This window comes from Thunnus thynnus, chromosome 11 (assembly GCF_963924715.1).
Source record: "Thunnus thynnus chromosome 11, fThuThy2.1, whole genome shotgun sequence".
NCBI classification, from domain to species: domain Eukaryota; kingdom Metazoa; phylum Chordata; class Actinopteri; order Scombriformes; family Scombridae; genus Thunnus; species Thunnus thynnus.
Window position 1 is genome coordinate 6,547,340 of NC_089527.1, and position 72,089 is coordinate 6,619,428.

General features: G+C 38.7%; 3 protein-coding genes across 5 annotated transcripts; 1 reads left to right on the plus strand and 2 right to left on the minus strand.

Annotated features, from left to right (window-relative positions):
- Positions 1–2,994: 2,994 nt before the first annotated feature.
- LOC137192346 (CD276 antigen-like) lies at positions 2,995–8,690 on the minus strand. Its single transcript, XM_067602938.1, has 4 exons — positions 8,618–8,690; positions 4,570–4,935; positions 4,175–4,465; positions 2,995–3,665 (listed from the first exon to the last, which is right to left on the minus strand). The coding sequence occupies exons 1-4, from the start codon at positions 8,652–8,654 to the stop codon at positions 3,559–3,561; spliced, it is 801 nt and encodes a 266-aa protein (XP_067459039.1). The 5' UTR covers positions 8,655–8,690; the 3' UTR covers positions 2,995–3,558.
- A 702-nt stretch (positions 8,691–9,392) lies between these two features.
- Positions 9,393–23,778, minus strand: LOC137192345 (CD276 antigen homolog). 2 transcript variants are annotated; one of them, XM_067602937.1, is made up of 7 exons: positions 23,697–23,778; positions 22,391–22,444; positions 22,128–22,166; positions 17,238–17,588; positions 16,843–17,133; positions 16,207–16,305; positions 9,393–14,710 (listed from the first exon to the last, which is right to left on the minus strand). In XM_067602937.1, the coding sequence occupies exons 3-7, from the start codon at positions 22,162–22,164 to the stop codon at positions 14,556–14,558; spliced, it is 933 nt and encodes a 310-aa protein (XP_067459038.1). In that variant the 5' UTR covers positions 22,165–22,166; positions 22,391–22,444; positions 23,697–23,778; the 3' UTR covers positions 9,393–14,555. The 2 variants fall into 2 exon arrangements, with proteins under 2 accessions (XP_067459038.1, XP_067459036.1); XM_067602935.1 differs by having other exon boundaries at positions 22,128–22,171.
- A 21,253-nt stretch (positions 23,779–45,031) lies between these two features.
- On the plus strand, positions 45,032–68,745 carry pgap1 (post-GPI attachment to proteins inositol deacylase 1). 2 transcript variants are annotated; one of them, XM_067602939.1, is made up of 27 exons: positions 45,032–45,310; positions 46,524–46,556; positions 48,841–48,994; positions 50,670–50,845; positions 52,329–52,500; positions 53,453–53,613; positions 53,947–53,999; positions 54,101–54,167; positions 54,382–54,487; positions 54,713–54,771; positions 55,062–55,145; positions 55,761–55,810; positions 55,894–55,945; positions 56,027–56,104; positions 57,326–57,401; positions 57,808–57,881; positions 57,983–58,034; positions 58,112–58,178; positions 58,277–58,382; positions 58,497–58,535; positions 58,727–58,911; positions 59,107–59,337; positions 59,885–60,020; positions 60,302–60,352; positions 60,551–60,759; positions 61,179–61,283; positions 61,381–68,745. In XM_067602939.1, exons 1-27 carry the CDS (start codon positions 45,179–45,181, stop codon positions 61,517–61,519), a joined length of 2,847 nt encoding a protein of 948 aa, XP_067459040.1. In that variant the 5' UTR covers positions 45,032–45,178; the 3' UTR covers positions 61,520–68,745. The 2 variants fall into 2 exon arrangements, with proteins under 2 accessions (XP_067459040.1, XP_067459041.1); XM_067602940.1 differs by lacking the exon at positions 46,524–46,556.
- Positions 68,746–72,089: the final 3,344 nt, after the last annotated feature.

Genomic DNA, 72,089 nt, shown 5'->3' on the forward strand with positions numbered 1-72,089 from the left:
CCGGGTGGGTTTGCTGTTGGCTGAGGACTCCAGTTTGATGTTCTTCCTGGAATTAAAGGCAACTATTTTAGTCTTGACAATACAAAAAGGGTGACAGGGCAGTGGTGGTGCTGGACGTTTTGTCTTATATTTAGCAGCTCAGAGTAAGATAGTGGACCTCTGAGCTCCAATTGTTATATAGGACTGGTATAATTTGTTATATATAATTTTCCTCAATTCCACTGCTGCATTTGCCACTATGGATATAGGATATCCTTCTGGATAGGCTCAGAAAGTGGGTATAACTACTTTATGCCGGTAGCTTGCTCAATTCCTGTCTTGATAGGTAACAGGAAAAGAATGGTGAATCTGCTAAGAAACAGGAAGCACTCAACCAGTTCTGCAAAAATATCAATTTAGCATCCTTTTCTCATCAGCTACAGCTTGTCCCAAAAAACTGGTTCGATAATATTTTTAACACATCAAATTTAGCTTTATTAAATGTTAGGTGTTTGTCAGGAAAAATATTTTTAATCAATGATTTTATCATCGAGCAAAACCTTGACTTTATGTTTTTAACTGAAACTTGGTTAGACCAAGATAACAGTGCAGCTGTTCTTATAGAGTCAACCTCTCCCAACTTCAGTTTTATGAGTGAAGCTAGAGTGCATAAGAAAGGAGGTGGAGTTGCCATTTTGTTTAATGATTCCCTCCAATGCAAACAGATGTCTTATGGAAACTTTGATTCTTTTGAATATGTGGCTCTTCAGCTGAATTCCTCTTCTCGAGCTGTATTTCTAAATATCTGCAGGCCACCTAAATACTGTGCTACCTTTTTTGATGACTTTGCTGAACTGCTGTCTATAATCTCTATTGACTTTGTGTAGTTATTGTTGGTGATTTTAACATCCATGTTGATAACCCCCAGGACAGCAGCACTAAACAACCGTGTTATGTTCTTGATAACCATGAACTGACTCAGCATGTGACGGAGCCCAGGCACAACAAGGGCCACACTCTGAACTTAACCATCTCTAAGGGTCTGAACATTTCTAAGGTTATCGTGACTGACGTTGCTCTCTCTGATCATTCCTGTGTTTTCTTTGAGAGTGCTATCTCCGTGCACACAAATGCTCAAACAGAGGTAATAAAAAAAAACAGTATATCACTGAAAACACCGGTGAAATATTTATTCAGGCCTTCTCTTCCACACCTGCCCTCTCTTGGGTCTCAGTCAATGAGCTTGTCGATAATTTCAGTTCTAAAATTACAAATGTTATTGATGCCATTGCACCCACTTAGGTGAGGGTTGTCTCTGGTAAGAAAAGATCTCCATGGAGAAATGGCACACTGGTCAGAGTGGAAAAAAGAGTGTCGAAAAGCTGAATGCAGGAGGAAAAGCTTAATCTCCAGGTTCATTATGACATCTATAAAGAAAGACTTCACATTTATAATTTGGAACTGAGAAATGCAAGGCGGTCCCTCTTCTCTGACATCATTGCCAAAAACAATAATAATGCACGTGCCTTATTTGCTACTGTCGACAGGCTAATAAACCCTCCTGTGTCAGTAGCCCCTAAACTTCTATCCACCAGGGCTTGCAGCAAATTTGCCCCCTTCTTCACTGACAAAATTCAGAAAATTAGACAAGCAGTCAGTGCCTCCATATCAGGTCCAGGATAAGTGTTGTCCCTGTGTCCACTTAAGATCAATTTGAGTAGTATAACACAGTTCCATCCGATCAACCACAAAAACCTGGAGGACATTATACAACATCTGAAACCCTCCTCCAGCTGCCTTGATATTCTGCCTACAGGCTTTTTCCAAACTGTTTCAAACTGCATGGCCTCAGATCTTCTATAGATTGTCAACACATCTCTTCTCTCAGGTGTCTTCCCACAGGCCCTGAAAACTGCTGTCATCAAGCCACTCTTAAGAAAGAATAATCTAGACACATCACTAATGAGCAACTATAGGCCCATATCAAACCTCCCATTTTTAAGAACAATCATTGAAAAAGCTGAACAACTTTGTGGCACTAAACAACCATTTCGATGTCTTCCAGTCAGGATTTCAACCACAACACAGCACTGAGACGTCTCTTGTTAAGGTCTTCAGTGACATACACTTAAACACTGACAGTGGCAGAATTTCAGTATTAGTATGACTGGATCTCAGTGCCGCATTTGACACGGTCGACCACAACATATCACTAGACAGACTGGAAAACTGGGTGGGACTTTCTGGCACAGAACTGAACTGGTTTGAATCCTACTTAAAGGACAGGGAGTACTTTGTGTCTCTAGGTAATTACACATCTGAGCGGACAAAAATGACATGCGGAGTTCCCCAAGGCTCCGTGCTGGGGCCTCTTCTGTTCAACATCTACTTGCTCAGATTATGGAAAACAACAAAATATGTTAACACAGTTATGCAGACGACACACAAATGTACAAAACCATATCACCAGGGGACTATGGTCCAATACAAGCACTGTATGGATGTGCCAGAATTTTCTTCAATTTAACAATGACAAAACTGAAGTAATTGTTTTTGGAGCCTCGATCGATAATGTTAAAAACTACAAACCAAGCCAGAAATCTCGGTGTAGTCATGGACTCAGACCCAAATTTCAACAGCCAAATTAAGACAATTACAAAGTCAGCCTACTATCACCTAAAGAATATATCAAGAATTAAAGGACTTATGTCTCAGCAGGATTTGGAAAAACTGGTCCATGTATTTATCTTCAGCAGACTTGACTACTGTAGTGCTGTCTTCACAGGTCTCCCTTAACAATCGATCAGACAGCCACAGCTGATTCAGACGCTGCTGCTTGAGTCCTCACTAAGACCAAGAAAGAGGATCATATCACTCCAGTTCTCAGATCTTTACACTGGCTTCCTGTCTGTCAAAGAATTGATTTTAAAATACTGCAGTTGGTTTATAAAGTACTAAATGGTTTAGGGCCAAAATACATTTCTGATCTGCTGCTACATTATGGACCATCTAGACCTCTCAGGTCGTCTGGGACAGGTCTGCTTTCTGTCCCCACAGTAACAACTAAACATAGAGAAGCAGTGTTCAGTTTTTATGCTCCACATATCTGGAACAAACTCCCAGAAAACTGCAGGTCTGATGCAACTCTCAGTTCTTTTAAATCACAGTTGAAAACTTTTCTGTTTGCCTTTTATTAAACCAAATTTGAGGGTTAATATTGCACACTGCACTGTAACTTTTATTCTCTTGTTTTATCTGTCTTATTCTTTTTTAGCGTCTTCTTATTTCCAAATGTAACACTTTTTAATTGTATTTGAATGTCTTTTTACTTGTGTTGCTTTTATATTCTGTCTTGATGCCTTTTATGTTCTATGTAAAGCACTTTGAATTGCCTTGTTGTTGAAATATGCTATACAAATAAACTTGCCTTGCCTTATGGTTTCAGCCTAATTGTGTCTTTCCATATCAGGTCACAAGGTGCGTGATATTTGAGTTCATGCATTTTCACTAGTTGATGATATCTGTCCAGCAACAAAAAATTAGCAAATAACAATCGCAATAGAGAATAAATAAAAACAGTTACTCACGTCTTCTGTAGAGAAAAAAACACACAAATAATAATAATATGGCAGCAACGACTCCAATTGGTACACCTTTTGCAGAACAATTCATCAGCAGCTCCTCACCTGTAAATTAGGAGACAAAACAGAGTAAGAAATTATTTTAGCATGTTGCAATAATATAAACACATCGTTGAACACATCAATATCTGCTTTTTGTTTGTCTTCCTTGTTTCTTTTAATGTTTAACATCAACCTGTCCAGGGACTGCAGATAAAAATTTGCCTTTTGGCTAAATCTGACACATTTACATCATGTTGATGTTAATTAATGTGTGATGCCCCTGATAAATAAATGAATTAATAAAAAATTAAATGTACTATGTAGTACCAAACTAAATATTCCACAAGCTACCCAAATCTTCAGTCACTTATGGAATACAGAAATCTACAAACTGCTTATAGTTTATTTAAAGTAAGTTTCATTATCATTTATTAATGATGAATTGTGTTTACTAGAATTACAGTACTGAGCAAAAGTTTTAGGCACTTTAGATGTTTAGATTCTTATCCATAATGCAATACCATCAGGGAAGCATCTTATTATCTTTATTTATCTGTATCTGTATCACTCACCAGGAGCATCAATCACTGCAGTGTCCTCAATCTGCTGGTTGGAGCGAGGGTTATACACGAGGCAGGTTACACACTGCAGCTCATTCACACTGACGGTGCTTGTGACAGAGAAGGTTTTCTTGGTTGGATGCTGCTGATGGGACGTCTGAGCATCCTTCAGTTTCAGTTGTTCACCGCTGGATTTATTTTGACCAGTCCATTTCACTTCAGGTTCAGGGTATCCTCCATGTGCCGTACAGGTTGCACTGTTTAATGTGTTGTTAATGGTCAGGTTAAGATCTTGGTAGGCAGCTGTGGGTGTGTCAGAAAACATGATGGTTTACACACTAGAGATATTTATAGTATTTTGATGTGTATAGATTTTGGTTTGAAAGCAAGAAACTACTATTCCATACCTGAGACCTGCAAAAAGGACATGCACTGATCTTTAAGCAGTTTGACAACTTTTTCCTGTTCATCATATAAACCAACATAGGGCCAGAATGTTTTCTGGTCATCTTCAACACTAACATTGTTAAGTCTAATAGAAATATTTCCAGAACTAAACTCAGTGTTGAAGCCTTGACACCTGTTCCTGTATTCATCAGCTACTGGCACTGTTTCCTCACTGATGTGCCAGTGGAACAAATGTTTTTCAGACCCATCCTCCTGCCAGTAAAACCATTTGATGCTTGTTGAATTCACTTGTAGTGAACAAGGAATCAGGACGGACCCTCCGACAGTGGCATTGAGAGGGACAGATATCTGACCCAAGATGGGTGCTAGAAAAGAAAAGATTGAGATATAGTAAGAGTTGTTAGTAAGAGGAGAAATGATGTCATCCTGACTCATCAAAACAGTGAGAAACTCAAAGGTAAAAACACATTGAAACATGCACATAAGAGGCTAAATTTCAAGAGAATCCTTTCTTCAGATGTCATACTGTACAGGAAGGGTGTCCTGCTAATTAAACTTGTGCAGGCATGTAGCTCCTTAATTTTTTTAGATTTGATGCATTCTGTGTTAATTTGGAAAGAAAAAAATGTTCTCTGTATTTTTCTCTTAGTATCTTACTGCCAGGTAAACAGCCCCACCTCACCCCCCTCCCTCTGGACAGGGTACTTGGTTCCTGCTAGCTGGAGCACTATGTACTATCATTGTTAGTCGTACACATTGTAGGGTTCAATTTGGAAGGCTAGATATAAATTAACAACTTATAATCGCGGTGTGAAAACAGTTACTCAGCTTCAGAATACAGTAACTCCCCATATAGAAACCCTGTCTCCTAGAAATTACATTTATATACCTGTTTTCTCAATTACGTTGAATTTGCAAACGTAATTGCTGCCTGGATTATGTTCACACTGTAGGAGGAAGTCCCTGCATGTTTTGAATGCAGACAGTACAACCCTCAAACAACAGGCCAGCTCTTTCATCACATAAGTGAGATTTCCAAACTTTTCACTGACCAGACCATCTAAACAACATCCTGCAAACAGAAAGGATCAGATGAGGAACCCTTCATCTCCTGCATGGTCACTAAACCAGACCACTGACCCAAACTACCTTTGATCCTTCAAGCTACCAGAGCCAGCAAGATGATAAGACCAATTCACACACCAGTGTGCGCTGACAGTACCACCTCAATAACCAACCCCACCACTTGCTTGCATAACTCACCTTTAAGAACACACACACACACACACACACACATATAGCACATAGCCTGGTCCCCTGCAGTTTTCAGTCAGATCAAGGACTGTAAAACACATAAACTTACAAATGTAGTTTTAGATTTTGTCTAAGAACAATTAATATTGTATGTTTGTATGTGTGTGTATATCACCCAATGTGTCTGCTTTAATTATACTTTTATTCCACTGCCTTTAAGCCAAGAAATGTACCACTTACATTATTCCATATTCTATCAATCAATCAATCAATCAATTTTTATTTATATAGCGCCATATCACAACAAAAGTCATCTCAAGGCACTTTTCACATAGAGCAGGTCAAGACCGTACTCTTTAATTTACAGAGACCCAACAATTCCCCCATGAACTAACATCATTTCGTAGTTTAGTACCATTCTGCTTCTTTTCTCTCAAAATGCTAAAGCTACTATCAAAAATGCAAAATTATGAATCATGCAGTTGTTAAATTTCAGTTTTGATTAAAACAGTAACAGCATTTAAGAGTTGAATCCGCCTGTCAGTGGACAGGCCGACTTACTCATCATTACAAGATCCAGAATCCAGCTTCTCACCCCAGCACATCGAACTCTTCTCTATAGAAGCCACCCCAGAGAGCAAGTGCTCCTACAAAACCTTCAACTTGCTTAAACCCTGGTGCTTTTATAATTTGTAACTTCAACTGGCAGAACTAAGCTGTTGTGCTGTTGATTTGACTTGCTGTTTCTCAGGTGACAGTCATCTCATCTGTCTCTAATACCAGCTACAAAATAGTTAACTCTGCATCATGCATTCAAATCATTCACTAACCATAGCCTTGTGTACCAGTTTCCCCTTTCCCTCGTGTCTTGTTTGCAAAATGTTGTAATGTTTAGTACTTGTTGTACTGTTTGTTATTGTGCTGTTATATGTTAATTGTGACCTGCCGAAGGGACTGCGGATGAAAATGAGCTATAAGCTAACTCTGGTACAGTACGTCAAATGGTAACATTTATGTTTAACACTGTACATGGTCCCAATAAATAAGACAAATTAATAATTAATAATACAAAGTATGTAACTAAAAATGAACTTGTTGGTCTTTTCTTGTGTTTGCATCTCAGTCACTTAACCTTAAACGACCTATACCCTTGCAAAATCATAATTAAGATCAATAATAACCATCATTCTAATTGACATCTCTTGTGTGGCCAACAAGAAGGACTATTTCCCTATTATTATACCTACTCTTATGTGAGGTATGTTGTTGGACGAATAATTTCATATTTGAAGCATGCAATGATAATTCATAATTCCCCCATTAAATCATAAAACTATTTGTGTGCACAAATTCTACAGCAAGGTGTCATACCACTGGTACGACAGCCCACTATTTCGAAACTCCAATAGTTAAAAATGTCAGGACAGTGTGCAGTATTAAGCACAAATGATGCACTGCACCAGAGTTAGCTTGAAGCTAATTTGCATCCGTGGTCCATTACAATCAAAACATACAACAGCACAACAACAAACAGTACAAAGCAAACAAACAAAACAAAACAAAACAAAAAATTAATCATGTAAACTAGGCTCAGTGGTCACACAGCTCTATTCATTGGACTGAAAGTTCATAGTCCAACAGCCCGTTATCCCAAAAACAAAAGCCCACTGCTCCAAAAATAAACTGTGATGACCCCTGTTGTCATCTGGGAGTTTGTATGAACTCTGATTGGTGTCTCTTTCCTGACGGTGACTAATTACCTTGACTCAGTGCACCTGAGCCTGGTACACTGACGTTCCTTAAGCCACGGCTACAGTCTCTCTTAGACTCTCGGACTCTCGGCTGCCTTGTTGCTGCAGCTCTTTGTCCTCTCTCCCTACAGGCACCGGTTTGTTTTGCTTTAATGCACTTTACAGCATTCACACACCTGCATTCTTAACTCATGCATCACATACTCTAATGATACCCCTGATTTCCACAACCTATACTTTAAATATTTAGTGAATTTGTTTAGTTTGATTTCATACATTATCTTTTGTTGAACACTGACATGGTGTGTTAACCTTTTGTTGTAGCCACTTGAGCCAGGTCATAACAACACAACAATTTAACAATTTCATAAAATCCCATTATAAAAATTGCGCAGACGTGCTGAGTTGACTGGAGGTGTTTCAGAATGTCAAACAGTAAATATTAAATATTAAATAATATTAAAATATTAAATATTATATTAAATTGAACAATATGTTAATAGTCTGGAAAGCAGTAAAGCCGTGAGTCACTGAACTCCAACCCCAGAGTGTATTTTAAGATCAATGAGCCAAATCGCTGCACTTCCTTCATCAGGAAGAGTTTGGTTACATTGGTTTATTTAGAAATGGCTCCAAAGACTAACAGGGATCATGTTTTCAGTCCTGCAGGGGAAATTCTGTGAAAGGCAGACGCCACTGAGTATGTACGGTTCGTATTGTAAATAACTGATATATTTATCACTTGTATGTTACAGGGCTCTACAGTTGTTTCGTTTAATTAAAGGAGGCTGAGAGTCTGAAAAACGCTAAATTTAAAGAAAAAGCAATTGAATTGATTGAAGGAATTCCTCTTGTTCTGGATCACCTACTTGTGTTAGTAATGAGTCTCTGCCACTCTGAACTCTGTCTGTCTGTAAACAAATTATCCCCGGAATGACGTTTCATTTCAGATGCATATTTGTTGCTACGATCTGAACCAGTAAAACCATCACTTCCCTTTTATAGTGCTGTCAATGACTCGATGAGTGAACAAATTCCTTACCACAAAGAAGTACAATCACGAGGCTTGAAGAAGACATGTCTGCACTGGAAAACAAAGATAAAAGATCCTTTGGTGATCTATGATTAATACTTTCTCATAGTTATGTCATACTGTGAAAACACATTACCAGTTTCATTACTTTTTATATACTTAATTATGAGGCAGACTGTTTTTTGACACATAATATGCAGAGAGTGCCAAGATCATACTTATTTCAAAACATGAATATTTTTCTTTTTGCACTTATTAATCCCAATTCATTCATGTTCATTATGTCAGTGCAATTGTTAAGAAATGAGACGACACTTACCAATTAAAATACTTCACACACACACACGAGCAGCTGTTTACTCCACTTGGCAAGTTCACCTCTGCTGTTAAAAAAAGTGAGTGAGTGTGAAACTATTTGCAGCATCCCAGTGGCCCCTCCCTCCTTTGCCATCTGATTGGCTATAACTCACAATTCAGGTCACGCAAAGGCGCACGCGCATACACACACACATACACACACACACACAAATGCAATTTACTCTGAATAAGTGCTTGCATTATCAGATCAATAATATTATGTAATGTGAATTTAAAACGTAACACTTTACAATAGGGTACTAGATCTGGGCGATATAATGAATTAATTTGATTTATCAGAATTTTGTTGCACAATGTGTAAAAATGTGAGTTATTACAACATGCAGAAAAAGTTGAACACTGCTATATCAGCCATTCTGAGTCATGACAGTCCTGTAAACTGATATTAATAGTTACAGTACAAAAATCATATTCAAAACATCTTTATTGTCCATCTTTGTTGTTTTTGTCTTCAGCTTGCATGACAGTCAACATCAGATACATCACATCATACAAATCATATGTTAGTAAAATACATTTTACACTCTGAACTGCTTAAATGAATAGAAATAATTTAAATTAACTCACGACCAATTTAAGAAGCGCCAGGTACATGAGATTCAAAGCAATATCGTCATGTCCGTTCATTAACTGATGTATGGTATGTGGAAGGCAGGAGCTGAAAGTGATGATACAGGAGATGTCATGTATCCTCTAAGATTTTGTCCGTCATTCATACATACATGCACATCTGCTGCTCCAGGTAGCCGGCTGCCTCTGGCTCTCTCATAGTGACTGTCACAAAACACTGATCTGTTCTCTCAGTTTGTGTTTGTTGACAAGGTATCACGAGGTCAAGGTCAATTTTATTGTCTCAGTGACATGAGGTATAGCAGGCAGCAAGATCCAGTCTGGGATACAGCCAGTAAACTCACTCTGAAGGTAAATAAAGGCCGAAGGTGCTGCAGCAGACTAGAGAGAGTTGTCTCAGTTGAGACTGATAAGTCTCCCTCAGCTAAATGTACAAAGGGAGCAGCGGCAAGACAGGAAGATCATACTATGTGATATGAATTATCGCTGTCTGGCAACACTGATTTTACATTCATAACATTTTTCCCAATCACTTGTAGGTTGTCACACAGAATTCAAATGTCAGTTCACTGAGTTAGGCTTGTTTGTCTAAATGGGTTAAACTGCTCTTCTAGAAAGCATGTGTAAAATACCCACATGTAAAATATTTGAACCAACTGTCACAACCATACAAACATAACTCTCATAAATCTCTGTAATCTTGCATTGTCATCAAAGAAGTAATGAATATTAAGATTCAGTAACATGTTTTTTGTGTGACTTTTCTCATGTCATTTTCAATGGAGGAAAGTAACTTAATACATTTACTCAAGTACTGTACTTAAGTACAGTTTGAAGTACTTCTACTTGAGTATTTCCATGTGATGCTACTTTCTACATTTCAAAGGGAAATATTGTACTTTCTACTCCACTACATTTATTTGACAGCTTTAGTTACTTTTCAGATGAAGATTTGACACAATGGATAATATAACAAGCTTTTAAAATACAACACATTGTTAAAGATGAAACCAGTGGTTTCCGACCTTTTTGTCTTTTGACGTCTTACAAAAAGCAGTGTGTAGTCGGGGTCACATTTCACATGTCTATGAGTTGGTAACAGCTCCACTGTAGTGATTTTTCCCTCTAAACTTCTCACATGCTTTCATTTCAATAAATGTTCAAATGATCCAATATTTCAGCAAAAATCAAAGATTAGAGAAAAAGTCCAAAAACTGAAAACAGATTTGTGTATCAGAACTTTGTTTTTTCTTCTTTCCTCTCCCATTAATCATCTCACGACCCCTCAGATTTATCTGCTGACCCTTTGGAGGGGCCCGACCCCTAGGTTGGGAACCACTGGACTAAACTAGCTAACTGTATATAAAGTAGTGTAAACTAGCTCCACCTCCAGCAGCTACAACAGTAACATGCTGCTCTAACACTGATGCTTCACTATTAATAATCTAATGATGTCATATATAATAATATATCAGTCAGAGGGACCAAACCACTACTTTTACTGCAATACTTTAACTACATCAAGCTCATAATACTTATGTACTTTTACTGCAATACTTTAACTACATCAAGCTCATAATACTTATGTACTTTTACTCCCTCAGCTAAATGTACAAAGGGAGCAGCGGCAAGACAGGAAGATCATACCATGTGATATGAATTATCGCTGTCTGGCAACATTGCTTTTACATTCATAACATTTTTCCAGCACTTCCAGGTTTTGTCAGTTGTTTTGACACAATTGTCTAAAAACACAATACATTTTGCTTTGTTTTCACACAGAATTGAAATGTGAGTTAGGCTTGTTTGCCTAAATGGATTACACTGCTCCTCTAGAGAGCATGTGTAAAATCCCCACATGTAAAATATTTGAACCAACTGTCACAACCATACAGACATAACTTGTCATCAAAGAATTGATGAATATTTAGATTCAGTAACATGATCCTCTTTTTTTGTACAACCATATATTTTCCATTTTTCCAGCAGGGATCATTTAGGGATTAAGCTCACAACATCATCACATTTAGAGGTTCTTAATGGCAAGCAGGATGCAAACTCTCTCTCTCTCTCTCTCTCTCTCTCTCTCTCTCTCTCTCTCTCTCTCTCACACACACACACACACACACACACACACACACACACAGAGTGAATATTACCTTATCAAAAGCATCAGCTGGGATAATGTGTCCATTCAGCATGTGTAGATATGATCAAAATCTAGTGCCTCAAGCAAAATGCAAAAGAGAGTGTTACAAGTGAACAGGAAAACCAAAATAAAGACCCAGCGGCTGCCTGCACCACGTTCAGACTGATGTGTTTTTCGAAAGTTGGCACACAATCCTACTGGACCAGTGTTTATCATGCCTACTGTATCTCCACCAGAATCAAATAAAGGTCAAAGACAAATAGTGATGTGAGAGAATTTGCAGGTTGGTTGTTGTGTTGGGAGCAAAATAAGCCTCCAGGACACTTATACACCCTCTCTCATGAAGACCAGGGCTCTTCACAAACAAACAAAGATCATCTTGTTGTGTTACCTGTTGCCCACAGAGACGTCACTACTTTGCATCAAGCCTGCAGTTTATCACATGTCTCACTCAAGCTTGTAAGAACATGTTTAACTCTATTCAGGCATTTTTACAATATGTCGTCACACAGATAGAAACTTTAAAATGAAAGTAAAAATACTGAGTGACAGACAAACCTTGACGAGATAATTATATTGTCCATATTCGTGACACTTTTCTGTTTGCTGCTGACTTTTATTAACTCAAACTTGGAGTTTCTGATTCATATCTCATGCTGCACTGTAACTTTTATTCTGCTGTTTTATTCAATTTTATCATATTTTTCTCTTTTTAACTGTATTTAAATGTGTATAAGGTCAGGTGTCTTGCTGTACGTGTTTAGACAACAATCTTTCACTTCCTCCTCTCCTCTCTACTGTCCTCCTCCTTATTCCTCTGAACCTGCCTGTGATCTCTTCACACTCGTACCAATGTGGCAACAGGAAAAACTATAATAGCATAACATCAGCTGCACAACGCCCACCAGTCACTCTAATGCATAACATGTCACTGTCATATATGTCATCAAACTGGACTTTACATTGTGCATTGCATTCAGCCTCCACTGTTACATCATTTATTTATTGTATGTCACATTTTTTCTCTCACATTTCCTTTGTACAGTCAAGTTTTATATCCCATTTCTCAATTATTATTCTATTTAAATAATAGTAGATAATAGATAACAGATTAAATTTTTAATTAAATTTTAATACTTTATTTCATTATTTATATTACTTTACTTTTGTTCTGTTTTTATTTTTCTATGTTGCATTTATGTGAGCAAACACCAAGACACAGTCTTTGTATGCTGCATACTTGGCTTATTAAACTGACCACTAGGAGGAGCCACATGCTCCTTCTAGTGGGAACTAGAAGGGGATATAGTTGGGCTCTCCTCTACACACAGCACCAGCTCTGGAACCAAACTCCTGAAGAGAGGCTGGACTCTCTACTTTTCCTGAGTTGCCCAGAGTGAGAGGCAGTCCTCACAAGTATCCCCACACCCACCTTTACAAAATAGTGATAGTGGCCAGACTCCAAATGGAGATGTTGTGAGTTATGGCTCACCCAGAGCAACTGAAATCTTACAGCCTGGCCAGGTGAGCCAGGTACACAAGTGACTACTGTAGTATCTGTAAATAATTAATATACACCCTGAAAAACTCTATATTTCAGCAGGGCCAACCTTGGCAAGGACAACCAAGGTGGCAATTAGATTTGTGATCAGAGAAGCAAGTAAAGGTACATTTACAAGGTGAAATGGCCCAGTGTAAATTCTTAAATCACTGTCTGGGGAGAGCAGAGTGTGAGAATGCTTTCTGTGTTTTATTTATAGTGTATGGGTCATGCTGTCTATTTAGTAGTATTCATCACAATTACAAAACCAGAGGTTTGGTATATGGGTATATATATTCTACCCATGTGGGGGGTGTGACACTAGCAGCAGAGAGGTGATGACATTAAATTTCCTTTTGAGGTCAAGCCTTCAACATGATGGTATGTTCTTAGAGCTACAGTAGTAATAAACACATTCTAAACATTGTAAGCAGACCTGTTAAATTTGAGCATTAAAGTTCATTCTTGACCTTTAGGAACAATATGTGTAACAAATAATCTCAGCTCAAAAGGTCCACTGACTATTTAGAGCTTTTAACTGCATCTCACCATCTGTCCTAAGAGTGGAACTTCAGTCACATGATAACAGAAACAGATAACATCAACATCATATTCGAGCCTGAATCTGATCCAGAATATGACTTTCAACAACACCAACGACCTCAACAACAAAGATTACAGAACGGACGGCCGTTTATGGACATGCTCAACTAGCTGACATCATCTCACCTGGAAAGTTAAAAAAAAACTTTGCAAACGAAGCGTCCAGGGCAGCTGAAACCTGGGCTTTGTCTCACAGGGAGCATTTTTACATATGTTCACCTCAAGTTTTGGAACTTTGACCATTTTTAACATCCAACATCATAACAGTACATGAATGTTAGAAAATCACAAAAAGCAGAATATGCCCCCTTTAACACTCGTGACATTCCTCATAAACCCGTCTATTAAGCAGGGAGGGATAGTTCATGTGTTTCACTCTTTTTGTAATTAGGGACATAGAGTGGGACACAAGTACAACACACCTCTGTTTAAACTTCTCTCCACTCTGATGTATGAAGGAAAATCTTTGCACATACTGTAGGTGTTAGCAGTTTCCTGCCATAACCCTTTAACTTCTGTTGCCTTCCTGCCTGCACCAGCTCTGATCCCAGATCTGATTCATTTGTCTTTGTCACTTTCTGTGGATTTTGTTTCATCTGAATCTTCTTTGCTGTCGCTTAATAGCTTTGTTTTCTCTTCTGTATCAGCAGTAACAGCAGCAGCAGTGGTGTCCTCATTGGAAGCACTGCCTGAAGCAGGATCCCGCCTCACACGGCTAGATTGTCTAGTAAAAAGTCCTCAGAAACATCACCTTCTGATGAGTTGGAAGGAGCATCAGGAGAATTTTTGCCAGCTAGAACTCCACTGGCTGCTGAGTCTTCTTGGTTTACTGCTTGCTGAGGCCCCTCTTGTGATTCTTGACCTGGAATTAAAGGTAAATGTTTCAGTCATGAGGGCACAACAAAATAGCTGTGGGTCTATTGATGTTTTACACCTCTCTAGATGATATCATGAGATCAATGAGACATGTTTTTTTTTGTGCAGTATGGATTTAGTCCATTCTTTGTACACTACCATATACGATACATATTTAACTTCTGTTTTAATTTATTTTTAAGCCACTTTGATACTTTTATGAATAATGTCATTTACAGGGATGAGATAGTTTCTGATAAGAGCTGTAAATCTGATTCTGGTTATGACTGCAGTGTTGGGGGTGTGACACCAACAGCAGAGAGGTGATGACATTAAATTTCCTTTTGTGGTCAAGCCTTCAACATGATGGTACGTTCTTAGAGCTACAGTAGTAATAAACACATTCTAAACATTGTAAGCAGACCTGTTAAATTTGGGCATTAAAGTTCATTCTTGACCTTTAGGAACAGTATGTGTAACAAATAATCTCAGCTCAAAAGGTCCACTGACTATTTAGAGCTTTTAACTGCATCTCACCATCTGTCCTAAGAGTGGAACTTCAGTCACATGATAACAGAAACAGACAACATCAACATCATATTCGAGCCTGAATCTGATCCAGAATATGACTTTCAACAACACCAACGACCTCAACAACAAAGATTACAGAACGGACTGCCGTTTATGGACATGCTCAACAAGCTGACATCATCTCACCTGGAAAGTTAAAAAAACTTTGCAAACGAAGCGTCCAGGGCAGCTGAAACCTGGGTTTTGTCTCACAGGGAGCATTTTTACATATGTTCACCTCAAGTTTTGGAACTTTGACCATTTTTAACATCCAACATCATAACAGAATATAAATGTCAGCAAATCACAAAAAGCAGAATATGCCCCCTTTAACATTTAACCAACACTAAGATCTTTCCTTAATCTTAAACAAAGTGCTTTTGTTGCCTAAACTGAAGCACACTCAGCAGTCAGGATGTGAACCTTTACAACTGTTGTGAAGTATTTAAATGTAACTTCAATCTTCAGATGTTCTGTGAACATAATCCAGGCAGAGATTATGTTCAGCATGGCAGCATTACTGGAAAAAGTTTAGTAGTGTAGAAACGTCATTTCTAGGAGATAGAGTCACATGACCGAAGATTGACATGTATGACCAGTCACTGGAGGTCACCTGACCGCAAACTCAGTTAGCTGATGTGAGATGTGGTTGAAAGCTCAGAGGAAGCTATTTAGTGGACCACTGAGCTTTGATTGTTTTGTTATATCGAACTGTTGTATGTTTTTGCTCAATACCACTGACAGTATGAATATAGGATATTCTTGTGGATAGAATCAGAAGGTGGGTACATCTGCACATAAACTGTTTTGTACACAAGGTGTCTGTGTGGTATTTGAGTTCATGCTTTTTCACAAGTTGATGATTTCTTTATATCCAGCAACAAAAAGATAGCGAATAACAATCACAATAGAGAATAAATTGAAGTTACTCACATTTTCTGTAGACAAAATACACAAGAAATAGAAATAATATGGCAGCAATGACTCCAATAAATACACCTATTGTAAGATGATCCCTCAGCAGCTCCTCACCTGTAAATTAGGAGACATAACAGAGTAACAAATTATTTTAACATGTTGCAATAATATAAACGCATCTTTGAACACGTCAATATCTGCTTTTTGTTTGTCTTCTTTGTTTCTTTTAATGTTTAACATCAACCTGTCCAGGGACTGCAGCTGAAAATTTGGTTTTGGCTAAATCTGACTCATATACATCTTGTTGATGTTAATTAATGGGTGGTGTCTGTGATAGATAGATAGATAGATAGATAGATAGATAGATAGATGGATAGATGGTTGTACTAATTGCTTGCTATGTATTACCAAACTAAATATTCCACAAGCTTCCCAAATCTTCAGTTACTTATGTAATACAGAAATCAAACAACTGAAACTGCTTATAGGTTATTTAAAGTAAGTTTCATTATAGTTTATTAATGGTGAATTGTGTTTACTAGAATTACAGTACTGTGCAAAAGTTTTAGGAACTTTAGATTCTTATCCATAATGCAATACCATCAGGGAAGCATCTTATTATCTTTATCTACCTGTATCTGTATCACTCACCAGGAGCATCAATCACTGCAGTTTTCTCAATGCTCTGGTTGGAGCGAGGGTTATACACGAGGCAGGTTACAGACTTCAGCTCTTTGACACTGACGGTGCTTGTGACAGAGAAGGTTTTCTTGGTTGGATGCTGCTGATGGGACGTCTGAGCATCCTTCAGTTTCAGTTGTTCACTGCTGGATTTATTTTGACCAGTCCATTTCACTTCAGGTTCAGGGTATCCTCCATGTGCCATACAGATTGCACTGTTTAATGTGTTGTTAATGGTCAGGTTAAGATCTTGGTAGGTAGCTGTGGGTGTGTCAGAAAACATGATGGTTTACACACTAGAGATATTTATAGTATTTTGATGTGTATAGATTTTGGTTTGAAAGCAAGAAACTACTATTCCATACCTGAGACCTGCAAAGAGGACATGCACTGACGTCTAAGCAGTTTTGTAGAATCAAAACCAACACTGGCCCAGAATGTTTTCTGGTCATCTCCAACACTAACATTGTTAAGTCTAATAGAAATATTTCCAAAACTAAACTCAGTGTTGAAGCCTTGACGCCTGTTCTTGTATTCATCAGCTACTGGTGCTGTTTGCACACTTTTGTGCCAGTGGAACAAAAGTTTGTCAGACCCATCCTCTGCCCAGTAAAACCATCTGATGCTTGTTGAATTCACTGGTAGTGAACAGGGAATCAGGACGGACCCTCCTACGGTGGCACTGAGAGGGACAGGTATCTGATCCATGATGGGTGCTAGAAAAGAAAACATCGAGATAAAGTAATAGTTGTTAGTAGAGAAATGATGTCATCCTGACTCATCAAAACAGTGAATCCTTTCTTCAGATGTCATATTGTACAGCAAAGGTGTCCTGCTAAACTTCTGCAGGCATGTAGCCCCTTAAATTTTTTTTAGATTTGATGCTTTCTGTGTTAATTTGGAAAGAAAAAATCGTTCTCTTTATCACTGAGTATCTTACTGCCAGATAAACAACCTCACCCCCCTCCCTCTGGATAGGACACTTGGTTCCATGTACACAGTGTAGGGTGCAATTCGGAGGGCTAGATATGAATGAACAACTTACAGCCAAAGTGTGAAAACAATATGACTTTACTGCACTGAATCTGACAGTTACTCGGAGCTTCAGAATACAGTAACTCCCCACATAGAAACCATGTCTCCTAGAGATTACGTTTATATACTTGTTTTCCCAATACCATTGCATTGGCGAACATAATTGCTGCCCGGATTATGTTCGCACACAAAAGGTTACATTTATATTTCCTATTGGCCGCAGAGAGAGGAGGTCGGGGTGGATGGAAGATATCCACTTAATTCGGCAAACTAAACTACTGATGCATCATATTAGCGTTTCAATGTTTTTGGGCACCTGACTATTGTGTTTTAAGGCAGACTTGAAAAGTCTGTCAGACCCATCCTGCTGCCAGTAAAACCATCTGATGCTTGTTGAATTCACTGGTAGTGAACAAGGAATCAGGACGGACCCTCCGACAGTGGCACTGAGAGGGACAGGTATTTGACCCATGATGGGTGCTAGAAAAGAAAAGATTGAGTTTAGTAAGAGTTATTAGTAGAGAAATGATGTCATCCTGACTCATCAAAACAGTGAATCCTTTCTTCAGATGTCATATTGTACAGCAAAGGTGTCCTGCTAAACTTCTGCAGGCATGTAGCCCCTTAAATTTTTTTTAGATTTGATGCTTTCTGTGTTAATTTGGAAAGAAAAAATCGTTCTCTTTATCACTGAGTATCTTACTGCCAGATAAACAACCTCACCCCCCTCCCTCTGGATAGGACACTTGGTTCCATGTACACAGTGTAGGGTGCAATTCGGAGGGCTAGATATGAATGAACAACTTACAGCCACAGTGTGAAAACAATATGACTTTACTGCACTGAATCTGACAGTTACTCGGAGCTTCAGAATACAGTAACTCCCCACATAGAAACCATGTCTCCTAGAGATTACGTTTATATACTTGTTTTCCCAATACCATTGCATTGGCGAACATAATTGCTGCCCGGATTATGTTCGCACACAAAAGGTTACATTTATATTTCCTATTGGCCGCAGAGAGAGGAGGTCGGGGTGGATGGAAGATATCCACTTAATTCGGCAAACTAAACTACTGATGCATCATATTAGTGTTTCAATGTTTTTGGGCACCTGACTGTTGTGTTTTAAGGCAGACTTGAAAAGTCTGTCAGACCCATCCTGCTGCCAGTAAAACCATATGTTGCTTGTTGAATTCACTGGTAGTGAACAAGGAATCAGGACGGACCCTCTGACAGTGGCACTGAGAGGGACAGGTATCTGACCCATGATGGGTGCTAGAAAAGAAAAGATTGAGTTCAGTAAGAGTTATTAGTAGAGAAATGATGTCATCCTGACTCATCAAAACAGTGAATCCTTTCTTCAGATGTCATATTGTACAGCAAAGGTGTCCTGCTAAACTTCTGCAGGCATGTAGCCCCTTAAAATTTTTTTAGATTTGATGCTTTCTGTGTTAATTTGGAGAGAGGAGGTCGGGGTGGATGGAAGATATCCACTTAATTCGGCAAACTAAACTACTGATGCATCATATTAGTGTTTCAATGTTTTGGGGCACCTGACTGTTGTTTTAAGGCAGACTTGAAAAGTCTGTCAGACCCATCCTGCTGCCAGTAAAACCATCTATCCACTTAATTCGGCAAACTAAACTACTGATGCATCATATTAGTGTTTCAATGTTTTTGGGCACCTGACTGTTGTTTTAAGGCAGACTTGAAAAGTTGTGAATCTATCCTTTGACCATCATGTTTATCTGAAAAATGTAAAATCAATAAATGTGAAGAAACATTGTTTTCACTAGACAACGTTTAGAAACGGCTCCTAAGACTAATAACAGCGATCATGTTTTCAGTCCCAGAGAGTAGTTCTGTGTAAGGAAGACGCCACTGAGCATGTACAGTTTGTAGTGTAAACAACTAATACTTCTACATGTCTTTATAACTTTACTGGTTATAAAGACTAACTAACTGGTTGTGGAAATATCTGGACCACATGATCATTAAGCAACAGAAATTCCACTTTTTTCCTTTGGATCCTGTGTACTGCTGTTGAGCAAAGAATCGAAGTTTTAAGCTCAAAGTTACATCAGTGCTTACAATTAAAACCAAGCTAACGTTAGTGTCGCTGTTGCCTTCAGTCTCTGCTCTCAGAACGTCTCTGTTGTATTTCCTCTTCTGAATACAAATGTACTTCTATGAATCCATCACATCTCGTCATTTCTTTGTGTCAGACATATATTCATACTCGTCATATCAATCAGACCCAGACACTTTAATTTCTCAAAGAGCTTCAGTGTAAAGTCAAGAGGTTGTAATATGTAGCACAGCAAGCTAGCAAATCTCTGTAAATGGAGCCATGTTTCTGAACATGCTCAGTGGTGTCTGCCTTACACTGAACTGCTCTCTGGAGACTAGAAACATGATCGCTGTTATAGAGTTGCAAAGTGGGAGGAGCTATTTCGGGTTCCCCCTGCTATTCATTTTTCCCATAGAGACTGTTACGTGAGCACTTCTACGGCTTGGATCAGCATGAAACTCTTCCAGTCCAGTTAAATCATCAGTACACTAGATGAACAACTGAGTTAGAAAATATCTGATTCTTTGGTAAAAAGAGTGAATCAGTTTACTGTTAATTTCTGGGTCACTTTTGAGTTCATTCAGCAACTATGGCTAATATTTACAACTTCAGCAACGAAGCATTTTTAATTCATTATTTTTATTATATTTATTGCTCTGATTCATGTCCACGGCTTCTTCTCCAAAGCAACAGCTGCCGAGGCTCATGGGTATTGTAGTACTCTTAGTTGTCTACCATGCCAAAATCATGGACAAAAACATGACTTCTCAGAAACAAAGTTGAAATAATTGAAGCTAGTGGTTATAACATAAACATACAGGATCGTTACATTATCCGGGAGAATTCTGTGTTTCTATATTTAGCTATATTGATGATGTCGTTTAAAGAAAATGTCAAAATGGGAATACAGAATAAAAACACTTCTGGAACCAGCGACCCCTCCCACTTCACATCTCTGTTATTCTTTTGAGACGTTTCTAGACAAACTAATGTGACCATAATCTTCAGGGTGAATGTCACCTAGTCCAACACTGTGACTCACTGACATGTTTGGAATAATAGTTTTTGGACAACAACGGAGCTCTACCGCACAGAAGAATATAATATATCCGGCTTTGGATACACACACAACACTTTTAAGTAGGATGAGTTCATTGTTGATTTGACTCTGCGAATGAGATTTGTTGACAATAAGAAAAATATAGAAAATCTCCAGCGTGATCCCTTCGGTTCTTCCATTTAAAGCTATAATATGTAACTATTCTGCATTAAAATGTCTAAAAATGACTAGACCTATGTTATATATGTTTTGTTGAGTTGTGTACTTACATCATCTGAAATGTTTTCAACAATTTTCAAACCCAGAGAAATAATCAGTAATTTTAATCAAGGTAATGGTCTGTTTCATTTGGTCGCATGTCAATGGCGTCATACCTCCTCTACCAAAAAGGATACATGCAGAAGATAATGATCTTGTGTGCATGCGTTGGTGTTGTGGTTGCCACAATAGCGTCTACCAAAGAGTATACACATGGAAGATAATACATTGGCATTGTGGTTGTCTGCCAGAAACATAAGTCATAAGCTGACTTTTATTCAGTTTTAAGCCACATTTTTACAATAAACTTTTTCAATCATTTTTAAGTATTTCTTTTAATCGGATGAAGGATTTCAGTCTGGATTTTAAGCCATCAGAGAAACAAGCTGAGCAAATGTTAGCTGCAGCTCGGCTCATAAAGAGCTCCTCTCAGACGTCCTCTGTCCACCGAACAGCCTTTTTTAACATGAAATTGCTTTTTCAGGGTTTATACAAGTTTGATTCCTGTATATATTCGTTTTGGAGAGGATGAGACCTCTGTGGATTATTTGGCCCCCAGTAAAAACCTGCTGAATGTCTAGATCTTAAATTGTCAGAGAAACAAGCTGAGCAAACGTTAGCAGCAGCTCGGCTCACAGCCCACCCAGATGTCTTTTGTCCACTGAACAGGGTTAAAGAAACAGTGATTTTTAATATGAAACTGCTTTATCCAGTGTTTGTATTAGTAATGAGTCTCATTGAGCGTCATTTCAGACGTGTTTTTGTTGCTACTTGTAAAACTACTATTTCCCTTTTATACTGTGTTGTCAAATGATTCAGTGAACTTACCACACAGAAGTAAAATCATGAGGCTTGAAGAAGACATGTCTGTACTGGAAAACAAAGATAAATCATATTGTGACAAAAACACATTACCAGTTTCATTACTTCATATAGTCATTAAGTTTTACTATCAGTGAAACTAAATGTTTTTCGATATGTAATATGCAGAGAGAGACAAGATCATATTTATTTCAAAACCTGAAATTTTTAAATGTATAATTCAACTTCATTATGCAAGTGCAATTGTTAAGAAATGAGATGAAACTTACCAGAAATACTTCACACATAAGAGCAGCCATTCCTCTTTTTGGCAAGTTCACTTTCTGGGTGTCAGAAAAAAAAAAAAAAAAGCTTGAGTGTGAAACTGTTTGCATCAGCCCAGCGCTCCTCCCTTGTTTGCCATCTGATTGGCTGTAACTCACAATTCAATTCGCTTTAATTATCAGATCAATTCTCTCATGTAAGTGAATTTAAATGTAGTAACACTTTACAATAGGGTACTATTATAGAGTAGAGAGAGAGCCAAGGTCATACTTATTTCAAAGCATGAATATTTTTTTGGGTGAAGAATTTAAGATACTTCATTTCAGCTGTTTCTTTCAGTGCTGTCACCTATTATTCCCAATTAATTCAAGTTCATTTTGCAAGTGGGGGCAGAGAGTCTGAAAAATGCTAAATTTAAAGAAAAAACAATTAAATGGATTGAAGGAATTCTTGTTGTGGATGACCTTCTTGTGTTAAGTCTGTGTCTCTGTGATACTGACTGTTAGAGCCGTTTGTATCTAAAACTGTGTTAAGGTTACTCCCTGGTTGCAACAGTAGGTGGCGTATTGAACAACAGCATACAGAAATGTATATTTAGAGGAAGAGGCAATTACTCCTCAGATGTGCTGCTTACGGGAAGAAGCACACAGTTTTTTGACCGCCGTTTAGAGGCTAATCTTTAAGCCTTTTTGTTGTTTTCATGGAAGTTATAAATATAAGTGTATGCATAGCAAATGCTTTATTGGTGCGTGTTGATAAATAAACACATCTGAAGCGCAAGTCCGAGGATGTTTGATTTAGTAGCCTACATGGGGCCGCCGTATGACGATGCGTCAATTACATGTCCCGGTAACAGCCCCTCACTGTGGCTTAGGTTTTTTGTTTTGTCGAAATCAAGTCATTACACTGACCTCTGCCTGTATACAAATGATCACTGTTTTGACTCATCATTTGGTAAGTTAAGTAGTGGTAAAACTACTACTTCTCTTTTATGCTGTGCTTTCAAATGATTCAGTGAACTTATCACACAGAAGTAAAATCATGAGGCTTGAAGAAGACATGTCTGTACTGGAAAACAAAGATAAAAGATCTTTTGGTGATCTGTGATAAATACTTTATTATAGTTATGTTATATTGTCAGAATGTCGGTTGAGTAGGCCGTCCTTTAATGTGGTGTTTACACTACTAAATGAATGTTGCCACGTGCTGCCCGGCCCAAAACATCTCAGCTGTTTCCCTCAGTGCTGTCACGTATTAATCCCTATTCATTCAAGTTCATTATGCAAGTGCAAGAAAAGAGATGACACTTACCAGAAATACTACACACGCTGATGGCTGCTGCTCCACGAGGCGCGTTCGCCTCTCCTGCCGGAAAAAAAGCCCAGTGGTTTTTCCTTCCTTTTGCCATCTATGATTCAATCCAGGTCATGCAGAGTCTCTCCCTCTCTGAGAGAGACTCCGCATGCCATAGATGGCAAAAGGAAGGAGGAGCCACTGGGCTTTTTTCCCTCTCTCTCACACACACACACACACACACAGAGACAGAGACAGAGAGAGAGAGATTTTTGATTTTTAAACTCAACATTTATTAACCACTATGTACACTGTAAAAAAACGTAATACACTACATTAACACATACATAATATAATTACATATCAGGTATCAAAGTTACATCAGCACATGTCCAAAACTCAACTGTCCATCTATTACAGAGCAGAGCACCCCCCCCCCCCCCCATAACCCCAAATCAGCTGGAAACTCTCCAGGTCATGAGCAGCTCTGTAAAAACTAAACTCTACTAGAAGTCTGGACTTCACCATTCTGACAAAACATTCAGCTCTTCCTCCACCTTCTTCCTGCGGCTCACATACACCGTCATCTTTGCCTGTCCCAAAACAAAGTTCAATGTCTGACACTTGTTCTTCTGTTGGCGAGTGTATTTAAAACCACAAATAAAAACCTGCTTCATAAAAATTTCTCCATATCTGATAAAAATGGTTTCCAACAACACAAACAGAGCCGTCAGATGAGAGCACTCTGAGAAACAGTGAAACACCGTCTCTCTTTGGCTGCAGAAGGGGCATTTCTCCTCCACAGCAGCATTAATAACAGAGATAAAAAAGTTCACTGCTACAATGCCATGTGGGATCCTCCACTGCAGGTCTGCATGTTTCTTTGTTAAAGGAGGTTTATACAAAGACCTCCATGCTGGTTTGACGTCAGGGTCTAAGTCCAGATAAGTCCTCCACGGGGTGTCACTGCGTCCATTCCGTTTGTTCTGGTTCAAGGTTTTAACCATCAACTTATACAGAGTCTTTCCTGAGGCGTCCTCCAAAGAAGCTCCCACAGGGTCGACAGGCTCAAGTAAAGGACCAGAACAGTTTTTGAAATCTGGAAACAGTCCAATGGTGGGATAGGACAGTTTGGCAGCAGCGCGCCATCACAAAAGTCAGTTAACAGAAGGCATTGATGTCCTGTCAGCTTCTGTTTCCAATGTTTCAGTAGTTGGTTTACGACTCGTGTAGATCTCACTCCCAGCCGAGCAGCCAGTCCAACAGGATCATCCAACTGAGGTCCCGCCAGCTCCACCACCTGCCCCAGAGTAGAAACTCCTGCAGTGTGAAGGAGTCTGGATAGAGTAGGTCCACCCCAGCTGGGACAATCCAAAAGTCCTCCAAACAGTACAGGTTCCTGTAGGAGCCAGTACAGAGAGTCATCCCACTCCTGCCTCTGCTTCCTCAGCAAAGTCCACACTGAGAAGACACCTCTATAAAAGGCCGGCAGGGACGAAGCGTCCAACCTCTTGGAGTCCATTAGAAACAGAGACAAACCCAGTCCCAGACCACCAAGCCGCTGCAGGATGCAGCAGGATAAAGTCCTCCACACCAGGTCTGTGGGCCCAGTGAGCAGTCTCTGAATGAACTGAAGGCAGAAGGCAGCGCCCCTGTTGGCCAGATGGACCAGACCTTGTCCACCCTCCTCCTTAGGAAGAAACAGCACACTCTGAGGTACCCAGTGCAACCTGTCCCAAAAAAAATCAACCAAAACCCTTTGGATCTGTGATAAAAGAGAAGCTGGAGGATCAACGCAGGCCAACCGGTGCCACAGAGCAGAAGAGACCAGATTATTAATCACAAGAACACAACCTCTGTAGGACATTTTAGGTAGAAGCCATTTCCATTTCATGAGCCGACCTTTGACCTTTTCTAAGACATTGTCCCAGTTTTTCTGTAAGAACATTTCATTGCCCAGAAAAACTCCCAGGTATTTTAGCCCTCCTTTTTTCCAGACCAGACCTCCAGGTAACCTGAGTTGATCCACCAGCTGATCCCCCACCATGACAGCCTCACTCTTCCCCCAGTTTACTTTAGCAGAGGATATGCAACCAAACAGATTAACAGTGTTCACTAACACATCAATATCTCTCTGTGTGTTGACCAGGACAAAAGCCTTTTCCTGGTCTATTGAAATCAGACCAGTGCCTACAGCCAATGAGCTGGAGACCTCCAAAACATCCCGAATTAAAGTGACATTGTCACTTATCAGCTTGCCGGGCACACAGTATGTCTGATCAGTGTGGATGACAGAAGCCATCACCTCTCTGAGTCTGCTGGCCAAGACCTTGGACAGTATCTTGTAGTCCGTGCAGAGCAGAGAAACAGGTCTCCAGTTCTTCAGCTCCTGCAGGTCTCCCTTCTTGGGCAGCAAAGTGATGACCGCCCTCCTGCAGCTCAGAGGCAGCCGCCCTCTCTCCAGGCTGCTTGTGACAACCTCCAACAGGTCTTCACCCAACACGGACCATAAGGATTTATAGAAGTCAACAGGAAGGCCGTCTATACCTGGAGCTCTTCCACTCTGTAAGCTCATCAGAGCAGTACACAGTTCATTAATGGATACCGGAGCCTCCAGCTTTGCATTGGCTGCAGCATCCACCTGAGGAAGACCAGTGAAGAAGCTGCTGCACACATCTGGATTGTCTGTTAGTTCACTCTTATACAGATCTTTATAAAAACTGACTGCAAATTTCCTAATCTCAGAAGAATCTGAGATTGCAGAGCCGCTGCTGGATCGCAGAGAGTGAACAATCTTTCTCTGTCCATTTTTCCTCTCCAGACCAAAGAAGAAGTGAGAGGGGGCGTCCATCTGCGTGATGTCGAAGAACCGTGACCTGACCAGAGCTCCCTGTGCTGCGATGCCCAGCAGGTTGGCCAAAGCCGACTTTTTAGACTTGAGGAAATCTAAAAGCCCTCGATCTCCTGTAGAACCTGCTAAACTCTGCAGTTCTACCACCTGAGTCTCCAGGTCCCTCATAGATCTGGTTATGTCTCTAGTGACATTACGAGTGAACTGCTGACACAGCTGTTTAATCTGTGATTTCCCAAAATCCCACCACTGTTGAACACAGGCAAAGTCAGACTTACATTTTCTGTGGGTAAACCAAAAACATTCAAAAGCTGCTCTAAAAGCTTTGTCATGAAGCAGGGCAGTGTTAAAATGCCAGTAAGCACTCTGTAAATGCACATTTTTTATAAAAACACAGCAAAAAAAGCAGACAGTGATCAGAGAAGCCCACTGGGTTAATGTGACAACTTTTAAAAAGGTTCATGTGATGTTTAAAAGAATACAGACGGTCCAGCCTGCCCAGAGATAAAACATTGTCTTTAGAGTGACTCCAGGTGTACTGCCTGTGACTTTTATAAAACATCCTGCACACATCTGACAACTCATGAGTTTCAGTCAACTGTCTGAACCTGCGTGATGAAGCAGGATGAGGCTCTTGGTGGTTTCTATCCAGCTTTGGATTTTTAGTACAGTTAAAATCACCTCCTAAAAACAAATACTCATCACTACTGCAGTTCCTGATAGTGTCACATAAAACATCTAGTACCGCTAGTCTATCCACCCCTTTGGTTGGTGCATAAACATTGACGAAAACTACAGTAATATTTTCAAATTGAGCTTTGACCTTCAATAAACAGCCTTTAATAATTTCCTCAACTTCACAAGAAAAAGGCAAGAAGCTCCTGGAAAAGACAATCCCCACTCCTCCACTACAGCTGGACTTATGGCTCAGAATGACTTCCCCGTTACATCCTCTCCTCCAGTGACTTTCATTATCTGCACTACTGTGTGTTTCCTGAAGCAGCATTACATCTATGTTCTTCAGCTCCATCAGCTTAAAGAACGCAGCTCTTTTACTATCATCCCTAGCTCCATTCAAGTTTAAAGTGCCTATTTTGAATTCACACATGGAGAGAGAGAAGCTTAAAAGAAACATAACAGTAGGAAAACATAACAGGAAGAGAGAAAAACACGAGAACCTTCGTCTAAACATCATCATCAGCAATGATTTGTGCTTTTACTTTAAGCAGCAGTTTCTTCAGACGATAAATTTCCTGATCTGTCAGAACATCATCTCCTAAGTTTCCTGATCTTTTTGTCAGAGGCTTCGCTGACTCTACAAACAGCTTCAGGTCTGCAAAGTGATCCTCTACTTTCACCAGCCTGGATCCCTTCGTTCCCTGCAGAAAACTCTTTATACCAGCAGGAGAGTAGCGGCTCTGCTGGTCCTCCTGGGTCAGTGACAAATCACTTTCTGACTCTGCTAAAGATTTTCCAGTTTTTGTCCCTTTAGTGACTTTGATGGCTTTTGCACTACTCTGGACAGGCTCTGAACTTTTCCTCTTTTGTGACAGTTTTAACAAATCATCATCAGACATGTCTTCATCTTCAATGAGGTCCTCACACACTGTCAGGTTATCATTTACTTTTTCACTCTCTTTGTTATCAGTTTCAATGGTTGTGTTTTCTGAACTGCTCTGATGCTCATCCTTTCCCTGTCGCTGATCACTGCTCTCAGCTGGCTCCTCACCGCCAGAAGATGCAGGGGGGGCACTGCCTGCAGGAGGCCCACCGAGGCCCAGGTCCCCGGCAGCAGCCCACTGCTGCTCCCCCATTCTCTCCGGGCAGGAGCGGATTAAATGCCCCTCCACACCACAACCAAAACACTTCATGGTCTCTGACGTGGCGAAAACCATGTAGTTGAACCCGTCTACTTTAAAGTTAAAGGACAGATTAAGATCGTCAGTTTTATCTTTCAGGACAATGAAAACCTGCCTACGGTGACACACTACATGTTTGAGCAGCGAGGATCTGCAGCCCAGAGAAACCATCTTTATCGGGGAGACTAGTCCGTACCGTGCCAGTTCTTTAGCTAACATTTCATTTTTAATGTACGGGGGAGCATTAGAGATGGTTATCTTTCTAGCTGGACTAACCAGCGGGAGAACAGGAGTGAAGGTGTCTTGTATGACTACACCTGTTTCGACCACATCGCTAACTTTGGCTGTGCTATCAAGGAAGATAACAATAGCTCCATTCATGCGGGAGGCAGACTTCACACTGCCGCAACCCACCACCTCTCCCACCGCTAAGGTGGCCTCCTCCACTGAACAGTTCACTGCCGGCACAAGTTTGACTGCATGACGGCGTGTCAGCTTCTCAAACTCCGCACCACCCTCCACCACGGGCATGCTGCCCAACCGAGCCGGTAGCCACGCTACCACAAACTACACCTGAACAACAATCAGATACACCTGTCAGCAAGTGTATGAAAAAAGAAAATAAAGAAATATAGAAACATAAAACAGAAAATAAAGGTAGAAACTTCACTCACACTGAAGCACAATCTGCAGCTCTCCGCACCACTCACTCCGCCATTCACTCAGAGAGAGACAGAGAGAGACAGACTTTAAAACTCACACTCTAATATCTCAAAAGCAATAAAAAATAGAAAAAACATGTAAATTCAATATTTGTAGGTCAAAGTCTCGTGACTCAGTTAAAGTTCAAATGAAGTCTGTATCTAAAACTATGTGGAAGTTGTAAATGTTCAAAAAGGTGTGGGTTGGCTCACACTCTCCATTCAAATATGTGAGTATTTTTCTGTGTCCAGCTGCAGTTACTTATTGTCTCTACACATGTGACAGTACACATGTCAATAAAACTTTGACCAGGTCATGTGGGTTAAAAGTCTTTCCTTTTCTAAAAATAGACTTGATGAAAATTAGGAAAATAATTTGTTTTACACACAAACTCATCAAGAGTTTTCAATTCACTCATTGAAATTCAAGTGAATGGGCCCAAAACTTGCATAATTTTGATGACACAGGTGTGAGCAAGACAGACTTGTCTGCAGAAAATTCTCATCCTGTCAATCAAACTTTCAAAATAAAAGCTCACCACACTTGTAAGAAATATCCCTCATTTTTAAAAAGCAAAATGATCTGATCCCGACGGGCCAGAGTGCGAGGTCCCAACCAACGCTGCTTGCCGCTTTAATTGTGTGATTGCTGGAAGCAATTGTTCTTCTCACTCTTTATTCTTAGTCCGTCTTCTGTACGTTTTTTGCCGCGTTTCAACTGCTGCATACTTTGTGCTATAAAAACCATTCAATTGTCAATCTGTGCAACTCATTCAGCAGATGTGTGCTTGTATTTTTCTGAAATGTAATATGTTTCAGCGATTTTATATAATTTTTTAAAACATTAAAATTTATAATGGCAGTCTATGGGACGAACCGTCCAACTGAGTTGGAACTTTGGTCACTTGGACACTCAACTGCCCGGAAGTCCCTTATCGTACAGACGCCATTCAAACAGTAAAATGTTCACAAAACTTTGAACTTTCAAAGTTATTAGATTGTTTAGTGATGTCTTTTTTTAGTTTTTGTAGTTTTTCAGCAATTTAAGCCCAAAGTCAGGGGTTTTTCAGACTTTTTCAGGTCTCACCAGTGTGTCATGTGATCAGGCACAGTGGAGAGCACAGATAATTTTAGACCAGAAATGTTTCTCTAAACTGCTGTTACGCCAAAAAATTTTAACTCCTCAAGCACATATCTTGCCTCAGGATGTTGCCACAAGCCTCCTCTCTTTCAAAATGTAAATACATTTCACATAGGACTTATAGTTTTTGAGATCTGAACCTTAATTGATAGAGAGTCCCTGTCATGTTCTCATTGACTGCAATACAGTCTGCAGGATGTGTGTCTCCTCTCACTCTGGTTTCTTAAACTTACAGATTCTCTCTTCCTTCAAACACTTTTTACACATGTCATTCATTCTCATCTTCACTAATGATGTACAAATCTCTGGGCTTCGAGCTCTGGTTTGAGACAAATACATTTTCCTCATCAAAATGGAGATTTTTTCCTTTTATTTTTGTGAATGACTGTTGGCTCAGTGGTTTAGGACACTGCTCTCATGATCAACAATACCTTAGAGACACATAAGGTTGTGTGTTTGATACTTGCCCACTGCAGTGCTCCTCATAATATTGCTCTCATGTACAAAGTTGCTTCACATCTTTATCCTGTACCATAATTCAATTCCACTCTAGCTCACCTTAACACTATTACCTAAAATGTGGATTGATATGCTTGTTAAAAACATCTTTTCCTGTGCCACATGGTATGTCTGAGTAGTCCAGTGGTTTAAGCTCATGTCATTTCTGAACTCCTTTTAGATCCAAAGGTTGTGAGTTCGAGCCCTACTTAGGGCAGAACTCAGTAGAGTTGAAGGATGAAGGAGTCCAGGCGATGTCGATCTGCTTGCTGAGCTGAACTGAACTGTTTTTTTGTCAATTTAATGCAATTGACAGACTAAATAGCAGAATCTGGCCTGGTATTGCTGTGTGACATGTTAGCTCAGTGCATAGCATGTCTGTCTTACAAACATGAGGGTGTAGGTTCAATTCCACCCATTGCAGATTTTAATCTTGCTAGATTTTTCAATAGTGTTCAGCTTCCAGTTATGCAATCTAAATTCGCTTTCAGCAATCACACGCAATTCCTACAGAAATTGCATTTTCTAGTTTATTTATGTAGTTGTTTAATTGATAAGGACAGAGCACATTAATGAACATCAGTGTACAATACAAGATGTAAACATGCCGGAGTTAGCAAAAATTGCTAATTTACATCCGTAGTCCCTTGGCAGGTAACAAAAACAGAAACAGTTTAAGTAACAGCACATAAATAGAAATATACAAATACACAAGCAGAGGAAGACAAAATACATGTCTGGTTAAAAATAATCACAGTTCTGGTTTGCCTTGAGCCATTGTTTGAGATGAGTCATAAAGGTGAGATGTGTGGGGCGATCCCTTATTGGAAGTGGTAGGGCATCCTGATATTTCCTCGCCTTTACTGACAGTTTATTTTGCCCAAATGACGAGCATCTATATGGCATCACACAGTCCCCTCTAGTGGTGGCCCTGGTGCTGGTGCTTTTGCCACTGTCGGCCCTCTGTTTAATAAATTCATTTTGGTGGGGTAGCCCATGCAAAGCCTTGTGCATAAAACAAGCATATTTAAAATTTTCAAAGCTCTCAAAACTCGAATGAAATGATATTTTTCCAAGATGTTACAATGATGGAAAGAACTTTTATGGCTATTCTTGAAGAGTAATTCTATTGGTTTAAGTGTCGTTACTTTTGCTGAATATTAACCTCTTCCACTCCTGCCACCCTACCATAGATCAATTTTTTGTGGGAACAGGGGATCGCTAGGCGGAGATAGCAGGTCAACATTATATGCCACATACAGTAGAAGTGGTATACATCATCTGAAAGCCGGGAGCCTGAAGATTAATTTGAGATGCAGTTCAGCACTGCGTGTCAAGTTTTTCTAGTAATAAATCTGTAATAAACATTGTGTTTTGGTAAGGCCCCAATCTAAATTTTGAAAGTTTACAGTGTATAAGGGCTTGGAACATTAACATGGAAGTATATGATGGCCATTCCCACGCTCAGTTATGTCTCATAAGTTAGTGCAGCAATTTTTGACCACTTGAGTCGAGAATTGAAAAAAAAAAAGGCCAAAAAACCCTCCAAAATACCACATTAAGACACCACGACCTTTAGGAACACCATAGAAAAATTCATGCTGCGATTTGGTGTCAAAAACGTTTGACATTTGGAGATTTCTGTAAGAACTGATTTTTTTGGATACAACTCATTTTCATTCAGATATCTTGAGGTGAGAGGTGAAGGAGGCCCTTTGAAAATTTGCCTGTGTGATGCCGGTGTCCTCGGTGAGTGGAAGAGGTTAATGAAACTGAGGCTTCCCCTCAAATTCAGTGTGTGTCAGTGAATGTAATTCCTCCTCCACACATCATGTGTGCAGCTCTTCACTTCACTGCAGCTTTATGATGCCATCTAGTGGACTGATAGTAGAAGTACAGCAGCTGATGGCAGCTTTCTCTGCCTCACACTGCTGTCTGCCTGCATTCACACTGATATATAACAGAAAATAATAGCCAATCACAGGAGGAGCAACTGGTATTAAGGATTTCACAGGAGAAATGATGTTATGATGTGTGTTTCCTCTCCAGATGCAGGTAGAAAGTGTGTGTGACCGATGTGGATGTGACCTCGGCAGCATGGATCAGTGTGAGGAGAGAGAGGAGGGAGTCCCTTCCTCTAAAAGCTCTCTGTGTGGGGAACATGACAGCCAGACCAAAACTCAGAGGTGAGACGAGGATCTCTGATTGTCCATGCCTGTTCTCCACTCGCATCACTCCACCATCATTATTCACACTCAAAGCTCTGTGTGTGTTGTGTTGAAGCCCAGAGCAGCAGCATAGACCAGACTCTGCTGGACCTGGACCCAGCTGTGTGTCCTTCAAGAGTGACCAGTCAAAGGATTTTGTTATGACTTTTAAAGGGCGATAAAAAGTAAGCTGTTCTCAGTGTTATCAAATCGGGTTATCAGACAATATGAGCTAAAATTGAAATCAGGATAAATAGTTCTCAATTGAATTATTTGAAAGTCAGACAATTAAGTGTAAGTTAAGAGTAAGTGCAAGAGTAAGTTGACCCATAATGTCTGTGATTAGTTCATTTCAGGTTGTTGTTGTTTATATTAAAACAGTGAAAATTACATATTTTGAAAATGTTTTTATCCAGGGAGAATTCTAGTGGATATGTGAGCTTTGATAAAACTTGTGTGTTTCTATTCTATCAGGATCCATAAGAGACCAGACTCTACTGCATCTGAACCTGGACCTGGACCTGGACCTGAACCCAGCTGTGTGTCCTTGAAGAGCAACTGGTCAAATGATCTTTTCATTAATTTTAAAGGACAACCTCCTGCTACAAAGAGGTAAGCTGTAACTAAAACTTTAAATGTAACTGACTCCGTTTTAAATGTTTTTATTAGAAGTTTCATCAAACAGTTGCACACCTCTTTTCAACATAAATGTCAACAATTCAACATTTATATTCTCATGTCTGAAGAGGTAAAAAAAAAACTTAAGAGTGAAAGTGTAAGGAATGGATGTGTTTGTTGTAATGTAAGCTTCTAACATTTAGCATGTCAGAGTAATTACTTCTAATAATTACTACTAATTAACTTCCTAAAATAGTAACCTGGTATTATTTCCAAGGCCAAGAGTTAGCATAACTCAGTAACTACATTATTATTATTGTATTGCATTGCATGTTACCATCCACTGTGTGGGAGATGGTCCTTTACGCTTCTACATTAGAGATTAGGGTAATAAGGGTTAAACAGCTCTGATCTGTTTTGGATTTGGGGCAGTTTACTAGAGGTGGGAATATAGTGCTTCTTGCTGTTCTGTAAGTTCTCTGATTAGATTTTAAACAGATTGGAGCTCAGTCTTTTGTTGGAACAGCTCAGTTATTGAGGCCATGCTTATTGACAGTTGACCATGTGTGGAGAGGAATTCATTTCAAGTCTGTGGAGTAGAGCAACAGTGGAAATAGCTCTGGTCACCCAGGGCAGTGTCCGTTTTCGGAAATGTAGGGGCCTGCCCTACAGGAGTGGTTCTCCTCCCACCTGTCAAATAGAAAACACACCTAAATGTTTCAGATCAAACAGATTTAAATATAAGACAAAGACAACACAAATAAACACAAAATGCAGTCTTTAAATGAAAGTTTTCATTATTAAGGGAAAACAAAATCCAAACCTACATTGCCCTGTATTAGGTTTGCCCCCCAAACCTAATAACTGGTTGGGCCTCCCTTAGCAGCAACAACTGCAATCAAGCGTTTGCAGTAACTCCACTGAGTTTTTTACAGCGCTGTGGAGGAATTTTGGCCCACTCATCTTTGCAGAATTGTTGTAATTCAGCCACATTGGAGGGTTTTCGAGTATGAACCGCCTTTTTAAGGTCATGCCACAGCATCTCAATAGGATTCAGGTCAGGACTTTGACTAGGCCACTCCAAAGTCTTCATTTTATTTTTCCTCAGCCATTCAGAGGTGGACTTGCTGGTGTGTTTTGGATCATTGTCCTGCTGCAGAACCCAAGTTTGCTTTAGCTTGAGGTCACAAACAGATGGCTGGACATTCTCCTTCAGGAATTTTTGCTAGACAGCAGAATTCATGGTTCCATTTATCACAGCAAGTCTTCCGGGTCCTGAAGCAGCAAAACAGCCCTAGACCATCACACTACCACCACCATATTTTACTGTTGGTGTGATGTTCTTTTTCTGAAATGCGGTGTTACTTTTACGCCAGATGTAATGGGACACACACCTTCCAAAATGTTCAACTTTTGTCTCGTCAGCCTACAGAGTATTTTCCCAAAAGTCTTGGGGATCATCAAGATGTTTTCTGGCAAAAATGAGACAAGCCTTAATGTTCTTTTTGCTCAGCAGTGGTTTTCGTCTTGGAACTCCGCCATGCAGGCCATTTTTGCCCAGTCTCTTTCTTATGGTGGAGTCATGAACACTGAGCTCAACTGAGGCAAGTGAGGCCTGCAGTTCTTTGGATGTTGTTGTGGGGTCTTTTGGGACCTCTTGGTCGGCTGGGCACTCCTGGGAAGGTTCACCACTGTTCACCATTTGTGGATAATGGCTCTCACTGTGGTTCGCTGGAGTCCCAAAGCTTTAGAAATGGCTTCTCAATTAATTTCGTTCTCATTTGTTCCTGAATTTCTTTGGAAACTTTCTCTCTGCATGATGTCTAGCTTTTGAGGATCTTTTGGTCTACTTCACTTTGTCAGGCAGGTCAGGCTATTTAAGTGATTTCTTGATTGATTGAGAACAGGTGTGGCAGTAATCAGGCCTGGGTGTGGCTAGAGATATTTAACTCAGGTGTGATAAACCACAGTTAAGTTATGTTTTAACAAGTGGGGACTGTTTTTTCACTGTATTTTGTGTTTACTTGTGTTATCTTTTAACATTTGTGACAAACATGCTAATATATACATATACACACACTCCGAATAATAACTATTAACTACTGTGAGAGACTGGACGTCACAAAATTTTTTGCAGTCATTATAACGTAAAACTTATATTGTTATTGTGCAACAGATGAATTGAGGAAAATGGCTCATTTACACAAATGGTTTCAAGTTCTACTTCATGCTTGGGTTGAGACATGGCAAGATTCTTATGAAGACTTACGAAATACTAGACATGACAATCATACATATCACATTATATCCTCTGGATTCAGATCTCACTTAACAGCACACTGATTTTGGTTAAGCAACAGGATAGAAGATAGATGTATTAAAGAATTCTTCAGCCTGTTGCGTTTAGATTGAGGGACTCTAAATCGTCCATTAGAGGGCAGAAGTTGGTACTCTCCGTTTATAACATGCGAGGAGCCAAAAGAGATACTTTTAGCAAGTCTGTGCATGCTCTTGTTGTGAGCTACTTGAAAGGATGTGTGTTACAGACTGGCCAATAATCTTTGCACAAATTTGGATTTGATTATATAGTTTAGTTTTAAGTTTCACAGATAGGCTGCTGAGCCAGGCCTGTTTTATTAGTATGTAGTACAGCATACAAATAAAATTATTAATGTTATTATCATTACCCCACTCTGGTATCCGTGATAGTGTGTCGAAGCACGAAACAAACTCAAACAGTCAGAAAATTTGGATTGTGGAAATACCACTTAAAATGGCCAGTCTAGTACAGATGGACAGGCAAGACATGTTTTCACTATGTTTAATGCAATTTAAAAAATGTTTGTCAAATATATTAGCAGTACATGTTACAGTGTCTTCTGGGGACAGTGCGGAATTTGTCCTGTGTTGATTAGGAGGAAGCTGGATAAACAGAGTGACCAGACTGAAAAACATCCTTTTACTTCAAGGAAAAGGCATCACCCTGTTCATCAAAGGTATGGATTTAAAACTGAGATTGAAAGCAATGTTAAATTGTTTGATTTTATTAGACTGAGATTAAATATTTTTAAACCTTTACTGAGTCAGATGAGCGGTGAGATGAGCACCGCACTTTTTCATCAGTACTCTAACTCACACAGTCAAACTCATTCAAACAAGGAGCTGCCCGGTACAACCAGTATGATCCAACTACACACTAGCTCTAGTTACCTTCGTCCAGGGCACTTCAGCAGTGTACAGTGAGGGAGGGAGAACTTTATGGAGGGTTGGTGAGAGCTGTTGGGACTAAACCAAACTGACTGATAAAACAAAACACTGAGCTGAAAGCTACAAACTGTTGATTCTCAGTGGGATCAGTAGGACTAGTAAAGCTTTACCACTACAGGGAGTCGTCTTATTTTCTGTGCACATCCAAATATCACGTGATGGACCTTTAGCTTGTGATATTCTCTGTGTGGACAGACATAACGTGAGCTCATTCTTCATGATTCCTCCACAGAGTGGACCGGGAGAGCTCAGAGGTTCCCAGTGGTCAGTCTGCCCAGCAGCATCAAACACACCTGGACTCCATATTTATGGTCCGTACATGTACAACAACTATTTTCCCATCTATTCTGTTCACAATCATCTCCATGCCGCACTTTGTAGACCAGTCGATTGTCAGTCTGTCCAACATGGATCTGATGTTTGCTTCATGATTTCAGTTTGATTGTGTCATTCATATAGTTTTCTGTTCCAGCTGCTGGAGGAGAATATCGTCACATTTGTGAAGAATGAGCTTAAGAAGATGCAGAAAATTCTGAGTTCAGATCGCTGTGGAGCCATTTTTGGCCGCATTTTGGGGGCGGGGCCCTCGACGGGTCATAAACCGAGGCCATGAAGTGCTTCATAAACTCAAAAAAGAATTTTAAAATCAATACAAAAACTAACAGGTAACCATTGTAAAGACGTTCAAACAGACATAATGTGTGCTCTCCTCAGCAGAGTTTGGCCTTAAGTGTAGCTGATTAATTGTATTCTTCAGCAGACCAGAAAGGAGAGTGTTACAGCAATCTAGCCTGCTGGTTATAAAAGCGTGCATCAGTCTCTCAGTGCTGCTCAGAGACAGAAATCTTAGAGCTTAAAAGTAAGAATCATTTTACACCTCACATGCTGATAAACCTTTGATAATTCCATGCTGGCCTTGATGTTATTTGTTCACACTGTGAAGCCATATTACTGCTTTTAACAACATTTTCTGTGTAAAAGCAGCTTTAAAGCTCTTTTCTGAACCTCTTTTTCTCACCCATTACTTGTCGTGACATGAGGCTTTTATGTTGGACTCGCCTTGTTTTCCTGGGCTGAGGGAGCTCCTGTTGGTTTCGAGCAGCTCCAAACAGGTCACCTCATCTTGGAGTAAAATGTAGTTTGGGTCGCATTCAGGTGGAATGGCTTCCGCCTGCAAACACGTTGAAAGAGCTCCATCAGACAGACATCAGATGCGTCAAAGACAAACAGTATGTTATCCTCTGTGGTTTAAATTCACTTGCTACAGTTTTTCAGAATCACTAAAATAATACTGCTGATAATTAGCTATTAAGCAGAGCTCACATGGAGGCAGCACTGGAGAAGAATTGCAATGATCGCTAATTCTCCTGGTATCCACATGGAGCTGGCATTGATAATCCCACCAAACAATGTAAAAAAAAAAATAAAAGCGAAGGAATTAACTGAACGCGATGTTTTGTTAATGAATCTGAGTCATCTCCGCGCGGACCGGAGGTGTCCTTTCCACGGCCGAGAGGTGCTGTGTTTATGCGGGTCGCTCCGAGGCTGCAGCCTCACAGCGCTTCCTCTCTCTTGTGAGCACGATGATGATGATGATAATGATGATGATGTGGAAACTGAAGTCTTTACACGAACAGCCGTCTGTCCAAAAATCGCAACAACCATGTGCTGCCATTTAATTATCTTTTATTAATTATCTTTTATGGGGCAATTATTATGCCCTCAATGGTAAATATGTAACATCTTACTTTAATGTCATTACTGTAATATGCTTCTATGCTGAATATTTTACAGTTTCTTAAAAAATTAATCACTACACTTGCATTATTTCTGTACTTTTAATGGCGTCACATTTTGAATAGATGACTTTTATTTGTAAAGGAGTATTTTTCTGTTTTTGTGTTTATACTTTTACCTAAGTCACAGACTTCTAAATACATCTTCCATAGCTGTGTTTACTGTAAGGCTGTTGTAGCAGATCGCTATATATAAAAAACTTTATATTGAAAACATTTTATAATCCAGGGGAGTTGCTTAGGAATAAGAACAATCCTCAGAACTGCCTGAAGTTGAGGCAGACCCAGACATTCATCCCATGAGGGTTTAATCTATCATGACATGGAAGGTATTATAGTGCTTTAAAGTGTAAATAAGTAAGTAAGTAAAATTTATTTGTATTGTGCTTTTCATAGATATTCGTCACAAAGTGCTTTACAAAGGCATAATAGCAGATGAAGTGACCACCTGAGTCACAATACACAATAATAAACACAATACACAATAAAAATACACAGTAAAAACATAAAATGCTGACCTGCACTGTAAAAAAAAAAGTTATTTCACAGAAATTTACTGTATCATTTTATACTTTTATTTTTGTTTTTTCTACATTAAGTGTAAATGCCATAAAAACACAGTAAATTATTTTTATTAAAAATATTCATCATAAAATAAAGGCTGTAATCTGTAAATTAATATAATGGAATATTATAGTTTTTTAACAGGATTTTTCAATAACTTAATGGTCTCTAATTCTACGTATAAATACAAATAATACATATCCTATTACTGAATGTAAAATTAAGGCAACTTTCTGTTTTTTTTACTTATTAATTAATTTAATGTAAAAAAAAGTTTAAAAAGTTTTAAAAAAGTAAAAAACACTTACCGTCAAATAACGATAAAAGAAACCCTTTAGTTATTCTACACAGAATTTTTTAAAAATACAGATATTTACTGTAGACATTATCTGCATTTTTACAGTCTAACTGTTGTAAAATAAAAACAAAAACAAAAAAAAATATTGCTAGAATGCTAAATAAATGTATAAATGTGCACAAAAAAATGAAAAACATTGCAGAAATACTTTAAAATTACCTAATTTAAATAATGGCTTGTTTTATACAGTATTCTTTTGTAAATTCATAGAATTATCCAATTTATATTAAGACTGCCCCATCAAAACACAAATTTCTGGATGTAAAACACAAAAAAAAATATGTAAAATTATATTCAAATTATCCTCCTTTAACACCCATTAATGGTATCTTGAGAGCTTTAGGCTTTAATTGTATGTGATTATCTCATCTATTTACAGTAAATTCCTGGTAAAAATATTGGTTTGATACTGTACAAAAAAATAGGATAATGCGAAAATGGCTTACAAAAACATAATTTTAATAATCATTACCTCATATAAACATTATCTGAAAGTAATTACAAGCAACTACCCACTAGATCTACAGACTTTTCCAATTAATGCATGAGATTTACTGTATAGAAATAGTATTTGACAGTAATTACAAGCAACTATCCAACATATCCATCTGACATTCTTCAGACGGATATTTTTTGTAGCTCCCTCAATTTGTTTTGTGCATTGCATTGTGGGAGAATATTATCCATCAATAGCACACACAAAAATAAATCAAAAGTCAAGTTTGTCCCTTTTCCATTATGAACACACTAAACATTTAAACCTGCTGTATACTGAATGAGTGATCCAACTGTGGTGAATGACGAATGAGCAGAATACGCTGAATGAAACTTAATGACTCTCTTGTCCACTCTACTGCTGTGTTTTTTAGATATATATTGTATAGTCTGAATATACGTTCATATTTCTATCTCCAGTGGATTGGAAATGTGTTTTACTATTTTAGGGGAGATGTCAATCAAAGACAGTCTATACAGGCCCACACACTGCTAAGTAGAAGGGCCTCTAGGGGCCTTTAAACCGGGAGAAGCAGAAGAATTTAAAAATATTCATATATCATGAAAATGACATTCTCTCTACCCAGCTGCCAAAAAAAAAAAAAAAAAAAAAAAAGCAGCAATGAGGGATTTTGCAGCCTTTAAATGTTTATTTCATAGTTGTGGTTTCAAGGTGAGTTAACAGCAAAACAACAAACAAAAGGGAACTAAAGCTAATCAACCTAAAATTACCTATTTAAACATAAAGAAACAAAAATACAAATCACTTACATAACTCCTAACTTAACAGAAACAGGAGGAAAGATATTTAAAAAATGCCATCCACTCCTACAGAAACTGGGCTGTTAAATATATTCACAAAGTTATTTACAATGCTGTACACAGTAGGTCAGAGAAGCAGAACAACAACAACAACAATAACAATAGATACATGACTAGCAACAGCAGGAACAGCAGGAGAAGGACATCCCCACGTCAGTGCGGTCCATGGGGTTTCCTGCGGATGAGAAAGCACAAAGAACTCAGGGGAAGAAGTGACATGCATTAATGGTAAATGAATACATACAGATGGAGAGCAGGAGAGAGGAGCTCAGTGCATCAATGGAAGTCCCCTCGCAGTCTAGGCCTATAGCAGCATAACTAAGGGCTGGTCCAAGGTGAGCTTGGTCAGCCCTAACTATAAGCTTTATCAAAAAGGAAAGGACCGAATCTGGAGGATGGTTCCACAAGAGAGGAGCCTGATAGTTGAAGGCTCTGCCTCCCATTCTACTTTTGGAGACTGTAGGAACCACCAGTAAGCCTGCATTCTGGGAGTGCAGTTTTCTAGTGGGGTAATAGGGTACTATGAGCTCTCAATAATTACAGAGATCAATGGCACAGAACTGACAGCAAGCATGCCAAAAGTAGTTACAAAAAATGACCAGCAGGTGTCGCACTGAGTGAACCTCCTCATCAATAGGTTTGTATATAAATAGAAACGTGGATATATTGACAGCTAGACAAAAAACAGGCATCTATAGATAGGCATTTATGCAGTGACTAATCTACAGTGATCATCATATGAAGCAATAAATCAGTTTGGGACATCTCATCCAGGTGAGAATCAAGCTCTCACTGGACAGTGGCCTCCATCAGCTGTGATCATGTGGAGCCACTTGATAACTGGCAAAAATGTATGGTTCAATCAAGACAGAAAAGTATTGAAGTTAATTATTTATTGTTTCTTGAGTTATAGATTAGCTTAGGTTGTAACCCACCATACTCATCCACCATGCGGCCAGGAGACAATAATATAATTTTATTCTAACTTGTGGCATATGTTTTTACACTATGTATGTTTTTATGGTCTTATTTTCAACTCTTGTTCCTGTGAAACACTTTGTGAATTTCATTTCTGTGAAAGGTGCTAAATATTATTTTATTATTATTATTATTATTATTATTATTAACATTGACCCTTGTCCACCAACTTTGTATTCATATAATGTGAAAACAGCATTAGAGATGAGAAGTCCATGAGCCATTGCGTGTTTTTGACATACAGTAAAGATTTAGTTTTTCTCTGGAGTGTTTATTTAGTTCCTGTGTAGATAATAAAGTTCATGATGATAAGTAGGTGATGTTAGTTTTCTCCATTTATCTTTTTGTTTGTGCATGTCAATTCATATATAATTTCATATAGTAGATTGAATGTATTGAGTTATACTAGTGCTCACAGTTTCAGGACTGTTTAAAGTTTCAGTTAAATGTGTTTAGCTCACATTCAGCCTGACAGCTGTTGTTCATTGACTGTTTCTAAATAGGTTCTGCGTCATCAGCACTCAGTTGTCATGTGTGATTAAAGCCAGCAGGTGTCACTGTTTATTCCTTTGGTTCATACTGACAGAGGTACGATGATAAATGCTGATGAATGTTAGCGCCCTCTGGTGGCCATAGTGACAAACTACAACACCATCCTGCACTGTTCAGGAATTTGTGAAATGATGTTCAGAAATTATTCAAAGCCTTTTGGGTCTTTGTACATCCATGAAGCTATTTGTGAATGTATATTTGTAAATGATGATGATGTATGAATAAAATGTGTAAATGTCAGTAGATTCAAATGTAAAAACTATGTGAACCTCAGCACTCAAATTCCCACACATATAAGTTACAGGTGCTCAATTTCTCAGGTGGTCTGAGACCTCTCAGGAGGTTTTATTCAATTCAATTTGGGACTATTCGTTCATATCATATCTTTCACTGCACTGCATTTTTTCCTTCTTTTTATTCAGTTTTGTCTCATTTCTATCTACTTTGTTTCTATTTGATTCTTTTAAATTCCAATTTAAATAACTTATTAATAGATTTAATATTTCTACATCACAATTGATTCCTGGCAGTGTGGAGGACATTTTGAAACATTTAGTCCTTCATGCTTAATAAAATATACAAAATATAGTATATAATTTGATAATTGCATTCATAAATAAATTATTTTAAAAAAATCTAAATAATTATACATATTATTTATGTTGTTGTGTTCTGGGTATTTCTAAAATCCTGGCTACAGCCATGAATATATACACCAAAATAATGTGTTACAAACAAACAATGGAGCAAAATGAATACGTACACCAAGGAAACAATCCAAAAGTAGAATCCAGTTGGATGCATGGACAGGTGTTTACAGGTGTGAGAGAAACAGTCAAAATATATTCAGTTTAAAATCTGTAAAAGAAGAGTGAGATCTGTTGAGAAATGTGTTGAGCAGATCACAGACATCTGAGTGTGCAGCTTGTTCTGCTATGTGATATTTACTGACAAAGATCTCAAACATTGCTCAGTGAATTAATGGAGCATCGTGCTGCTGTCAGGGTGGATGTTCTCTCTCTGTTCTGGTCTGTTCAGGTCCAACACAGTCTGGATCAGGTCTAATTATCCTCAGCCCTGTTCCGCATAAAATTCATTGATGCATGTTAGGTATACTGTTTTTTCCATGACAAGAATAAAATCTAAAGATTTGGAATATATTTGTACAAAGAAATATTTTCCAGCATCTTCAGTCTGTTCTATTATATATAAATTATTAGTCACCTTTGGCTGCCACTCAGAGTTAAACTGACTTCTAGTTGACATGAAACACAGCTATAAATTCCTCCACATGTGCATCACGAGGCCACAATTTTGATTGTGGTGTGAGTGAATCCCCACGTTGCAGCAAACTGTCTGAAACAATCTGCAGAGAACTGTGGCCCATTATCAGTTGTGACTTCAGATGGAGCGCCATGCCTAGCAAAGATGGATTTAAAGTGTTCAATCACTACTGCCGCTGTAGTTGAGGTGAGTTTAACAATCTCCATAAAGCGGGAGAAGTAGTCTACTACCACCAAATAGTGGAGGCTGTTCCACTCAAACAGATCCGCACCGACGATAGCCCATGGCCTATCTGGAAACTCAGTTGGCAGTAATGTCTCTTTAAAGTTGACTCTCTCCTTCACACAGGTGTCACAGTTCTCAACCAACCTCAGAAGCTGCAAGCTCAATCCTGGCCACCAGACCGAGAGTTTGGCTCTTTCTCGGCACTTTGTTATGCCCTGGTGTCCAACATGCAGTTTCTGTAGCATCTCAGTTTGTAGCGACTTCGGTATAACTAGTCTGCTACCCTTCAGCAACAGTCCATTTTCCACAGTTAGTTCGCCTGCAATCTGTGGGAAAGGTAGAAAAGCTCTGTCTATGGTGTGTTTACGTGGCCACCCCTCAGTGCAGTACTTTTTCACTTGCTGCAGAATTTCATCCTTGTCCTGGTGCTCCCTGATTTCCTGCAGTTTCTTATCTGTTGCTGGCAGGCTTGACATAACCATGTTCACATACAGGTTGACCTCCTTCTCCAGCCCTGTGTCCCCTATGACCCCCACAGGTGCTCTTGAAAAGACATCAGCAGTGGCAATTTTAAAGGGCAGGCCTTTGAGCATGCTTTGTGACATCACAACTAGTTTGGAAGCCAATCCTGGTCCAATATTCAATTTAGACAAGTGTGATGTGGAAACTTGAAGTCTCCAGTGCACATACACTGAGAATAGACTTACAGCGGAGTAGAAGACATCTTGTATCCAACAGTTAAACTTTGAAATGAAAAATATTTGTATATTTATAGATTCTGGAATTTTTAATGAGGGATAAGGAGGAGATGTAATTCTAAGGATTTTAACAAGGCAATTTAACCATTTTTTGTGCAAAAACCATATCAGACAAATTATTATTCAAAGTAGAGTATTTAATATACATGTAAAACATGTCTGGTGGGGATCTTTTTAAAAAAAATGACTGACATAAGACAGACTCAAAGATAAGTAAAACTGAAAGTAGATGTAAGTGTTATAAAATAATTTAGCAAAAGCAATTCCTGGTAGATAAATGATGTTCATCGCTCCTCGCTCTCCTATTGGTCCGCTTCCTTGACTCCTCGCCTCTCATTGGTCGAGCGACCTGTCAATCACTTGTGTTTGTATAGTATGTGGTTCCTGTTGTGGGGTTGAGAGTCGCCGGTGTGCATGACAGCCTGCGTGGTGTCTTCCCCCCCTGGCAGAGGAGTTTACTGATTGAAAATGGAAACATGGAGATTGCCCAGCTGTAAAATTTGAAACCGAGACTTACAGTTGAACCATGAAACTCGCCACTGTGGTTTTTTACGGTTTATCTCTGGGGCTGCTGGCGGTTGGCCTGCGAGAGTTGCTGACTGGCTTCGAGGAGAACAGATGCAGTATGACCTATATGTTTGAATACCCGGAATACCGCGTAAGTATTCAGGCTAATTATCACCATTTATACATCATAAAAGATCCATAAATCACTAGCTAGCGTTCCGTATTGCTAAACATAGGTTTATTACATCAGGTTAATTATCCCTGTCAAGCATCTTTTTAAGCTATTTCCTGAAACCTCCTACCTGACAGAGCAAGTAACGTCAGGTTAACTGTTACATAGCTCACTATTTATTCCCTCAATGGCTTTCTATGAATAACACCTGCCTGACTAGCTGGATTTGTGTGTGGTTGTAGGGGATTCAGATTAGATTAGCGCCCAAATTAGCCAGATTATGAAACCATAAATCACCCTCTGATCCCCAGTGGCTCAAAGTACTGGTACTGGTACAAGTACTGTACTTAAGTACAATGTTGAGGTACTTGTACTTTACTTGAGTATTTCCATTTGTCTTTATACTTCCACTCCACTACATCTCAGAGGGAAATATTGTACTTTCTACTCCACTACATTTATTTGACAGCTTTAGTTACTTTTCAGATGAAGATTTGACACAATGGATAATATAACAAGCTTTTAAAATACAACATATTGTTAAAGATGAAACCAGTGGTTTCCAACCTTTTTGTCTTTTGACGTCTTACAAAAAGCAGTGTGTAGTCGGGGTCACATTTCACATGTCTATGAGTTGTTAACAGCTCCACCAAATAGTGATTTTACCCTCTAAACTTCTCACATGCTTTCATTTCAATAAATGTTCAAATGATCCAATATTTCAGCAAAAATCAAAGATTAGAGAAAAAGTCCAAAAACTGAAAACAGATTTGTGTATCAGAACTTTGTTTTTCTTCTTTCCTCTCCCATTAATCATTTAGAAGGGCCCGACCCCTAGGTTGGGAACCACTGGACTAAACTAGCTAACTGTATATAAAGTAGTGTAAACTAGCTCCACCTCCAGCAGATACAACAGTAACATGCTGCTCTAACACTGATGCTTCACTATTAATAATCTAATGATGTCATATATAATAATATATCAGTCAGAGGGACCAAACCACTACTTTTACTGCAATACTTTAACTACATCAAGCTCATAATACTTATGTACTTTTACTTAAGTAAGATTTTTCATGCAGGACTTTTACCTGTAATGTAGTATTCTTACATTGCTGTGTCGGTGCTTTTACTTAAGTAAAGGATCGGAGTACTTCTTCCACCATCACTGATCCCTAAATCCTCCCTGCAGGTCAGCAGCAGGTCAGCGTTGCAAGATATGGACGTATGTTAAATACACACACCCTAAATGCCAGGTTAAGATGTTAGTAATATAATGTAGGTCGTCCTCTTCTGCTCTTCATGCTCACTAATGTGTTCATCTGTCCAGAAGTGGGGCACAGCTGGAGGCAATGCACTATATGGGTATCAACCTGAGTTCAGACAGGAGTGTATTTGTTGTGGTATAAGGGGGAAGAATGAAAAGAGCCACATATATCATAAGATATCATTGTTTATGTGGTTAATGGACCGGTTCTCTTGTAGAGCTGGAACTAGTAGATTATTTTCCTGTCATGACTAATCTTCCATTATTTTCTCTATTAATCATTTAGTCTATGAAATGTTGAAAAATAATGAAAAAAATGGGATTCACAATGTCTCAGAGGCCACAGTGATGTCTTCAATGTGAATGTTTTCTCTGACTAATCGTCTAAGATGTTAAGATATTCAACTTATTGTCATATATGACAAGAAAAACAGCAAATTGTCACATTTGAGAAAGTAAAACCAGAGGACTTTTGCTTTAACACAACTGAAATGGTCAAATCAATTATCAGAATGGTTCCCAATTAATTTTCCGCTGATTGATCTTATCATTGCAGCTCTCTCTTGTATCAGGACTAGCTCAGTGTTTGCAGTTGCAGTGATTATATGGGGCAGATGAGTAAGGATAACGTTATTCAGTACATTTTTCTGAACAAAAACATACTGATAGGGCTGAAATATCAGTATAGAAGATCATTATGTCAAATCAGATATGATCTGGGGTTTTGGTTATTGTAATGTGATGATTTCTGCTTTACAGTGAAGTGATACTGTTTCAGCTGAACAGAATGATGGTCAGTGGTATTCAATCAGAAATATTATGATAACCAAGTATTTCCCAGTCCTAAGTGTAGTCATACACCTGTACAGTATATATAAGACTTTTAATAATGAGTACCTGGACATCGCCTGCGTTCATTAAAGGTCAACTATACCAGAAAAAGGTCAGTGTTCAGGGTTTTCCACAGTGTTTAATAGTGTGGATGAGCCACCTCGTTTGAAACCATTTCTGCTAACAAAGTGAACACACTTTTATGAAATATAACGCAAACTTTCAGAGGAAAGATGCAACGTCTCTATTACACAGCAAGAGCCAGTGTATGTATTATTGGAGTATTGTTCAGGCCAGTGATTCCCAACAAAGGGTATCTCTGCAGTTACTTGATAGCTCAGCTAATTAAATTGTGCTTTGATTGAAATAATATGTCCACATATTTGTGTTAAGGAGGAAAATAAATGGCCAAATAGGGTTAAAAAAATAGGTGTAATGCTGATCTTTAGAAATTTATTATAACAAGCTGCATTAAAATGAGTCACTTGTCATCACGTGTTGCAATTGAAAGTGCATGAAAACTAGTTAGCAAGAGAGCAGAGACGTTTAAATAGTTTTCTAAAAGTGATAAATGGTTGAAATATATATTTAAAGTAATGGCTGAAACAGTTGAATTAGTTTAGCTACAGTAATGTGTAGTTCAAAGTAATACGGTTGAAATTGTTTAGCTAAAAGTAATGTATAAACAGTTGAACTAGTTAGCTATATGTAATGTAAACTATAGTCAGCTAAAGATAATGGATTAAAAGTTAATATAGTTAGCTAAAAGCAATGTATAAACTGTTGAAATAGTTTGGTATATGTAATGTAAACAGTTGAGATAGTCAGCTAAAAATAGTTGAAATAGAAGCTAAAAGTAATTTATAACCAGTTGAAAGGTCAAGCTTCTGCCACGCCAAATGGTAGTAATACAAACATGACCAAAGCAACCTTGACATTAACAATTCAATTATATGAAAAAAAATATTGTAACAATATCCATTTTTATTTTTAATTAGTAGAATTAAATAATACCCAGTTAATAATCCATTCATAAGAACATGTTCCAGTGCTGGTGAAGGGGTACTTGAGCTCATCTTAAAGGGCTGTGGGGAACCACTGGTTTAGGCCATCAGCTAAACTGATTTAGGGACGAGATGTGTAAAGATCTGGCTGTCTTGCCACCTTGGCTTAACATTTTTTTGAGGGAAACCCTGATGCTGATGTGATATGAAGTCAGAGCAGGTTATCAGTAGAGCCCGACCCATAAATGGCTGCACTGAAATATCAGCCAAGATATTGTTATCTGATTATTTAAACTCTCTAATACTGATATCAGTATCACCCTAGTTATCCACCTTTTCAATCTCTCATTATTATTATTACTTTTAACATAAAACCATCTCTGTGTGCATGCATGTTGGGTTCACAGCGGGTGGCCCTGCCTCGTCGTGTGGCCAGACTGTACCCAGCGTATGGGCTCTACCTGTACGGTGAGGGTCTGTACGCCCAGGAGACCCGTGCCCTTAAACTCACCGGTGCCCCTGTTCTCTTCCTGCCTGGAAATGCAGGCAGTTATAAACAAGGTAAGTGCACAAAATAAATGGAGGGTTAATAATCATTTTAAATCTGCAACCAGCAGAGAAAAGCCCAAAATGACGTCCTCAAATGTCTTGTTTTGTCCCAATAAACAGTCCAAAACTCAAAGATAGTCAGTTTACCACCATAGAAACCAGAGAATTTGGACGTATTTTTATTAAAGAATGACTCCAAACAATTAATCAATTATTAAAATAGTTGCAGATTAATTTAATAGTTAACTAATTGACAAATCGACTAATTGTTGCAGTTCTACAATCAACTGTTTTCTGTGTATCTAAAGCCTGATATGTCTTATTCCTCTGTGCCATAAAGCTCCATTTCTGTCAAGAAACTATTATAAACATATTATGAACCACCATTGCACTGAGTGACATGTTCCTTCATTACCAAGAACACACACACACAATGTAGTTTATTTTGAGTCAGTCCCACATACAACGTCCTGCTGCCAGAAATACTCACTTGAGCACCAAATGTGGATTAATCCGCAGCTTGAAATAGTCCCCAACAAGTTTCCCATAAAGGGTTGTGTGTACAGAATAGACCTCTAAGAATAGAGGATGCTCTTTCCTTGTAAAACCCCCCTGAGGCAAATTTGTCATTTGTGATATCGGTCTATACAAATGAAATTGCATTGACTATAAATAAAGCTGACTTCCTCTTGTTGGATATAAACTATAGTGCCCTGAAAATGACTAGGCCTTTTTAAGAAAAAAAAAAAGGAAACTATACAATTTTGACCCATTTACATCTTCAGTTAAAAAGCATTGAGATGGACGAACGCATTGTTGGATTTGTTGATATGTTGAATAGCAGCTTTATCCTGTAAAAAAGGCATAAAAAGCAGTTGAGTTCTACATGAAATGGCCTAATTTAAATTTTAATGATCAATGTTTATATTGGAGTTGGAAATTATACAGTCTTGAGTAATCAAACCTTGGACCTTCTGGTGACATGATGTTTTCTCTAACTAATAGCTGCTATTTATGATACAAATCCATTCTGAGATTATGCTGGCCTCCTGTTGGTGCTATCAGTGGTGTGTAGGAGGATAACACCCGCGCTTTTATTCATGTGAAAACAAACACCTTTTGTAGTTACACTGCCTTTTGTTTGTGCTGTTTATAATGATGATGGTTCATGCTCTCAATTCCTTAACACCGTATTTTAAACAACAGCTGCTCTTTGATAACATTACCAACTTCACAAGTTACAACACCTTGATAAGATACTAGCATCACTAAAAGAGACGTATCATCACATCGGGGCATTGCTGGAAGTTGATGTAAATTTAATGAGCCTTTTGAGCTGTAAAGTGAGAGTTTTCCTTTTTAGGTCATGAATAGCTGCCCTGAGGATGTGAAGAAGCACAATAGGCGATGACTCTTATCAATAATTCAAAAAATAAAAAAATAATTTGCACATAAAAGCTGCGTAAAGTATTATAGCAGAGCAGAATTACGGCTAAGCACAAGGTGGTGATTAGTTTAGGACTAATTATATTTCTGTCTAACTGTAAAATGCTCTTCCTCCAGCACCAGTGTGATAACTAAATTCACTTTAATTTACTCGTCTGTATCTGAATCAACTTTCTACTTGTCTGTAAAAACACCCAGCCTATTAACACTACCTGCCTTCTGTCTAAATGTCTTCATGAAGCTCGCTCGCTGGGCTCGGTGGCCCTGAGGAAGGCTGAAAACATGGAGGGAGGTCTCCACTTCAATGTCTTCACTGTGGACTTCAACGAGGAGCTGGTGGCTCTTTACGGCGGCAGTTTGCTCCGACAGACACACTTCCTGCATGAGAGCATTAAGGCCATCCTGAAGCTCTACAAGGTCAGGCATCAAATATCATCCACTTGTCAGACTGTGTTACTTACTCTGTACAATATGACAGATGTTGCTGGTGGAGTGTTATTTCAGTGCGGGGGATACATATCACACTCATATCACTTTCCATCACCTTCCACATTCAACTTAAAGGCATTCAGTAAGTCTCTCTGATTAAACATCTCACAGTAGTAAAGTTTGTCAGTGCCACAATAGCACAATCCCAAATTCCTTAATTGCCAACATTACAAGCAGCCACTAGGATCAAAAAATACAGTTAACAGTAGATATTCCACTGACAAATATTTAATCAGTACATTAAGTGGCTTTAACCTGTAACCTTTGCCGTTCCAAACACAGCTACAGAGGTGTTAATATTCGGTTGAATGCCAGCAGCTTTTGCTAGCTGTAAAAGTTCTCTGGCAATCAGCTCGAGGACATGAGCTTTAAAAGCAACATGAGACAACTAAACTGGGCTCCAGTGAGGTCAAATCATTTGTGCCCAAACTGCAGGTGCATTGGTTTAAAAAAAAACTGCAAAGTAATGTAATTATCAAAAGAAGCAGTCTTCAATAATCATGACACTTAATGCCAAACACAAAGTGCAACATCCAAGAGGAGAGGGTTCAAGAAATGTGTCAGTATAAAAATGTGTATTTACTTCCTGGAAGAAAGTATTCAGACTCTTTAACCCCTTTTTCACACTTTATTGTATTGTAGATTTAATTTTAAATGGATAAGATGACAAGCATACAAACAAAAGCAATACAGCCAAGACAGCACTGGAGTGGCTTCAGAACAAGACCTAAAGCCCATAAAACATCTGTGGAGAGACCTGAAGATGGCAGTTTACAGACGCTTTTCATCCAAAGCTGTAATTGCTGCCAAAGGGGCTTATTCAAAGTACTGAATTAAGGGTCTGAATACTTACATGAATGAGAGATTTCTGTTTTTCATTTAATATTTGCAAAAAATTCTTTGTCATCATGGGTTATTGAGTGTGGTCTCAATGGTGTAGCAAAAATGCCAGTTTTATTAATATAAAATTAAATCTCCTGCACAATAAAGTGCAAAAAATGAAGGGGTCTGAATACTTCCTGAATCCACTGTATATAACATGTTCATGTCATAGTGGATTGATGAGAAAGATTCCCATGTTTATGACTTTTTCTTTACAAGCGTTCACATCATCAGACTACTCAAGACAGTTGTATGATTACAGAGTTGGCCCAGTGAGGGTTAAAAGTGCTGTGCATTGACAACATAACAACATGTTCATTAAATTTGGGTTTAATCACCATCAACGACAGTCTTTGGTTGATACGAGGAGTCCCTATTCACTACATTTTCAAGTGCTTCTGTATTATGAAGCGTCAAGTCAGATACATTGGTGATTTCAGAGAGGTTTGAGTTTCCCAGTCAATGACTGTGATGTGAACACAGCATTAGGGTTTTGACTGTCTGTTTTCTCACTTTCTTGGCTTGCCAGCACCTGAAGAACCCCCCTCAGAGTGTGGTGCTCGTGGGCCACTCCATGGGAGGAGTGGTAGCTCGGGCGTTGTACACTTTACCCCGCTTTAACACCAATCTGGTCAGCCTCATCATCACCCAGGCCTCCCCTCACCTGGCTCCAGTGCTGGCCCTGGACCCATACCTGCTGGGTAAGAACAACTCTCAAGCTACTCTTGAACGGTACATCCATACTTGGTGACCAATTTAAAGAAAAATTCCAGTGTTCTTCAGCCACCTGTTAACTGAGAGATGTCCTCATTCCAAGCCAACACGACAACAGCTGATCTCACTGATTACTTGCATACTTTCAACCAGAAAGGTGGAACTAATCACTACAATCAGTACACACTTGCTTACATAGTGTCTGGAGCTCGAACTGACACGGAACTTTTACATTGCAATGCAAGGAGTACCTGCGTACTAAATCAAAGTTCCCTTTAATTTTGTTTTGCAATGTTTCAACCAACTACACATCTTGCTCAGGAAAATACTCACACCGATTTTGTTTAAGTGTGTTTGGGCTCATTATCCTGCTGCAGTATGAATCCTTCTCCACAGTCAGGATGTAAAAGTCAGGACTCCCTGGTCTTCATCATTTTCATTTTCCCACAATCATTGGTCTCAAATTGGTTTTGTGTTGTTGTTGTTGTTGTTGTTGTTGTTGTGTTTACAGTTTAGACTTGTTCTGTCTTATTGACTTGTCAGTCATCTTTGAAGCACTTTGAACTGCACTAACCTGTGTGAAAGGTGCTAAACAAAAGAGTATTGATTGATTGATATTAATTTAAACATAAATAGGGGGCAATATCACATGCCATGTATGCATATACACTCACCAGGCACTTTATTAGGAACACCTGTGCAATCCCATACAACAGTCCTGCCATAAATTCTACTTTTACGAAGCTTATACATTTTCAGTTGTTGTTGACATTGTCAGAAAGGTGATAATTCTACTTTATGTTTATTATTGAGGTCATGGTGGGTGGTGGTGGTGTACAGGAGTGCATTAAATTGTTACTAATATTTTGCTGCCTTCCTGTACGTTAATAGGATGGACAATTTTTTTTTAATTGAAAAATATTTTTCTGTTTTATGTAGATTTCTACTCTACAGTGCGACAGAAGTGGGTGAGCCAGGCGAAAAAGCTCAGGAACGTCACAGTCCTGTCGGTTGGTGGTGGTTACCGTGACTACCAGGTCCGCTCCGGTCTGATATCCCTACCTTGTCCCCCAGGAGACCCCAATAAGTTGTCACTGGTGGTAAGTATCATAGTTTGTGTGCTGGTCAGGTGGAGCTTTACCAAATGATTCATAAACCGTAGAAACTTTTCTATGAACTTTTTCTGCTAGGAAGAGGGACTAAGGACTAATTTATTTGTTCTCTTATACACTTACTGCTGTAAACAGAAGTTCCAGCACCTCAAAACAAGTCCCTGCTCTGGGGGTTGTACATCCTGCCATTTTAGACGTCATAGCAGACAACACTGAAAGAGCTAACGCTGGAAAAGAGCTAATACTGTATATGTAGATTGTGTTTGCTCCTGCACCGCTCTTCACTTAATGTCTCAATGTCTTCTTGTTTTTTTTTCCAAGGCAACTGCAGTCCCGAGGACATGGGTATCCACTGACCATCTGTCCATCGTCTGGTAAAAGACGTAGCTCTCTGTTTTTGTAGACTTAGCTGTTTCTCTGGACCTATATTTAAAGATTACGCAGATGTGCAAGTGTGTATGTCTTTGTGTTCCAGGTGCAAAGAGCTCGTTCTCGCTACTGTCAGAGCATTCTTCGACCTCATCGATCCTGATACCAGACAGGTCAGAACAACAAACGGTGACGCTGCTTTTTTTAAATCTGATAATGTGTGAAAAATGTTACAAGAGCAAATATAGAGGGATGTCGTCACAGAAGATGAGTGAGAGTTATGTGTCCTCCCAACGAAATCTAAGCCTGTGAAATGTTATAATCTCAGATAAGCATTTATTTTAAGCATATCATCTGTTTCCAAGCTTATCAGTGTGTTGTTATTAGTTCACAGAAAACCCAGAGAAGAAAATGGCTGTTCTGAACCATCACTTCATCAGACACCCTGTCAGGATGGTGGGAGAAACTCAAGACACCTCCATCTCCATCTTAGGTTAGTCTCCTGTTTACAGTTGACTGTCTGATCCATATGTTTTTATCATATATCAGTACGCCATATCTTTATGTCTGTTTTATGTTTTTGTCAGCCTGTCTTGATTGTTTTCTTGATAGATTTTCCACACCATAAAGCAAATGACTTAAGTTTTGTTGGAGGGATACTATTAAAAAAAAAAACACTAATTTATCATCTGGTTTTTGCCCTTTTGTAATTTTCCAGATATTCCTGAAGCGTGGAGTGAAGTAAACACACTGCGTCTGGCTTACAGCACACCGAAGGTACCACACTTTACTCCAATAACATAAAGGAATTCCTTATGTACAACAAGAATACTAATTAATATTTGAGGGCTGCACATGAGATTTTCAGCCCACTACTTTTTGTATTCATAGCCTTACTGTAGCTCTTTTTACTGAAGACAACCTATGTCTGGTTGTAAGTAGCGTAGTTATTTTAATAATTATCTAAGAGAACAAAGCTCTCATACAGACATACATTATATAACTTACAAAAAAGAATGTCCAGTTGTCTGTAGCTCAAAGTGCTCAGTGTCTCTCTCTGTCTACAGGAAGGACAGGTCAAATACTTTATGTTTGCCCTGTCAAGTCGCAGGAAAGCCTACAGCCATTTCTACTGCCGCAGCAACAACCTGGTGAGTTTCAAGAGTTGTGCTAATGTTGGTCTGAGGTTGTGTGTGTTAATACAATGCTCCATTTATATGTTTTGACCTTAAATATTGTGTCCAACAAGCAGGTGAGGATTGAAGTGCGACAGCCGCACCTTAAGTAAAATAGAAATCATAGTTTATCTGTTCAGATACTATTTTCAAAATGTGGAATCTGGAGTTAATCCAGACTAAATATACACAAATACACAAAACAAATTTATATTCTGGTACATTTATTATTCTATGTAGATTTATTACACAACCCTGAGTCATGGCTTGTACTTTTAAATTATTACTGGGACCTTAAAGTTGAGCTTAAATATATAAAAAACTAATTTATCTTCAAAATGTTTTTTCTCCAGCTTGTTTCATAGTGTTTCTAATAACTATGATCCCTCACATATAATGATGATTTGGCAGAAATAGGTTGGGTATGTTGAAAGTCTGTCCACAAGTATCTGCGTTGTCATGTATCACTGAAATATTTGAGGTCTTGTTTGTCTGTGTCAACATGTACCAGGAAATTTGCAATATCTTCACCACCCAAAAACAAACAGTAGAAGAAAAAGGTGATTCTCATTTATTATTGTTGTTTTACAGGAGATGACAAGCTGGGTGTACGGCTGTGTGCAAAGGAACGGTTCTTCATGGTAGGAATATGATTAGCACCATCTTTATTCTCAATCCACATTTTGTTGTCCTTTTTATACATAGAAGTCTTCTTTTTTTCCAGTGTGCATGCAGTGGATTTGTCCATGGAAACTGAGCTTCTGCCTCCGTACAAGGTAATTATCCTCTAGACAGACAGCGTCCAGCCCAGTCTGAGCTGCTATTTGATGCTCTTAACTGTCTGTCTTTCTCCTCAGGTCCTTATTCTGAGTCTCAGTGACTTGTCTTCAGTTACTCATCTGGTTGTTTCGGCCTCCAACCTCAATGGCAAACAGGTACTTGAAACTTCATCACCTCTTCTCGTTCTGTCTGTTCTTCTTGCTGTGCTGTTGTGAGAGAAGAAACAGTAAAAAGTTACAAAATAGGCAGAGTTTAGACTTCGTTGACACATCAGAACAATATAATGTCTATTACATACTGGTGTTTCTGATTTTTCTAATGACATCTGTACATGAGTCATGACAACAAGATCTGGCATATATTGTATATCAAGTATTTTATTCTGTTGTGGGAGTGAATTATTAACACACTTGTTGCATAATAACATGGGTTTAAACAGATGTGTTTTATTGGCAACATAATTAAAGTCCACTACATGCCTACACAATTGCTTCATGACATGTTGCCAGTGGACCCAGAAATTTAAACATCATGGTTGTGTTAACTGTGTGTGTGGCTCTTTGTTGATGTTTGGCTATTGGTCTTTGTGTGTGTCGTAACACAGATAAAAGTATAAAAAAAATTTTCCTGTGTAAATACAAATATTTCGTAAGGTTATCTGCTTGGAATTGGAAATAAAAACAAACATCAAAATGTTTGTGGATTAAATGGTAATAGAGTCTGTACCAAAGCTGTACAGAGGAAGCTGTGAGTTTTAAATCAAACTTCTGAAACTGAGTTGCTTTCCAGTGTGTTTGCTGTATATTGTAGAAACACACTGAGTTCTAACAAACATATTGAATGTATTCCTTCCTCATAAAATGTTTGGAAAGCCCATTTTTCTTAGTTTGAATGTTACATCATTTGCATACATATCTACTTCCTGGAAGGCTTTTTCTTTCCTACCTTTGTTGGCACATTGCTGCGATTCTTAGTTTATTTCCACCACATTTACATGAGTGGAATAGTGTGAAACCATTGGCAGGAATCATATCACCAACATGCTCTACAACAAACAAAAAAGTTGCTCCATAGCACTGAAAGTAGGCAAATACTCCAAAGGGTACCTGTGATGACCTGACTCAAGCAGCCACAACAAAATGGAGACACATCGGTGTTTTAACTAAAGATAAGTTTATTAAACCAGATCAAACCCCGAGATGACACCAGGGGTCATCAGAGTACCTTAGACACAATTTTTTTTAAAAACTTTAAAAAACTGTTTTGCCAGTAAGAGTTGTTCTTAAAATGCACAAACCCAGCAGTCAACCTTCATTAGAATTATCACAAATGTTATTTTATTGCAAATCACAAATGTTTGTCTGTGTATTTCACAGTTCACGGTGGAGTGTGAGTGGCAGAGACAAGCATCACAAACTCTGTCTGTCCCAGTACCACATGTCCTGTCCTTTGGTAAGTTACCTTCCTGTTAAGTAGAGCTGCAACGATTAGTCTCATTATCAACTATTTTGATAATTGAATACTCTTATTTAGTCTTTTTTTTTTAAAGAAAGAAAAGTCAAAATTCTCTAGTTCTGGCCTCTCAAATGAATATAATGTAATACAAATAAATATCTTCTGGTTTCTTTTGTCTTCTTTGAAAGTAAACTACCTATCTGTAACCCAAAGATAGGCAGTCGACTGTTGTTTGGACAAAACAAATATTTTGAGGACGTCACCTTGAACTCTATAGACCAAACTACTAATCCACTATAAGTTATCCAAATATATCATAAATTTAATTGCAGCCCTACTTTTAACTCTAAAACCCTCAAGTGAAAAGAGACATGTTCCATCTCAATAACTGTTTGCTTTCCAGGTTTGACCGTCAGTGATATTACAGTCAACTCCTCTGGTCTTCTTCACACCATCGTGCTGCAACACTTTCACCAGGTATGTTTCATTATTTCATTATGTGCTGTCAAAAAACTAGACTCTTCATCTCTGTCTGTCACTACTGTGTCATTAAACTTAAAACATCTCTGTGTCTTCAGGTCTATCAGGCTTTCAGAATTAATGTTGCCAGCCAGTGCAAAGTGTATAAAGGTGAGTTTGTCTCTTGTGATGTGGACACACGTGCACAAGCTAAAATGTAATAATGATCAGTGTGTGTCTGTCTACAGATCGATTGCCCAACGTGTACAGAATGAAGGTCCCGTGGTTCAGGGAGGACTCTTTAATCACAGTCAGGTTAGTTATGTCAAAGTCTGTCTCAGCTGTGGTTTTTCTACCTTTTTTACAGCAGATTAACACGTCGTATTCTCTCATCTAACCACTGTTTTCACCAGTGTGCCATCAGTGACCGAGATCTCAGGGATGCTCCATACAAGTCGTTCAGACAACACCTCAGGGGTCCTCCTTCAGCTCCACACTGCCCCCAACTGCCAGTATAAGGTACTAATCCTTGTTTTCCTTTACATCCTGATGGAGATTTATAATAATGTTTTTAAACATCAAATAAGGACATTTGAAAATAATGATTTTTTGATACTCTGATTTTAATCTCAGGTGTCAGTAAGGACTTCATTACCCAGGGTGCTGGGACAGGTAAACAACTTTATTATAGCATATCCTTGAGTTCTGATTATCATTGAGACATTTTTAATCATTGCTGCTCAAACCATCTTGTCTCTGTAGTTAAACAAAGGTGCCACTTATGCATTCATTTATTGTTCTTCATGGCATTAACTAACAGCCATTCAAAGCCTAAATCTGACCTGCTCTGTCATATCCGGTAGATACTGAGGTTCTGTGGTCCCATGGTGCCAGTGTACACAGCTGTAACTCTCCTGCTGGCCTGCGGGGGGCAGCTGTCCTTCATCCAGAAGTTTGGCCGTGCTGCACACATGAGCCAGGTGGTGGGCAAAGGCCTGCAGCCTCATAAAGTCAACCTGCCTGTTTTCATTCTGCACATCTTACTGAGGTAGGCATTTAGAGTCTCTTGTTGAATCAAAACATGAATCTTGGAAAAACAGGTCCACTTACTAGTATTTTTGTGGAGCTTTCAATCATATCCCACCACCTTCTGACTAATTGGGATATTCTATGAAAATACATAGATATTCTTAAACTCTGCTTTGTTTTTCTTACTAATCCTCCTGCTCGTCTCTCCCCTCAGCTGTAGCTGGTTTAAAGAGGTCTGGTCACTTCTTTACCTCCCACCTATGGATGCCCTCCCCCCAACCTTCTCTGATGTAACATTTCATGAGGGAGTGGTACCAGTCGAAGAATGGCCTCGCCTCATGTCCCCACTCCTCTACCTCTTCGGGGCAGCTGTGGCATTTTGGGGCAGCGCAGTCCTTCGTCTCATCATGCGCCTGATCTCATTAATATTAGCTCCATTACACAGGTAAAGTTTCTACATAGAGGCATGAGATTTGAAACTGTAATTGTATGGTCCATTAGCACTCTGAATACATATTGAAATACATTTTAAACAATGTAATTTAAAGGAGCTACAATCAATATTCTGCATAATAAATGTAGGTTATGGCCATACATAATGTGAAAGGCGTCTCTCGTAGTGAACCCGCTCTACATTACCTGCTTAGCATCAAACAGTAAAGGGACAGTTAGCGACTAGCTGGTGAACGTAGCGGACCATTTAGCAGCTTAAGAGCCATATATTTCCCTCAAGAGTTGGTAGAAAGCACAAAAAGTTAAAAGAGAGAGAATATTGGACTTACATTCACCAGGTGGACAGAAACACAACCCCAAATGAGTGATAATGTTGCTCCATAACTGCTGGATGTGGAAACTGTTTGCTTAAAATGTGATCAAATGTCATGTTGCCTTCATAACTTGTGCCCCCAAGTGGCCAAAAAGTAGTTATTGCAGGTTTAAATGTAATAACTATAACCCTGGCTGCTGATTTTTATTTTCTATTTTATGTGCAGACCATCGGTCTCTAGAGACTGCGGCACCCTGCAGCTGCGGACCCAGCTCCTCATCACTCTGTGTCTGGCTGTTTTGGGCGGGATGTCCTGTGGGGCGTTTTCATTATTTGCTGCTTTTCTGCTCCACCTTTACAGGGTGAGTCTCAGGACAATGTATAAAACAAATGAAGTCATTTACAGAGTAGCAACAATTAAATACATTATTGATTTCATTTGTCCAATGTTATCCTAAGCTGATCAATAGGTAGAGTGTGCAGTAGTGATGCTATTGTTAGGTGTTTAAATTGCAGTGGGACTGTGCACATCATCATCTGCTCACCAGTAGTTTTAAGGGGTCCAATAAATGGCTTCTATATAATTCATCCAGGCAATTTAAACAATTCTGTGACCTGTTTTTGTTTTGCATTGCATGCTTAGGTACTAAGGCTACAGATGACTGAAAGGTCTTTGAGTCACATGCTGAATCTGGTAAGACTTTCAGGTTTAACTGTATCGCTGCAGTCACAACACAAGCAACCTGAGGGGCCAGCATCTGATGATCAGTATGTGGTTGCAGTTGGTGTGAATGCAGAGCGAAGGATAATAAACTTTTACAATATTACAATTTAATCCCTCCAAAATTACACTTATAATAATAACAACTTAACTTTTCCGAAATATTTCCAGGCTCCCCGGAAGCACAAAGCTGAGAATGGCACAGTCGATGCTGAGACCCCAACCAAGTCTAAGGAATGTAATGGCGCCCCCCTGCTGTCTGAGTGTGCTCTGCAGGAGGTGAGGGACGATCTACAGCTCCACCTCTGCCTATCCGCGGTCCTCACACTACCTGTCATGCTCAGCGCACCCTCACTTCTCCACTGGATCCGCAACCTGAGGTACAGTATTAAAACAACAGATGTGAGAAGGCTGTGTTTATTATTATATTCAATAAAAAATCTAATTGATTCCACGTATTTATCAAGAAAAATGCAAATTAAACTACATGTAGAAAAACAGAAAAGCGAGGAAAACCTCTTTCAGTGTTCATATCAGCACCTGACTGTTGTTTTAAGACACATTTGAAAAATTGTGAACTTATCCTTTAATTTCAAGTTTACTTCATGGTCATTTGCTTATGATATATCTAAAATTCAATAGGACTATATTAGTAAGATAGTGTTTCCTGTATTGTTATATCACTACATTGTAAATGTGTGCAAAAATACATAAAGTATAAAGTGATAATACAGAGGTGAGGGGGTACACATGGTGGAAATGTGTGTCTGTGTTTAACCAAAGTTGTGATCCTTTGCAGGTATTCCACCCAGTTGGATCCTGACCCTTGTTGGCCTCACATTGTGCCTCTAATCATTGTATACATGCTGCTTATTAACTGCAACACTTTAAAACTCAGCAACAGGTAGGAGCATCACCAGCACACACATTCACTATTAAAGGTATTATACTATCAGAGTTAAAGAGGAAATCAGCTGCAACTTTTCCTTCATCTCTTTCAGTAAACTCTTGCCTCTGACGTCCTGCCTCCCTCTGCCCTTGGCCATCGCCATGGTGATCTTCTCTCCACTCCACCTCTACAGAGTCACCTACTTCCTGTTGGCAACACTCGTCCCTCTGGCTTTGTGTTGTCTGCTCTGACGGTATCTGGCTGGTGTCAGCCCCCATCTCTACCATAACAAGCCTTTCTCTAAGTTACAGCTTGACTCACTGGAGCTGGTTGAGATTGAGTCACACTTTGGGAACCTTGTTTGTCCCGGGAAGACTTACTCTTATCTGTCTGCTGTGGAGCAGAGCCATAGACATACATAGCTTGGGGAACTGCTTGCTCAATGTTAGCGCTAAAAGCTCCGTGGTGATTACATGATGTTTTTAAAACGAGAGGATGTAATGGCCTCGGAACATTTGGTGCGAATATGGCTCTGTTGGATTGACCTGAAACCAAGTTTGCCTTACTCTGTATATCTATGGCTCTGCCTTCAAGGAGAAAGAACTCCGCTACCAGTGAAGCTACTGATACTAGAGATTCTCAACAGGGTGTTACTGTTAAAATGTGTCATTTTTTGTTTTTAGTTTGTTTTTCCGCTGTCCACAGTGGCATTGTTCACTGTGGTCACTACACTGTTAACTCCTACACTGCCTACAGCTTAGCGATGACTTATAGTTGTGTGTTATCTTTACCTACCGACTGTTTGTAGCACTGCCACATAAAACGGATGGCAGTGTCATACGTTCATTCCCCAAGAAAATCCAAAGTGGACATGTTTACATTCTGCGTTATTCACTTTTTTTATACAGAACAGAATCAATGAAAGGCAAAATTAAAGTCTGCAGTGGAAAAGGCTTTGCTAGATATGGAGGTTTTAACTAGAGCTGCGACTAACAATCATTCGATTTTCATCATCGACTAATCAGCGGATTATTTTCTCAATTGATCAGTTTTTCTATAAATGTTCAAAAACTGAGAAAATGGCACAGTTTTCACAATTTCTCAGTTTGCTCATTTTGTCTGAACAAAAGTTCAAAACCAAAAGACTTTAAATTTACTATCACATATGATAAAGAAAAGCAGCTGAAACCAGAGAATATTTGGCCTTTTTGCTTGAAAAATGACAAATACAATTATTTGATAATCAAAATAGTTGCCAATTAATTTTATGTTGATCGATGTATCGACTAGTTGTCACAGCTCTAGTTCTAATCTGTCTCATAATGTTCAGAAGAGGATAAAAAACTACTCCAACACAGTGGCGGAGCCAAACAATTCCCTCCCATACAATGCCTCCGTAGCAAAAGCAGCTCGCTAGCAGAGCAGCAGTATTGAGTGTAGGTCACCTGCATCTTGGTAGCACTCAGAGCTTCATACACACTCACTGTAGTCGAGCATGTAAAACACAAGAAAATAGACTTGAAGCCTAAAATTAAGCTTCACTTACACAGCCTGTGTAGACAGCTGTAGAAACTTTTCAGAGATACAAACTTTTGCAGTCGTCTGTCTCAAGCGCGTCTGATGGAAATGGAAAAGTGTCTGGCATGTCACCAGTGTTCATCTTAAGGTGGCACTGACATCTGTATCCTTAGTTTGTCTGTTGTTTTTCTGTGTAGCGCGGCCCCGTGTGACAAGTAGTCACTCACTCTGTCTTTCACTCACTCCGGCAACAGCCACTGTTAAATAAACACCAAGCAAGGAGCTTATTTAAAATGAGCCCCTAAAAGCCTTATGGGAACAAATATGTAGTGAATTTTCCAATTTGAAAGAAACAAGCCAAGTGTTCGAAGTACAAAGGCAACTTGGAGTTTCAGAACAATTAAAATGTGCGCATGCATGCAAAAGATTTGCGTCTCCACTTAAACTAATCAAAACTAGTAAATTTACTGTAACTCAACACTCCATGTTTACCTGTCCTCTAATTATCTCAGAATAATTAGCATTTATATTGATATGAAAACGGCTGGTTAAGGTTTTGTCTTTATCCATTTATGGCTGATTGTGGGAGTGGAAATAAGGCTCGTACACGTGCACCCACTTCCTCAATGACTGAGATTTATAGAACAGAACTTGCATACACACAGCTACGGAGGAGAATAAGGGCCACATGTGAAAAATTTGAGTTCTGAGACTAAAGTCAGAATTCTTTTAAACCACCATGACTCTCAAAAACAAGAAAACTGTGTGTTGCTCAGTTTTGTCTGGCAGAACTTAAATACATTTTTCTTGTGGCCCTAAAATCCTCCTCCATACACTAGCATACACATTATAGCTTTATAAATCTGACGAAAAGAGTGCATTTGCATATTTCTCTATATTTGGCTTTGTGCGTACACACAGTTTTAGTGATGAATCTACACAGTTTCATGCATCTGGCCCCTGGAGGAAGGTCCAAGAGATGGATCAAGCTTCTGCTGCATGTCCATTTGAACATATAAACATCATATCTTGCTTTAAGAGTGTTTCTTTGACTTTTAAGTGGGGTTTTTCAATGTTAAAAAAAATCCTAGTTATTCACCATTAATCAATGCTGTAAAATAAAACAAACGAAAAAAAGTACAAGGCAGGTTAATGCTGTATAAGCACTGCTGTAATGCCAGAAGCCTCCTCCAATATCTCTGTATATGTTAAATGAAGTGTTGACAGGTTCAATGAAATCACACCAAACGCTAATGAGTTGATTGTGAGATAAATATGCTAAACAGACAAATTAGCAAACGGGGATGGAACAAATCATAAATATTCAGAGTGGACACACAGTCACATGTTCAAACTACAAGACAAAGCTCGTCAGGTTCATTATGACTATAATTATTGGTGGTTGTTGGTATTTTGATACAGTTTTGCAAAAAAAGTTGTTCTTGGTGAAACTTATATAGTAATTGATATATTACAGAAGGTTAAACTTTATGGCAGCCTCAGATTTATGTTCAGTGGAGGATTATGGGATGTTTGTTCAGTATTACAGCTGATACACATTAATTTTGAGTTAATGAAAACAACTTCAAGTTTAGAAAAAAAATGATTGAAATGAATTTTCTTTGCTTTCCTTGCTGTATGAAGGGATGGTTAGCTGTCGTGATGGCCAGTGTTTAGTATGAGAAGTCCACCACCTTTCTGTCTGAGTTGTTTTTTCTTTTGAAAACCTTTTTAACTAAAGCAGATCACAAAACAACACGTGTGATCTAAACTGTATGTCAGTTTTGCAAATGAAAGTCGACCACACATGGAGCAGCATAGCAAGTCTTGATGTTACTAAAACAAAAACTTGTGTGGCCATCTGAATGTCATTTTGTAATTTATAATTAGACTTTGATTTGTTATGGTTCCAGATTTGAGCCTTTTTTAAGAGCTACATAAAGGCTGGTGTTTTTCTCTACAGTATTTCCATTTGTTAGTCCGTGTCTCAAAAATTTACATATTCCTTGAAGGACAAGGCTGGTGATTTTTTTTAAATATTTTTCTTAATGTCAACAAATCTCATGTGTAGAGCCAAACCAACAATGGACTCATCCTACTGACAAGTATTGTGTGTGTGTGTGTGTGTATCCAAAGCCTGATACATCTTATTGCTCTGTGCCGTAGACCTCCGTTGTTGTCCAAAGACTATTAAAAACACGTCAGTGAGTCACACAGCTGCACTGGATGACATGTTCTGTCATTATGAAGAGTTTGGTCACATGAGTTTGTTTAGAAACGGCTCCAAAAAACTAATAACAGTGATCAAGTTTTCAGTCTCCAGAGGCTACATATCACAGCCTCTTTATACTAAAATGACATACAATGTAGCACAAACTTAAGAGGTTCTAATATGTAGCACAACAAGCTAGAAAAGTATCTTTGCTGCACATGCTCAGTCACATCTACCTTACATGGGACCACTCTCAGGAGACTGAAAACATGATCGCTGTTATTAATCTTTTGGAGCCGTTTCTAAACAAACTGACATTCTCCAAACTCTTCATAATAAAGGAACATGTCACCCAGTGCAGCGGTGTGACTCATTGACGTGTTTTTAATAGTTTTGGGACAATAACGGAGGTCTACAGCACCAAGGAATAAGATATATCAGGCTTTGGATACACACACACACAATACTTGTCAGCAGGATCACTTCATTGTTGCTTGTCATCTTTACATTGGATATGTTGACAATACGAAAAAAAAGAATTATCACCAGCTTTATCCTTTGATGCGAGGTGAGACAAAAAAAAGGATGCAATGTTTGATATGACGCTTTTGGATTTTAAATGAAAAGAAATCAGAAGGGAGATTCTCTCGCCACAGTTGCTTCAAACTTTCATGTAGACTGTTATGATGAAAACTGTTTCCTGTGTGTGTGTGTGTGTGTGTGTGTGTGTGTGTGTGTGTGTGTGTGTGTGTGTGTGTGTGTGTGTGGTGTTGTGTTATTGGCATGTAGGCCTAACATTTTGTTGCTTTATTTTGTTGCAGTCAGTTTTGTTGCCAATAACCTTTAAGACTTAGCCGAGTTACTCTTACCCATTAAGTGATTAATTAAATCTTAAAGGACGATTTCAACTTGAACTTACGACTAGTGATTAACTGTATATGTGGTTGTCATGATGTCAGCAGAAAAACTGAGGGAAGTGATCCCAAAAACATCAGGTTTTGGTGTCTCTCATCTCAGTGTTGACTTTTTGTTTTAATTTTTTTTTTTTTAGCCTCTCTGGTGTCTTACTGTTTTTTCGCTTTGTCTTTCATCCTCCTGCTGTTGCTCACACACCCTCCTGTCAGTGAAGCAGCTGCTGTGCCTTTCTGCTTTCTTGTGTATGCAGCAGTGCGTCTGTTTCACAGCTGCCTGTCAGTTTAAAACCATTCAGTCGTCTGTCTGTCAGCTGAGTGCCACATCTGTGTACTGGCTAAAACGATGAAGGCCTCCAGTAAATGTAAGTGTACTTCACTGGTTCTGTGTGAATGTGTTGACTCTCAGTAATGTTTCCTCAACACAGTAGTATGATTTTTAGATTTGTGTGACTTTATAATAACAGGATACTAAAGATAAGTTCATTAGGGACCAATCAACAACAGTCATACATAAATGTGCTTGACAAAGACGGCCCTGTTGTCCGCAATGTGAATGTACCTGCACTGAATGTTTCGACGTGTGTGTGTGTGTGTGAATTTATACAAAACTAGTGGTGTAAGTGATCTGCTTTTCTGTGCCCACGTCCGTCTGGTGCAGTTGTTGTGCTTCGAGATGCACATTGTCTGCCTCGTTGTGAATCGGTGGCATACACTATGTAGAACAAATCAGTAGAGACGAGTTATGTTTTATATAAATATACTTGTGATTTCTATCGGTGTTCACTGTGATCATGTCATTGTCCCAGACGAAGTTCCACATGAAGGTTTTCTTTCCAAACTGACTTTTTCTCAGACAAAATGATGTTTTGGAATATTAGGAATTTAGAATGAGGTAACAGTTTTTTGTGTTTCTCATCTCTTGTCATAAATTTAATATATTTTAATTTTAGAAAAAGACACTTAAAAGTCAGCTAAAATGTACATGTCCAGAATAAGGTTGAAAACCTGATTTGGACTGACATAATGCAGGGAATCCAAATCTAAGTTTCATACTCACACAGTCTTAAATACTATCAGTTTAAAACCATGGAAAAAAAACAAACCTGTTGCTCTCTTGTTGTTGTGCAGCTTTAAATAACATGTACATCTATCATTTATTCAGTTGTGTAACATGTGATCACATAGTTTGAATTCAGGCAAAGGGAAGTATAGTGGATGGTTGCACATTGTTGTCAGAGTTGTTCAGTCACTAATGTATTTAAATGTAGGAAAAAAAATTACTTGGACAAGCTTGTTTTGTATAATTTGTGTAAATCGAGTGAAACAGCACCATTAATAATATTAATAGTGGTCATAAAATCAAATTTCAGCCTAACTGTAACTGACAACTTAATTATATATACATATATATATATATATATCAGCACCCTGTGTACAATTTCAGAGGCAAAAGATAATAGACTCAAGTGTCTGTCATGGCGTCGTTATATGAAAAAGTGTGAGTGAGTTTTGTAACATCCTGAATGTCAGTGACACTTTTTTTTTTTAAGGCACAGAGCTTATTGTCCAGTAACCTTTCTGTCTTGATAGTACAGTAGGTGATGCCTCAGACTGTTTTTGTTGTTTTATCAGCTTGTCAAATGTACATTCACTTATGCAGCATATGGATGATAAAAAAAAAAGATCAAACATCCTACAGACAGATGTCAGCCTAAATCCATCTTTTTTTTTTTTTTAAGATGTCTCCCTTGTTTTTATGAACTTACTTTTCTTGCATCCCAAGCTATTTTTTAGCATTTTAATCAAAGCACACTAAGTAAAATGCATCGTCCGCTCCACTCACCCTAATTGATCACTGTAAACATCTACTTTGCAAATGCTGTGCAGCTGCCAAAAAAATATTTTTTGAACAAACATGAAAACAAAGAAGAGGTTCTGTAGTTAAACATACTGCTCAGTTAAACCAAATTCCCCTTTAGAAGAGAGCTTTTTAACTGCTACTCACAGTTTTTGTGCAGTTTTAGAGTAAAGTTACTCCAAGAAAAGGATGGAAGCATGATGGCAGTTTTTTTATTTTTTATTTCAAGCATTTGGTTTTACATTAAAATAATCAGTAAAATCAAAAGCTTGGGAAAGACTGTCACCATGCTTCTGTCCATTTTTGGAGTAACTTTACTCTTATGTGTGTGTGTTAAATATCAGTGGATCTCCTGGTAATTTGTTTATTCCGGTGTTGTTTCAGCATGTCATCAATCTCCCGAGCACATTAAGATAAAACTAATATAATACACACAGAAGTGGCTCAATGATAGCCAATATTACAATCTATGAAATTATAAATTATAAATCAAAGCTGGTTCTTGTTGAAGAGTTATCACCACCTGATTGTAAGTAGTATAATACAGGTCACATTTAACAGTGTTTATCTGGTAATATGGAAGTAAACCTCATTAAATGTTTCTACTGTCTGTAAGTGCTTTAAAGTCTGGTAACTTAATCCGTTTTTTTGTGGGTTTTTTGTTGTTTTTTTTTGCTTCTGCCTCTAGAGTGACTTTAAAACCTGTAACCTCCTGCTGGCTGGTCCTTGTTGTGCAGAACTAGTTAGTCCTCTGACCTTTGCTGATAGAGGGATTTCTTTTGTTTATTTTCTTTATATTTTCTTGGTGAGGCTCTAGTGTGGAAGAGTATTTAATCCTCAGGTTTAAGCGTTGTGTCAAAATGGATTGCTTTGATTTTTTTATATTTCTCACATTTTTATCTGATGTCATTGTAAATGGGCAAATTGTGCAATTTTTGGCACCATTGTTGTTGCAATAAAACCAAGAAAAGTTAATTGTGGTTGTGTTTTTCTGAACTGTGGTCAGGTTGAGAGCTCTGCAACACAAGTCTAAATATTCAAATACCATTATTTACATTTAACTGCAGTCTGAGGTGAAAGCTTCCAAGCATATTTTACGATAACGCTGTAAAACAGTATGAAAGTAATATATTTTTAAGGCCATGCACAGTTTTCACTTGTTCTGGCTGATGAGGCCTCTGCATAGTTCAACACAGATGTAAATTTAGTATGTTAATTATGTGAGGTCATCAAACTGGTGTGCTTTGTCCATCAACAGTTTTTGCTTATTAATTAACTTCATGCAAACTTCAGTAAACAGAGGAAACTTAAATGAATTAATATTTGATGCGAGTAGCTTTGCCTTTAGAACAGCAGCAATTCTTCTTGAAACACCTGCACACAGTTTTTCAGATACTTTTCAGATTTGTTTCTTGTTTACTGATTATTTATATGATTTTTTTAATCTAAATGCGCTGGTCCCACACTTCCAAGTCCTTACTGCAACACTGACCAAATGCCAAACAAATCCAGTTTTATGGAGACAGAAGTTAACAAATGGATGGAAGGTTGGGCCACTGTTCAAAAGACTCTTGAGGTGAGAGTGGACTTCTTTGATTGGGTGATGCGATGGGCGTGTCATCTCCCCCTCATGTGCCCTTTGAGTGGCCATAGCCAATTAGTGCCAGTTAGTCCTGCAGTAGGTGAAGAAAAACCCAGTTGTACAAATACTTGTAGCAGCTAAATTTACCAGTTTAATGAGTAGTTCATTCCCCTTTGGATTACCTGTCTGCGCGAATCAAAAAAGTAAGTGCATGTTTTACCTGCCTTTGTGTTTCATGAGTAATTATATCGCCATGCTAGTCGATCATTTAGAGGCAGCATGTTAAGTTTGTCTGGATGTTACGTTCTGCCTGTGGAGAAACTTATTTAGTTGCTGTGTGTCACAATGAATCCACATTGCCAAAAAAGGTTGAACATAAATGTTATTGTGACATTTGCACAATAATTACTGCCTAAACTAGCTATTTGCTGGCATAATTGTTTCTACAACATTATGTATGAAACCAAACCGAGTATTAATACTTTGGTGTTACATTAAGAGTGTTTTGTTGAGTTTAGGTAATTTATGCATATCCAGCAGTGTTATTTTGGTGACATTTCATGCTTTAAATTTTGTGTTATCTTGTGTTATTAACATGTAATTTGAATGAGAAACTTTCCAACCTTAGAGTGTGCCACCAGTAGCCCATGAGACCATAAGGGCATTTCCTTACAGCTAAAATATGTAATATATTTCAGACCACACACTCACCTACCTGCCAATAAACCAGTAAGACCTTATCCGCAATATTAGCAAATATGTCATTTCCACAACATGTCTGAACTACAGCAACTTCAGGTGTTGCAGTAAAACATGTTAACTACCTTTTTCTTGTTAGTTTTTATTTGAAAAAATGAAATAAAAACAACATAAAATGATTAAACTTTACTGATATTCACTGTGTGACAAAAATCAAAAGAATCAGTTCAGAGACTTCAGTGAAGCTTTGATTCAATTCACACTTTCTAGAGGTTTTATTCTACCTATTAAACTATCAGTGAAAAGTCTGGTATTAATCTAATATTTTGGTGGTAATAACCAGAACTTTAGAGAGGTAACTTTATACATGCAGGCTGGATGCTGCTTTTTAATGTCAATACTGTGGAAATGAACTACAATTCTACATAATTCCACAGAGTGGAGCTGAAAGCAATGAAATAATTAAAACGGGTCATGACATATATTTTATCATAAACCAAACTTACCTGCAGAGTCACTTTGGGTTTAGGATATGTGGGTGGATAAAAAAAAAGAAAATGTAGAGAATGGATGAGTGTCAGTCTGTCTGCAGAGACTGTGTAGAAGGACAGAGCAGCAGCAGAGCAGTCCAGATACTCTGTCAGATCCAGAGGAACACACAGGGATGATGGTGGACTTGACTTTGTGCCTGACAGTGACGCTGTTCTCCGATCAGTTCAGACTGCTGCGCAGAGTCATCTCCACTTCCTCTGATTCCTCTGTCAGTCACTGCTGGATGAAGCTCTCCTCTCCACTGGACCTCCCAGTAACATGGCCCAGTCAGAGCCTCTTTACACACAAGCTGCTGCTGCTGCTTCAAGCAATGACACAACTTTTCTCTTTCCCCCTAACCAGACATGGCTCCCAGCTGAGAGGAGAAGAGACAACAAAGGTCATGCATCAATGTTTAGTGAGACTCACTTCATGAGCTGTCAGTCATTGATGTAGCACATCCAGCAGGGACTTCAGTCTCATTCAGACCAGAAGTGGAGCAGCTGTGCAGTGTAGCCTGCTTCCTTTCAGCTCTCATGTTAACATGTTGGAGTGAACACACTGAGCTCCAAGCTCAGCTCAATTTCACTAAGTAAACACAAGGAAAAAACTGCTGAGACTCATGATCACATCACTACTGCAGAAACAAACATTCATTCATCAGTTTACTGATGGATTTACTGTTGATACATGTGAACTATTATATAAGTTTAAAGGTTGCAGAGTTTCTGTGGGATTTGAAGATCTTTCGTGCAGATAAATCATCACATGACAATCAGTCAGAGCTCTCAGCTAAACACCTGTTGTGATTCCTGGACTTCAGCAGACATTCTGGTCTGTATACAGACCACATGGTTACTAAACGTAATGATGGTTAAGTGAAATCAGAGCCAGTGATTTGCAGGCTGCAGTCAGACTGTTCTTAGAGCTCTGAGAAAGATGAACTGATCAATTCTTCAGTGTAGTCATGAAATAAGAGAACAAATACTTTCAAATCAGATTTGATGGTTTGACAGTTTGATGATGAGGACCATCACCCCAATGAGGTTTGTCTCATTGGGGTGATGACTTCTGTCTTACATCAGACACAACCTTCCAGTTCTTGAAATCCAGTGAAAGTGTGCTTTCATCCAGGCCGTCAAAGATGAACAAAACTTTACAGTCATTGAGCTTCTCTGCTGTGACCTTCTGTAATGTTGGATCGAAATCATGGATTAGCATGAGGAGACTGTACTGCTCATCTTTGATCAAGTTCAACTCCCTGAACGAAAGCAGAATCACCAGACTGATATCTTGGTTTTCCAAGCCCTCTGCCCAGTCCAGAGTGAACTTCTGCACTGAGAGGGTTTTATCAACGCCAGCAACGCCATTCGTCAGAACAACTCTAGTGTGTTTCTGTTGGTCAGGTAAGGCACATGATTGGAGTGTCATGGAGGGTCTCCATCTTAGAAGCTGTCTCAAGTAGCCACACCTGATGTTGGCTATTAAACTCTTTACTCTTTCCCTC

Coding starts and splice junctions, on each gene's coding strand:
- pgap1 (XM_067602939.1), top strand. CDS start 45,179: ATGAAACTCGCCACTGTGGTTTTTTACGGTTTATCTCTGGGGCTGCTG. Junction 57,402..57,807: donor ACCACATGTCCTGTCCTTTG/GTAAGTTACCTT, acceptor TTTGCTTTCCAG/GTTTGACCGTCAGTGATATT. Junction 60,760..61,178: donor CACTGGATCCGCAACCTGAG/GTACAGTATTAA, acceptor GATCCTTTGCAG/GTATTCCACCCAGTTGGATC.
- LOC137192345 (XM_067602937.1), bottom strand. CDS start 22,164: ATGTCTTCTTCAAGCCTCATGATTTTACTTCTGTGTG. Junction 17,589..22,127: donor CATGATTTTACTTCTGTGTG/GTAAGTTCACTG, acceptor TTTCTTTTCTAG/CACCCATCATGGATCAGATA. Junction 16,306..16,842: donor TGCAGTGATTGATGCTCCTG/GTGAGTGATACA, acceptor CCTAATTTACAG/GTGAGGAGCTGCTGAGGGAT.
- LOC137192346 (XM_067602938.1), bottom strand. CDS start 8,654: ATGTCTTCTTCAAGCCTCGTGATTGTACTTCTTTGTG. Junction 4,936..8,617: donor CGTGATTGTACTTCTTTGTG/GTAAGGAATTTG, acceptor TTTCTTTTCTAG/CACCCATCTTGGGTCAGATA. Junction 4,466..4,569: donor GTCCTTTTTGCAGGTCTCAG/GTATGGAATAGT, acceptor ACACACCCACAG/CTGCCTACCAAGATCTTAAC.